The sequence below is a fragment of the Heterodontus francisci genome, chromosome 18, assembly GCF_036365525.1.
Source record: "Heterodontus francisci isolate sHetFra1 chromosome 18, sHetFra1.hap1, whole genome shotgun sequence".
In the NCBI taxonomy this organism is placed as follows: domain Eukaryota; kingdom Metazoa; phylum Chordata; class Chondrichthyes; order Heterodontiformes; family Heterodontidae; genus Heterodontus; species Heterodontus francisci.
Genome location: NC_090388.1, coordinates 95,237,303 through 95,309,391, shown reverse-complemented (window position 1 = coordinate 95,309,391; position 72,089 = coordinate 95,237,303).

Genomic DNA, 72,089 nt, shown 5'->3' with positions numbered 1-72,089 from the left:
CTCTCAGAGACTCTCTATCACTCCATATCACTCTCTGACATTCTCTATCACTCTCTGACATTCGCAGACTCTCTCTGTCACTCTCTGACACTCCCTATCACTCTCTGACAATCTCTGACACTCTCTATCACTCTCTGACACTCTCTGACACTCTCTATCACTCAATGACCCTCTGTGACACTCTCTATCACTCTCCATCACTCTCCATCACTCTCTGACACTCTCTGACATTCTCTGACACTCTCTGACACTCTCTATCACTCTCTGACACTCTCTGTAAATCTCTATCACTCTCTGACACTCTCTGTAACTCTCTATCACTCTCTGACACACTCTGACACTCTCTGACACTCTCTGACACACTCAGACACTCTCAGACACTCTCTGACACTCTCTGACACTCTCTATCACTCTCTGACACTCTGTATCACTCTCTATCACTCTCTGACACTCCCTGACACTCTCTACCACTCTCTATCACTCTCTGACACTCTCTGACACTCCCTATCACTCTCTATCACTCTCTGACACTCTCTGAAGCTCTCTATCACTCTCGATCACTCTCTGACACTCTCTATCACTCTCTGACAATCTCTATCACTCTCTGACACTCTCTGACACTCTCTATCACTCTCTATCCCTCTCTGACACTCTCTGACACTCTCTATCACTCAATGACACTATCTATCACTCTCCATCACGCTCTGACACTCTCTGACACACTCTGACACTCTCAGACAATCTCAATCACACTCCGTATCACTCTCTGACACTCTCTGACACTCTCTGACACTCTCTATCACTCTCTGACACTTTCTGACACTCTCTATTACTCAATGACACTCTGTGACACTCTCTAACCCTCTCTATCACTCTATGACACTCTCTGACGCTATCTATCACTCTCTTTGACTCTCTGACACTCTCTGACACACTCTGACACTCTCTATCACTCTCTATCACTCTCTATCACACTCTGACATGGTCTGACACTCTCCATCACTCTCTGACACTCTCTGACACTCTCTGAAACTCTCTATCACTCTGTATCACTCTCTGACACCCTCTGACACACTCTGACACTCTCTGACACTCTTGTAGGCTCTCGATCACTCTCCATCACTCTGTGTCACTCTCGGACACTCTCTGACACTCTCTATCACTCTCTGACACTCTCTGACGCTCTCAGAGGGTCTCTATCACTCTCTATCGCTGACTGACACTCTCAGACACTCTCTATCAGTCTCTGACACTCACTGACACTCTCAGACACTCTCTGTCACTCTCAGACACTCTCAGACACTCTCTATCACTCGCTGACACTCTCTGACACTCTCTATCACTCTCTGACACTCTCTATCGCTCTCTGACACTCTCTGACACACTCAATCACTCTCTCTCACTCTCTGAAACACCCTGACACTTTCTATCACTCTCTGACACTCTCTGACACTCTCAGAGGGTCTCTATCACTCTCTATCGCTCACTGACACTCTCAGACACTCTCTATCAGTCTCTGACACTCACTGACACTCTCAGACACTCTCTGTCACTCTCAGACACTCTCAGACACACTCTGCCACTCTCTGACACTCTCAGACACTCTCTGTCACTCTCTGTCACTCTCTATCAATCTCTGACACTCTCTATCACTCTCTATCACTCTCTTACACTCTCTATCACTCTCTGTCACTCTCTGACACTCTCTATCACACTCTGGCACTCTCTGACACTCTCTATCACTGAATGACACACTCTGAAACTGTCTATCACTCCCTATCACTCTCTATCACTCTCTGACACTGACTGACACTCTCAGACACTCGCTGTCACTCTCTGACACTCTCTGTCACTCTCTGACACTCTCTGACACTCTCTGATACTCTCTATCACTCTCTGACACTCTCTCTCACTCACTGACACTCTCTTTCGCTCTCTGACACTCTAAGAGACTCTCAATAACTCTCTATCACTCTCTGACACTCTCTGACACTCTCAGAATCTCTCTCTCACTCTCTGAAACTCTCTGGCACTCTCAGAGACTCTCTATCACTCTCTATCACTCTCTGACATTCTCTATCACTCTCTGACATTCTCAGACTCTCTCTGTCATTCTCTGACACTCCCTATCACTCTCTGACACTCTCTGACACTCTCTATCACTCTCTGACACTCTCTGACACTCTCTATCACTCAATGACCCTCTGTGACACTCTCTATCACTCTCCATCACTCTCTGACACTCCCTGACACACTCTGACACACTCTGACACTCTCTGACACTCTCTATCACTCTCTGACACTCTCTGACACTCTCTGTAACTCTCTATCACTCTCTGACACTCTCTGTAACTCTCTATCACTCTCTGACACGGTCTGACACTCTCCATCACTCTCTGACACTCTCTGACACTCTCAGACACTCTCAATCACTCTCTGACACTCTCTGACACTCTCTGACACTCTCTGACACTCTCTGACACTCTCTGACATTCTCTGACACTCTCTTTCACTCTCTATCACTCTCTGACACTCTCTGACACTCTCTATCACTCAATGACACTCTCTCTCACTCTCCATCGCTCTCTGACACTCTCTGACACTCTCAGACACTCTCAATCACACTCCGTATCACACTCTGACACTCTCTGACACTCCCTGACACTCTCTATCACTCTCTGACACTTTCTGACACTCTCTGTTACTCAATGACACTCTGTGACACTCTCTATCCCTCTCTATCACTCTATGACACTCTCTGACGCTATCTATCAATCTCTATCACTCTCTGACACTCTGTGACACTCTCTGACACTCTCCATCAATCTCGGACACTCTCTGAAACTCTCTATCACTCTCTATCACTCTCTGACACTCTCTATCACCCTCTGACACGCTCTGACACTCTCTGACACTCTCATAGGCTCTCTATCACTCTCCATCACTCTGTGTCACTCTCTATCACTCTCTGACACTCTCTGACACTCTCTATCACTCTCTGACACTCTCTGACACTCTCAGAGGGTCTCTATCACTCTCTATCACTCACTGACTCTCTCAGACACTCTCTATCAGTCTCTGTCACACACTGACACTCTCAGACACTCTCTTTCACTCTCTGTCACTCTCAGACACTCTCAGAAACTCTCAGACACTCTCTATCACTCTCTGACACTCTCTATCACTCTCTGACACTCTCTGACACACTCAATCACCCTCTATCACTCTCTGAAACACTCTGACACTCTCTATCACTCTCTGACACACTCAGACACTCTCTGTCACTCTCTGTCACTCTCTATCAATCTCTGACACTCTCCATCACTCTCTATAACTCAATGACACACTCTGAAACTGTATATCACTCCCTATCACTCTCTATCACTCTCTGACACTCACTGACACTCTCAGACACTCGCTGTCGCTCTCAGACACTCTCAGTCACTCTCTGACACTCTCTGACACTCGCTGATACTCTCTATCACTCTCTGACACTCTCTGTCACTCACTGACACTCTCTTTCGCTCTCTGACACTCTCTGACACTCTCAGAGACTCTCTATCACTCTCTATCACTCTCTATCACTCTCTGACACTCTCCGACACTCTCTGACACTCTCAGAATCTCTCTCTCACTCTCTGAAACTCTCTGACACTCTCAGAGACTCTCTATCACTCTCTAACACTCTCTGACATTCTCTATCACTCTCTGACATTCTCAGACTCTCTCTGTCACTCTCTGACACTCCCTATCACTCTCTGACACTCGCTGACACTCTCTATCACTCTCTGACACTCTCTGACACTCTCTATCACTCAATGACCCTCTGTGACACTCTCTATCACTCTCCTTCACTCTCTTTCACTCGCTGACACTCTCTGACACTCTCTATCACTCTCTATCAATCTCTGACACTCTCTATTAATCAATGACACTCTCTGACACTCTCTATCACTCTCTGACACTCTCTGTAACTCTCTATCACTCGCTGACACTCTCTGTAAATCTCTATCACTCTCTGACACTCTCTATCACTCTCTATCACTCTCTGACACACTCTGACACACTCTGACACTCTCTATCACTCTCTGACCACTCTCTGAGACTCTCCATCATCTATGACACTCTCTGACACTCTCTATCACTCTCTATCACTCTCTATCACTCTTTGACACTCTCTGACTCTCTCAGAGGGTCTCTATCACTCTCTATCGCTCACTGACACTCTCAGACACTCTCTATCAGTCTCTGACACTCACTGACACTCTCAGACACTCTCTTTCACTCTCTGTCACTCTCAGACAATCACAGACACTCTCTATCACTCTCTGAAACTGTCTATCGCTCTCTGACACTCTCTGACACACTCAATCACACTCTATCACTCTCTGACACACTCTGACTCTCTCTATCACTCTATGACACTCTCTGACACTCTTTTTCACTCTCTGTCACTCTCTGACACACTCTGACACTCTCAGACCCTCTCTGACACTCTCTATCACTCTCTGACATTCTCTATCACTCTCTGACACTGCCTATCACTCTCAGACACTCTCTGTCACTCTCTACCACTCTCTGACAATCTCTATCACTCTCTGACACTCTCTGACACTCTCAGAGGCTCTCTATCACTCTCAATCACTCACTGACACTCTCAGACACTCTTTATCACTCTCTGACACTCACTGACACTCTCAGACACTCTCTTTCACTCTCTGACACTGTCTATCTCTCTCTGACAATCTCTATTGCTCTCTGACACTCTCTGACACACTCAATCACTCTCTATCACTCTCTGACACACTCTGACACTCTCTATCACTCTCTGACACTCTCTGACACTCTCTATCACTCTCTATCACTCTCTGACACACTCTTACACTCTCTGACACTGTCTATCTCTCTCTGACACTCTCTATCGCTCTCTGACACTCTCTGACACACTCAATCACTCTCTATCACACTCTGACACGGTCTGACACTCTCCATCACTCTCTGACACTCTCTGACACTCTCTGACACTCTCAGACACTCTCAATCACACTCCGTATCACTCTCTGACACTCTCTGACACTCTCTATCACTCTCTGACACTCTCTGACACTCTCTGACACTCTCTATCACTCAATGACACTCTCTATCACTCTCCATCACACTCTGGCACTCTCTGACACACTCTGACACTCTCAGACACTCTCAATCACACTCCGTATCACTCTCTGACACTCTCTGACACTCGCTGACACTCTCTATCACTTTCTGACACTCTCTGACACTCTCTATCACTCTCTATCACTCTCTGACACTCTCTGACACTCTCTATCACTCAATGACACTCTCTATCACTCTCCATCACTCTCTGACACGCTCTGACACACTCTGACACTCTCAGACACTCTCAATCACACTCCGTATCACTCTCTGACACTCTCTGACACTCTCTGACACTCTCTATCACTCTCTGACACTTTCTGACACTCTCTATTACTCAATGACACTCTGTGACACTCTCTATCCCTCTCTATCACTCTATGACATTCTCTGACGCTATCTATCACTCTCTATCACTCTCTGACACACTCTGACACTCTCTATCACTCTCTATCACTCTCTGACACTCTGTGACACTCTCTATCACTCTCTATCACTCTCTATCACTCTCTGACACTCTCTGACACCCTCTGACACACTCTGACACTCTCTGACACTCTCATAGGCTCTCTATCACTCTCCATCACTCTGTGTCACTATCTATCACTCTCTGACACTCTCTGACACTCTCTATCACTCTCTGACACTCTCTGACACTCTCAGAGGGTCTCTATCACTCTCTATCACTCACTGACACTCTCAGACACTCTCATTCAGTCTCTGACACACACTGACACTCTCAAGCACTCTCTTTCACTCTCTGTCACTCTCAGACACTCTCAGACACTCTCAGACACTCTCTATCACTCTCTGACACTCTCTATCACTCTCAGACACTCTCTTTCACTCTCTGTCACTCTCAGACACTCTCAGACACTCTCAGACACACTCTGACACTCTCTGACACTCTCTGACACACTCAATCACTCTCTATCACTCTCTGAAACACTCTGACACTCTCTATCACTCTATGACACTCTCTGACACTCTCTATCACTCTCTTTCACTCTCTGATACACTCTGACAATCTCTGACACTCTCAGACACTCTCTGTCACTCTCTGTTCGTCTCTATCAATCTCTGACACACTCTATCACTCTCTATCACTCTCTTACACTCTCTATCACTCTCTGACACTCTCTGACACTCTCTATCACACTCTGACACTTTCTGACACTCTCTATCACTCAATGACACACTCTGAAACTGTCTATCACTCCCTATCACTCTCTATCACTCTCTGACACTCTCTGACACTCTCTGACACTCTCTATCACTCTCTATCACTCTCTGACACACTCTATCACTCAATGACACTCTCTATCACTCTCCATCACTCTCTGACACTCTCTGACACACTCTGACACTCTCAGACACTCTCAATCACACTCCGTATCACTCTCTGACACTCTCTGACACTCTCTGACACTCTCTATCACTCTCTGACACTTTCTGACACTCTCTATTACTCAGTGACACTCTGTGACACTCTCTATCCCTCTCTATCACTCTATGACACTCTCTGACGCTATCTATCACTCTCTATCACTCTCTGACACTCTCTGACACACTCTGACACTCTCTATCACTCTCTATCACTCTCTATCACTCTCTGACACTCTGTGACACTCTCTGACACTCTCCATCACTCTCTGAAACTCTCTATCACTCTCTATCACTCTCTGACACTCTCTGACACTCTCTGACACACTCTGACACACTCTGACACTCTCTGTCACTCTCTATAACTCTCTGACACTCTCTATCACTCTCTGACACTCTCTATCGCTCTCTGACACTCTCTGACACAGGCAATCACTCTCTATCACTCTCTGAAACACTCTGACACTCTCTATCACTCTATGACACTCTCTGACACTCTCTGTCACTCTCTATCACTCTCTGACACACTCTGACACTCTCTGACACTCTCAGACACTCTCTGTCACTCTCTGTCACTCTCTATCAATCTCTGACACTCTCTATCACTCTCTATCACTCTCTTACACTCTCTATCACTCTCTGACACTCTCTGACACTCTCTATCACACTCTGACACTCTCTGACACTCTCTATCACTCAATGACACACTCTGAAACTGTCTATCACTCCCTATCACTCTCTATCACTCTCTGACACTCACTGACACTCTCAGACACTCGCTGTCGCTCTCAGACACTCTCTGTCACTCTCTGACACTCTCGGACACTCTCTGATACTCTCTATCACTCTCTGACACTCTCTGTCACTCTCTGACACTCTCTGATACTCTCTATCACTCTCTGACAGTCTCTGTCACTCACTGACACTCTCTTTCGCTCTCTGACACTCTCTGACACTCTCAGAGACTCTCTATCACTCTCTATCACTCTCTGACACTCTGTGACACTCTCTGACACTCTCAGAATCTCTCTCTCACTCTCTGAAACTCTCTGACACTCTCAGAGACTCTCTATCACTCTCTATCACTCTCTGAAATTCTCTATCACTCTCTGACATTCTCAGACACTCTCTGTCACTCACTGACACTCTCTTTTGCTCTCTGACACTCTCTGACACTCTCAGAGACGCTCTATCACTCTCTATCACTCTCTGACACTCTCTATCACTCTCTATCACTCTCTATCACTCTCTGACACTCTCTATCACTCTCTTACACTCTCTGACACTCTCTATCACTCTCTGACACTCACTGACACTCTCAGACACTCTCTGCCAATCACTATGACTCTCTGACTCTCTCTATCACTCTCTGAATCTCTCTGACACTATCAGAGGCTCTCTATCACTCTCCATCACTCACTGACACTCTCATACACTCTCTATCACTCTCTGACACTCTCTGACACTCTCTATCACTCTCTGACACTCTCTGACACTCTCAGAGGGTCTCTATCACTCTCTATCACTCACTGACAATCTCAGACACTCTCTATCAGTCTCTGACACACACTGACACTCTCAGACACTCTCTTTCACTCTCTGTCACTCTCAGACACTCTCAGACACTCTCAGACACTCTCTATCACTCTCTGACACTCTCTATCACGCTCTGACACTCTCTATCGCTCTCTGACACTCTCTGACACACTCAATCACTCTCTATCACTCTCTGAAACACTCTGACACTCTCTATCACTCTATGACACTCTCTGACACTCTCTATCACTCTCTATCACTCTCTGACACACTCTGACACTCTCTGACACTCTCAGACACTCTCTGTCACTCTCTATCAATCTCTGACACTCTCTGACACTCTCTATCACACTCTGACACTCTCTGACACTCTCTATCACTCAATGACACACTCTGAAACTGTCTATCACTCCCTATCACTCTCTATCACTCTCTGACACTCACTGACACTCTCAGACACTCGCTGTCGCTCTCAGACACTCTCTGTCACTCTCTGATACTCTCTATCACTCTCTGACAATCTCTGTCACTCTCTGACACTCTCTGATACTCTCTATCACTCTCTGACACTCTCTGTCACTCACTGACACTCTCTTTCGCTCTCTGACACTCTAAGAGACTCTCAATCACTCTCTATCACTCTCTATCACTCTCTGACACTCTCTGACATTCTCTGACACTCTCAGAATCTCTCTCTCACTCTCTGAAACTCTCTGACACTCTCAGAGACTCTCTATCACTCTCTATCACTCTCTGAAATTCTCTATCACTCTCTGACATTCTCAGACTCTCTCTGTCACTCTCTGACACTCCCTATCACTCTCTGACACTCTCTGACACTCTCTATCACTCTCTGACACTCTCTGACACTCTCTATCACTCAATGACCCTCTGTGACACTCTCTATCAATCTCCATCACTCTCTGACACTCTCTGACACACTCTGACACTCTCTGACACTCTCTATCACTCTCTGACACTCTCTATAACTCTCTATCACTCTCTGACACTCTCTGTAACTCTCTATCACTCTCTGACACTCTCTATCAATCTCTATCACTCTCTGACACACTCTGACACTCTCTATCACTCTCTTCCACTCGCTGACACTCTCTGACACTCTCTATCACTCTCTATCAATCTCTGACACTCTCTGACACTCTCTATTAATCAATGACACTCTCTATCACTCTCTATCACTCTCTGACACACTCTGACACACTCTGACACTCTCTATCACTCTCTATCACTCTCTGACACTCTCTATCACTCTCTGACACTCTCTGACACTCTCTATCACTCTCTGTCACTCACGGACACTCTCAGACACTCTCTGCCACTCACTATGACTCTCTGACTCTCTCTATCACTCTCTGAATCTCTCTGACACTCTCAGAGGCTCTCTATCACTCTCCATCACTCACTGACACTCTCAGACGCTCTCTATCACTCTCTGACACTCACTGACACTCTCAGACAATCTCTTTCACTCTCTGTCATTCACTGACACTCTCTGACACTCTCCATCACTCTCTGTCACTCTTCATCACTATCTGACACTCTCTATCACTCAATGACCCTCTGTGATACTCTCTATCACTCTCGATCACTTTCTGTCACTCTCTATCAATCTCTGACACTCTCGGACACTCTCTATCACTCTCTGACACTCTCTGACACTCTCTGATACTCTCTATCACTCTCTGACAATCTCTGTCACTCTCTGACACTCTCTGATACTCTCTATCACTCTCTGACACTCTCTGTCACTCACTGACACTCTCTTTCGCTCTCTGACACTCCAAGAGAATCTCAATCACTCTCTATCACTCTCTATCAGTCTCTGACACTCTCTGACATTCTCTGACACTCTCAGAATCTCTATTTCACTCTCTGTCACTCTCAGACACTCTCAGACACTCTCTATCACTCTCTGACACTCTCTGACACTCTCAGACACTCTCTATCGCTCTCTGACACTCTCTGACACACTCAATCACTCTCTATCACTCTCTGAAACACTCTGACACTCTCTATCACTCTATGACACTCTCTGACACACTCAATCACTCTCCATCACTCTCTGACACACTCTGACACTCTCTGACACTCTCAGACACTCTCTGTCACTCTCTGTCACTCTCTATCAATCTCTGACACTCTCCATCACTCTCTATCACTCTCTTACACTCACTATCACTCTCTGACACTCTCTGACACTCTCTATCACACTCTGACACTCTCTGACACTCTCTATCACTCAATGACACACTCTGAAACTGTCTATCACTCCCTATCACTCTCTATCACTCTCTGACACTCACTGACCGTCTCAGACACTCGCTGTCACTCTCAGACACTCTCTGTCACTCTCTGACACTCTCTGACACTCTCTGTCACTCTCTGACACTCTCTGACACTCTCTATCACTCACTGACACTCTTTCGCTCTCTGACACTCTCTGACACTCTCAGAGACTCTCTATGACTCTCTATCACTCTCTGACACTCTCTGACACTCTCTATCACACTCTGACACTCTCTATCACTCAATGACACGCTCTGAAACTGTCTATCACTCCCTATCACTCTCTATCACTCTCTGACACTCACTTACACTCTCAGACACTCGCTGTCGCTCTCAGACACTCTCTTTCACTCTCTGACACTCTCTGACACTCTCTATCACTCTCTGACACTCTCTATCACTCCCTATCACTCTCTATCACCCTCTGACACTCTCTTTCACTCTCTGACATTCTCTATTACTCTCTGACATTCTCAGACTCTCTCTGTCACTCTCTGACACTCCCTATCACTCTCTGACACTCTCTGACACTCTATATCACTCTCTTACAATCTGTGACACTCTCTATCACTCAATGACCCTCTGTGACACTCTCTATCACTCTCCATCACTCTCTGACACTCTCTGACACACTCTGACACTCTCAGGCACTCTCAGACACTCTCTATCACACTCCGTATCACTCTCTGACACTCTCTGAAACTCTCTATCACTCTCTGACACTCTCTATCACTCTCTATCACTCTCGGACACACTCTGACACTCTCTATCACTCTCTTTCACTCTCTGACACTCTCTGACACTCACTATCACTCTCTATCAATCTCTGACACTCTCTGACACTCTCGATCACTCAATGACCCTCTGTGACACTCTCTATCACTCAATGACCCTCTGTGACACTCTCTGACACTCTCTGACACACTCTGACACTCTCAGACACTCTCTATCACACTCCGTATCACTCTCTATCACTCTCTGAAACTCTCTATCACTCTCTGACTCTCTCTGTAACTCTCTATCACTCTCTGACACTCTCTATCAATCTCTATCACTCTCTGACACACTCTGACATTCTCTATCACTCTCTTAAACACTCTGACACTCTCTGACACTCACTATCACTCTCTATCAATCTCTGACACTCTCTGACACACTCGATCACTCAATGACCCTCTGTGACACTCTCTATCACTCTCCATCACTCTCTGACACACTCTGACACACTCTGACACTCTCAGACACTCTCTATCACACTCCGTATCACTCTCTTTCACTCTCTATCACTCTCTGACACTCTCTGACACTCTCCATCACTCTATGACACTCTCTGACACTCTCTATCACTCTCTATCACTCTCTGACACTCTCAATCACTCTCTTACACTCTCTGACACTCTCTATCACTCTCTGACACTCACTGACACTCTCAGACACTCTCTGCCACTCACTATTACTCTCTGACACTCTCTATCACTCTCTGAATCTCTCTGACACTCTCAGAGGCTCTCTATCACTCTATATCACTCACTGACACTCTCAGACACTCTCTATCACTCTCTGACACTCACTGACACTCTCAGACACTCTATTTCACTCTCTGTCACTCTCAGACAATCTCAGACACTCTCTATCACTCTCTGAAACTGTATATCGCTCTCTGACAGTCTCTGACACACTCAATCACACTCTATCACTCTCTGACACACTCTGACTCTCTCTATCACTCTATGACACTCTCTGACACTCGCTATCACTCTCTATCACTCTCTGTCACTCTCTGACACACTCTGACACTCTCTGACACTCTCAGACCCTCTCTGTCACTCTCTATCACTCTCTGACATTCTCCATCACTCTCTGACACTCTCTATCACTCTCAGACACTCTCTGTCACTCTCTACCACTCTCTGACACTCTCTGACACTCTCTGACACTCTCTTTCACTCTCTGTCACTCTCTGTCACTCTCAGACACTCTCAGACACTCTCTATCACTCTCTGACAATGTCTATCTCTCTCTGACACTCTCTATCGCTCGATGACACTCTCTGACACTCTCTATCACTCTCTATCACTCTCTGACACGCTCTGACACTCTCTGACACTCTCAGACACTCTCTATCACTCTCTATAACTCTCTGACACTCTCTATCACTCCCTGATACTCTCTGACACTCTCTATCACACTCTGACACTCTCTATCACTCTCTATCACTCTCTGACACTCGCTGAAACTCGATATCACTCTCTTTCACTTTCTGACACACTCTGACACTCTTTATCACTCAATGACACTCTCTATCACTCTCTATCACTCTCTGACACTCTCTGAAACACGATATCACTCTCTTTCACTTTCTGACACACTCTGACACTCTTTATCACTCAATGACACTCTGTGACACTCTCTATCATTCTCCATCACTCTCTGACACTCTCTGACACACTCAGATACTCTGTGACGCACTCTGACACTCTCTATCACTCCATGACACTCTCTGACGCTCTATATCACTCTATATCACATTCTGACACTCTCTGACACTCTCTATCACTCTCTGACACTCCCTATCGCTCTCTATCACTCTCTGACACTCTCAGACTCTCTCTATCTCTCTCGATCACTCTCTGACACTCTCTATCACTCTCTATCACTGTCTGACACTCTCTATCACTCTCAGACACTCTCTATCACTCTCTGACACTCTCTGACACTCTCCATCACTCAATGACACTCTCTGACACTCTGTATCACTCTCTATCACTCTCTGACACTATCTGACACTCTCTGACACTGTTTGACACTCTCTGTCACTCTTTCTCACTCTCTGACACTCACTGACTCTCTCAGACACTCTCTGTCACTCTCTGACGCTCTCTATCACTGTCTATCACTCTCTGAGACTCTCTATCACTCTCTGTCACTCTCTATCACTCTCTATCACTCTCTGACACTCTCTGATACTCTCTATCACTCTCTATGACTCGATCACACTTTCTGACACTCTCTATCACTCTCTGACACTCTCTAACACTCTCAGACTCTCTCTATCTCTCTCTATCACTCTCTGACAATCTCTATCACTCTCTATCACTGTCTGACACTCTCTATCACTCTCTGACACTCTCTATCACTCTCTGACACTCTGCATCACTCAATGACACTCTCTGACATCTCTATCACTGTCTATCACTCTCTGATACTCTCTGACACTCTCTGACGCTCTCTGACACTCTCTGACGCTCTCTGACACTCTCTGACACTCTCTGACGCTCTCTGACACTCACAGACACTCTCAGATACTCTCTATCACTCTGTATCACTCTCTAACACTCTCTGACACTCTTAATCACTCTGTGACACTCTCTATCACTCTCTGACACTCTCTATCACTCTCTGACACACTCTATCACTCTCTGACACTCTCGATTACTCTCTAACAATCTCTGACACTCTTAATCACTCTGTGACACTCTCTATCACTCTCTATCACTCTCTGACACTCTCTATCACTCTCTGACACACTCTATCACTCTCTGACACTCTCGATCACTCTATGACACTCACTGACACACTCTGACACTCTCTGTCACTCTCTATCACTCTCTGACACTCTCTGACACTCTCTGACTCTCTCTATCACTCTATGACACTCTCTGACACGCTCTATCACTCTCTATCACTCTCTGACACTCTCTGACACTCTCAGACACTCTCTATCACTCTCTATCACTCTCTGACACTCTCAGACACTCTCTATCACTCTCTGACACTCACTGACACTCTGAGACACTCTCTGTCACTCTCTGTCACTCTCTGTCACTCTCAGACACGCTCAGACACTCTCTATCACTCTCTGACACTCTCCATCACTCTCTGACACTCTCCATCACTCTCTGACACTCTCAGACACTCTCTGTCACTCTCTGACACTCTCCATCACTCTCTGACACTCTCAGACACTCTCTATCACACTCTAACGCTCTTAGACGCTCTCAGACACTTTCTGACGCACTCAGACACTCTGTGACACTCTCTGACGCTCTCAGACACTCTCTGACACACTCCAACGCTCTCAGACACTCTCAGGCTCTCTCTATCACTCTCAGACACTCTCTATCACTCTCTGACACTCTCTGACGCTCTCAGACACTCTCTGAAACGCTCTAACATTCTTCATCACTCTCTGACACACTCTGACACTCTTTGACACTTTCAGAAACTCTCTATCACTGTCTATCACTCTCTGACACTCTCAGACACTCTCTGACACTCTCAGACACGCTCTATCACTCTTTATCGCTCTCTGACACTCTCTGACACTCTCTATCACTCTCTGACACTCTGTATCACTCTCTATCACTCTCTGACACTCCCTGACACTCTCTACCACTCTCTATCACTCTCTGACACTCTCTGACACTCCCTATCACTCTCTATCACTCTCTGACACTCTCTGAAGCTCTCTATCACTCTCGATCACTCTCTGACACTCTCTATCACTCTCTGACACTCTCTATCACTCTCTGACACTCTCTGACACTCTCTATCACTCTCTATCACTCTCTGACACTCTCTGACACTCTCTATTACTCAATGACACTCTGTGACACTCTATATCCCTCTCTATCACTCTATGACACTCTCTGACGCTATCAATCACTCTCTATCACTCTCTGACACTCTCTGACACACTCTGACACTCTCTATCACTCTCTATCACTCTCTATCACTCTCTGACACTCTGTGACACTCTCTGACACTCTCCATCACTCTCTGACACTCTCTGAAACTCTCTATCACTCTCTGACACTCTCTGACACCCTCTGACACACTCTGACACTCTCTGACACTCTCATAGACTCTCTATCACTCTCCATCACTCTGTGTCACTCTCTATCACTCTCTGACACTCTCTGACACTCTCTATCACTCTCTGACACTCTCTGACACTCTCAGAGGTTCTCTATCACTCTCTATCACTCACTGACACTCTCAGACACTCTCTATCAGTCTCTGACACTCACTGACTCTCTCAGACACTCTATTTCACTCTCTGTCACTCTCAGACACTCTCAGACACTCTCAGACACTCTCTATCACTCTCTGACACTCTCTACACTCTCTGACACTCTCTATCGCTCTCTGACACTCTCTGACACACTCAATCACTCTCTATCACTCTCTGAAACACCCTGACACTCTCTATCACTCTATGACACTCTCTGACACTCTCTGTCACTCTCTATCAATCTCTGACACTCTCTATCACTCTCTATCACTCTTTTACACTCTCTATCACTCTCTGACACTCTCTGACACTCTCTATCACACTCTGACACTCTCTGACACTCTCTGACACTCTCTATCACTCAATGACACACTCTGAAACTGTCTATCACTCCCTATCACTCTCTATCACTCTCTGACACTCACTGACACTCTCAGACACTCGCTGTCGCTCTCAGACACTCTCTGTCACTCTCTGACACTCTCTGACACTCTCGATCACTCTCTGACACTCTCTGTCACTCACTGACACTCTCTTTCGCTCTCTGACACTCTCTGACACTCTCAGAGACTCTCTATCACTCTCTATCACTCTCTGACACTCTCTGACACTCTCAGAATCTCTCTCTCACTCTCTGAAACTTTCTGACACTCTCAGAGACTCTCTATCACTCTCTATCACTCTCTGACATTCTCTATCACTCTCTGACATTCTCAGACTCTCTCTGTCACTCTCTGACTCTCCCTATCACTCTCTGACACTCTCTGACACTCTCTATCACTCTCTCACACTCTCTGACACTCTCTATCACTCAATGACCATCTGTGACACTCTCTATCACTCTCCATCACTCTCTGACACTCTCTGATACACTCTGACACTCTCTGACACTCTCTATCACTCTCTGACACTCTCTGTAACTCTCTATCACTCTCTGACACTCTCTGTAACTCTCTATCACTCTCTATCACTCTCTGACACACCCTGACACTCTCTATCACTCTCTTTCACTCGCTGACACTCTCTGACACTCTCTATCACTCTCTATCAATCTCTGAAACTCTCTGACACTCTCTATTAATCAATGACACTCTGCCACTCTCTATGACTCTCTGAAACTCTCTGACACACTTTGACACTCTCTATCACTCTCTATCACTCTCTGACACTCTCTGAGATTCTCCATCACTCTATGACACTCTCTGACACTCTCTATCACTCTCTAACACTCTCTATCACTCTCTGACACTCACTGACACTCTCAGACACTCTCTGCCACTCACTATCACTCTCTGACTCTCTCTATCACTCCCTGAATCTCTCTGACACTCTCAGAGGCTCTCTATCACTCTTTATCACTCACTGACACTCTCTATCACTCTCTGACACTCACTGACACTCTCAGACACTCTCTTTCACTCTCTGTCACTCTCAGACAATCTCAGACACTCTCTATCACTCTCTGAAACTGTCTATCGCTCTCTGACACTCTCTGACACACTCAATCACACTCTATCGCTTCGTGTTAGAGGTCCAGATGGAGCAGAATTTGTAAGGAGCATCCAGGAGGGTTTTCTAGAGCAGTATGTAAATAGTCCAACTCGGGAAGGGGCCATACTGGACCTGGTGTTGGGGAATGAGCCCGGCCAGGTTGTTGAAGTTTCAGTAGGGGACTACTTTGGGAATAGTGATCACAATTCCGTAAGCTTTAAAATACTCATGGACAAAGACGAGAGTGGTCCAAAAGGGAGAGTGCTAAATTGGGGGAAGGCCAACTACACCAAAATTCGGCAGGAGCTGGGAAATGTAGATTGGGAGCAGCTGTTTGAAGGTAAATCCACATGTGATATGTGGGAGGCTTTTAAAGAGAGGTTGATTAGCGTGCAGGAGAGACATGTTCCTGTGAAAATGAGGGATAGAAATGGCAAGATTAGGGAACCATGGATGACAGGTGAAATTGTGAGACTAGCTAAGAGGAAAAAGGAAGCATACATAAGGTCTAGGCGGCTGATGAAAGACGAAGCTTTGAAAGAATATCGGGAATGTAGGACCAATCTGAAATGAGGAATTAAGAGGGCTAAAAGGGGTCATGAAATATCTTTAGCAAACAGGGTTAAGGAAAATCCCAAAGCCTTTTATTCATATATAAGGAGAAAGAGGGTAACTAGAGAAAGGATTGGCCCACTAAAGGACAAAGGAGGAATGTTATGCTTGGACTCAGAGAAAATGGGTGAGATTCTGAACGAGTACTTTGCATCGGTATTCACCGAGGAGAGGGACATGACGGATGTTGAGGTTAGGAACAGATGTTTGATTACTCTAGGTCAAGTCGGCATAAGGAGGGAGGAAGTGTTGGGTATTCTAAAGGGCATTAAGGTGGACAAGTCCCCAGGTCCGGATGGGATCTATCCCAGGTTACTGAGGGAAGCGAGAGAGGAAATAGCTGGGGCCTTAACAGATATCTTTGCAGCATCCTTAAACACGGGTGAGGTCCCGGAGGACTGGAGAATTGCTAATGTTGTCCCCTTGTTTAAGAAGGGTAGCAGGGATAATCCAGGTAATTATAGACCGGTGAGCCTGACGTCAGTGGCAGGGAAGCTGCTGGAGAAGATACTGAGGGATAGGATCTATTCCCATTTGGAAGAAAATGGGCTCATCAGTGATAGGCAACATGGTTTTGTGCAGGGAAGGTCATGTCTTACCAACTTAATAGAATTCTTTGAGGAAGTGACAAAGTTGATTGATGAGGGAAGGGCTGTCGATGTCATATACATGGACTTCAGTAAGGCGTTTGATAAGGTTCCCCATGGCAGGCTGATGGAGAAAGTGAAGGCGCATGGGGTCCAAGGTGTACTAGCTAGATGGATAAAGAACTGGCTGGGCAACAGGAGACAGAGAGTAGCAGTTGAAGGGAGTTTCTCAAAATGGAGACGTGTGACCAGTGGTGTTCCACAGGGATCCGTGCTGGGACCACTGTTGTTTGTGATATACATTAATGATTTGGAGGAAAGTATAGGTGGACTGATTAGCAAATTTGCAGACGACACTAAGATTGGTGGAGTAGCAGATAGTGAAGGGGACTTTCAGAGAATACAGCAGAATATAGATAGATTGGAGAGTTGGGCAGAGAAATGGCAGATGGAGTTCAATCAGGGCAAATGCGAGGTGATGCATTTTGGAAGATCCAATTCAAGAGTGAACTATACAGTAAATGGAAAAGTCCTGGGGAAAATTGATGTCCAGAGAGATTTGGGTGTTCAGGTCCACTGTTCCCTGAAGGTGGCAACGCAGGTAAATAGAGTGGTCAAGAAGGCATACGGCATGCTTTCCTTCATCGGACGGGGCATTGAGTACATGAGTTGGCAGGTCATGTTACAGTTGTATAGGACTTTGGTTCGGCCACATTTGGAATACTGCGTACAGTTCTGGTCGCCACATTATCAAAAGGATGTGGATGCTTTGGAGAGGGTGCAGAGGAGGTTCACCAGGATGTTGCCTGATATGGAGGGCGCTAGCTATGAAGAGAGGTTGAGCAGATTAGGATTATTTTCATTAGAAAGACGGAGGTTGAGGGGGGACCTGATTGAGGTGTACAAAATCATGAGAGGTATAGACAGGGTGGATAGCAAGAGGCTTTTTCCCAGAGTGGGGGTTTCAATTACTAGAGGACACGAGTTCAAAGTGAAAGGGGAAACGTTTAGGGGGGATATGCGTGGAGAGTTCTTTACGCAGAGGGTGGTGGGCACCTGGAACGCATTGCCAGCGGAGGTGGTAGATGCGGGCACGATGGAGTCTTTTAAGATGTATCTAGACAGATACATGAATGGGCAGGAAGAAAAGAGATACAGAACCTTAGAAAATAGGCGACATGTTTAGAGAGAGGATCTGGATCGGCACAGGCTTGGAGGGCCGAAGGACCTGTTCCTGTGCTGTAATTATCTTTGTTCTATCACTCTCTGACACACTCTGACTCTCTCTATCACTCTATGACACTCTCTGACACTCTCTATCACTCTCTGTCACTCTCTGTCACTCTCTGACACACTCTGACACTCTCTGACACTCTCAGACCCTCTCTGTCACTCTCTATCACTCTCTGACATTCTCTATCACTCTCTGACACTCTCTATCACTCTCAGACACTCTCTTTCACTCTCTGTCACTCTCAGACACTCTCAGACACTCTGTATCACTCTCTGACACTGTCTATCTCTCTCTGACACTCTCTATCGCTCTCTGACACTCTTTGACACACTCAATCAATCTCTATCACTCTCTGACACACTCTGACTTTCTCTATCACTCTCTGACACTCTCTGACACTCTCTGACACTCTCTATCACTCTCTATCACTCTCTATCACTCTCTGACACACTCTGACACTCTCTGACACTCTCAGACACTCTCTATCACACTCTGACACGGTCTGACAATCTCCATCACTCTCTGACACTCTCTGACACTCTCTGACACTCTCAGACACTCTCAATCACACTCCGTATCACTCTCTGACACTCTCTGACACTCTCTGACACTCTCCATCACTCTCTGACACTCTCTGACACTCTCTATCACTCAATGACACTCTCTATCACTCTCCATCACTCTCTGACACTCTCTGACACACTCTGACACGCTCAGACACTCTCAATCACACTCCGTATAACTCTCTGACACTCTCTGACACTCACTGACACTCTCTATCACTCTCTGACACTCTCTGACACTCTCTGACACTCTCTATCACTCTCTATCACTCTCTGACACTCTCTGACACTCTCAATCACTCAATGACACTCTCTATCACTCTCCATCACTCTCTGACACTCTCTGACACAGTCTGACACTCTCAGACACTCTATGACACTCTCTGACGCTATCTATCACTCTCTATCACTCTGACACACTCTGACACTCTCTATCACTCTCTATCACTCTCTATCACTCTCTGACACTCTGTGACACTCTCTGACACTCTCTGAAACTCTCTATCACTCTATCACTCTCAGACACTCTCTGACACCCTCTGACACACTCTGACACTATCTGACACTCTCATAGGCTCTCTATCACTCTCCATCACTCTGTGTCACTCTCTATCACTCTCTGACACTCTCTGACACTCTCTGACACACTCTGACACGCTCAGACACTCTCAATCACACTCCGTATCACTCTCTGACACTCTCTATCACTCTCTGACACTCTCTGACACACTCTGACACGCTCAGACACTCTCAATCACACTCCGTATCACTCTCTGACACTCTCTGACACTCTATATCACTCTCTGACACTCTCTGACACTCTCTATCAATCAATGACACTCTCTATCACTCTCCATCACTCTCTGACACTCTCTGACACACTCTGACACTCTCACACACTCTCAAACACAGTCCGTATCACTCTCTGACACTCTCTGACACTCTCTATCACTCTATGACACTCTCTGACGATATCTATCACTCTCTATCACTCTCTGACACTCTCTGACACTCTCTGACACACTCTGACACTCTCTATCACTCTCTATCACTCTCTATCACTCTCTGACACTCTGTGACACTCTCTGACACTCCCCATCACTCTCTGACACTCTCTGAAACTCTCTATCACTCTCTATCACTCTCTGACACTCTCTGACACCCTCTGACACACTCTGACACTCTCTGACACTCTCATAGGCTCTCTATCACTCTCCCTCACTCTGTGTCACTCTCTATCACACTCTATCACTCTCTGACACTCTCTGACACACTCTGACACTCTCTATCACTCTCTATCACTCTCTATCACTCTCTGACACTCTGTGACACTCTCTGACACTCCCCAGCACTCTCTGACACTCTCTGAAACTCTCTATCACTCTCTATCTCTCTCTGACACTCTCTGACACCCTCTGACACACTCTGACACACTCTGACACTCTCATAGGCTCTCTATCACTCTCCATCACTCTGTGTCACTCTCTATCACTCTCTGACACTCTCTGACACTCTCTATCACACTCTGACACTCTCTGACACTCTCAGAGGGTCTCTATCACTCTCTATCACTCACTGACACTCTCAGATACTCTCTACCAGTCTCTGACACTCTCTGTCACTCTCAGACACTCTCTTTCACTCTCTGTCACTCTCAGACACTCTCAGACACTCTCAGACACTCTCAGACACTCTCTATCACTCTCTGACACTCTCTATCACTCTCTGACACTCTCTATCGCTCTCTGACACTCTCTGACACACTCAATCACTCTCTATCACTCTCTGAAACACTCTGACACTCTCTATCACTCTATGACACTCTCTGACACTCTCTATCACTCTCTATCACTCTCTGACACACTCTGACACTCTCTGACACTCTCAGACACTCTCTGTCACTCTCTGTCACTCTCTATCAATCTCTGACACTCTCTATCACTCTCTATTACTCTCTTACACTCTCTATCACTCTCTGACACTCTCTGACACTCTCTATCACACTCTGACACTCTCTGACACTCTCTATCACTCAATGACACACTCTGAAACTGTCTATCACTCCCTATCACTCTCTATCACGCTCTGACACTCACTGACACTCTCAGACACTCGCTGTCGCTCTCAGACACTCTCTGTCACTCTCTGACACTCTCTGACACTCTCTGATACTCTCTATCACTCTCTGACACTCTCTGTCACTCACTGACACTCTCTTTCGCTCTCTGACACTCTCTGACACTCTCAGAGACTCTCTATCACTCTCTGACACTCTCAGAATCTCTCTCTCACTCTCTGAAACTCTCTGACACTCTCAGAGACTCTCTATCACTCTCTATCACTCTCTGACATTCTCTATCACTCTCTGACATTCTCAGACTCTCTCTGTCACTCTCTGACACTCCCTATCACTCTCTGACATTCTCTGACACTCTCTATCACTCTCTGACACTCTCTGACACTCTCTATCACTCAATGACCCTCTGTGACACTCTCTATCACTCTCCATCACTCTCTGGCTCTCTCTGACACACTCTGACACTCTCTGACACTCTCTATCACTCTCTGACACTCTCTGTAACTCTCTATCACTCTCTGACACTCTCTGTAACTCTCTATCACTCTTTGACACTCTCTATCACTCTCTATCACTCTCTGACACACTCTGACACTCTCTATCACTCTCTTTCACTCGCTGACACTCTCTGACACTCTCTATCACTGTCTCTATCAATCTCTGACACTCTCTGACACTCTCTCTTAATCAATGACACTCTGTGACACTCTCTATGACTCTCTGAAACTCTCTGACACACTCTGACACTCTCTATCAATCTCTTTCACTCTCTGACACTCTCTGAGACTCTCCATCACTCTTTGACACTCTCTGACACTCTCTATCACTCTCTATCACTCTCTATCACTCTCTGACACACTCTATCACTCTCTTACACTCTCTGACTCTCACTGACACTCTCAGAAACTCTCTGCCACTCACTATCACTCTCTGACTCTCTCTATCACTCTCTGAATCTCTCTGACACTTCCAGAGGCTCTCTATCACTCTCTATCACTCACTGACACTCTCAGACACTCTCTATCACTCTCTGACACACTCTGACAGTCTCAGACACTCTCTATCACACTCTGACACGGTCTGACACTCTCCATCACTCTCTGAAACTCTCTGACACTCTCTGACACTCTCTATCACTCAATGACACTCTCTATCACTCTCCATCACTCTCTGACACTCACTGACACACTCTGACACTCTCTGACACTCACTGAAACTCTCAGAGGCTCTCTGCCACTCACTATCACTCTCTGACTCTCTCTATCACTCTCTGACACTCTCTGACACTCTCAGACACTCTCTATCAGTCTCTGACACTCACTGACACTCTCAGACACTCTCTTTCACTCTCTGTCACTCTCAGACACTATCAGACACTCTCAGACACTCTCAGACACTCTCAGACACTCTCTATCACTCTGTGACACTCTCTATCACTCTCTGACACTCTCTATTGCTCTCTGACACTCTCTGACACACTCAATCACTCTCTATCACTCTCTGAAACTCTCTGACACTCTCTATTACTCTCTATCACTCTCTGACACACTCTGACACTCTCTGACACTCTCTGACACTCTCTGACACTCTCTGTCACTCTCTGTCACTCTCTATCAATCTCTGACACTCTCTATAACTCTCTATCACTCTCTTACACTCACTATCACTCTCTGACTCTCTCTATCACTCTCGATCACTCACTGACACTCTCAGACACTCTCTATCAGTCTCTGACACAGACTGACACTCTCAGACACTCTCTTTCACTCTCTGTCACTCTCAGACACTCTCAGACACTCTCAGACACTCTCTATCACTCTGTGACACTCTCTATCACTCTCTGACACTCTCTATCGCTCTCTGACACTCTCTGACACACTCAATCACTCTCTATCACTCTCTGAAACTCTCTGACACTCTCTGTCACTCTATGACACTCTCTGACACTCTCTATCACTCTCTATCACTCTCTGACACACTCTGACACTCTCTGACACTCTCTGACACTCTCTGTCACTCTCTGTCACTCTCTATCAATCTCTGACACTCTCTATCACTCTCTATCACTCTCTTACACTCTCTATCACTCTCTGACACTCTCTGACACTCTCTATCACACACTGACACTCTCTGACACTCTCTATCACTCAATGACACACTCTGAAACTGTCTATCACTCCCTATCACTCTCTATCGCTCTCTGACACTCACTGACACTCTCAGACACTCGCTGTCGCTCTCAGACACTCTCTGTCACTCTCTGACACTCTCTGACACACTCTGATACTCTCTATCACTCTCTGACACTCTCTGTCACTCACTGACACTCTCTTTCGCTCTCTGACACTCTCTGACATTCTCAGAGACTCTCTATCACTCTCTATCACTCTCTATCACTCTCTGACACTCTCTGACACTCTCAGAATCTCTCTCTCACTCTCTGAAACTCTCTGACACTCTCAGAGACTCTCTATCACTCTCGATCACTCTCTGACATTCTCTATCACTCTCTGACATTCTCAGACTCTCTCTGTCACTCTCTGACACTCCCTATCACTCTCTGACACTCTCTGACACTCTCTATCACTCAATGACCCACTGTGACACTCTCTATCACTCTCCATCACTCTCTGACACTCTCTGACACACTCTGACACTCTCTGACACTCTCTATCACTCTCTGACACTCTCTGTAACTCTCTATCACTCTCTGACACTCTCTGTAACTCTCGATCACTCTCTGACACTCTCTATCACTCTCTGACACTCACTGACACTCTCAGACACTCTCTTTCACTCGCTGACACTCTCTGACACTCTCTATCACTCTCTATCAATCTCTGACACTCTCAGACACTCTCAATCACACTCCGTATCACTCTCTGACACGGTCTGACACTCTCCATCACTCTCTATCACTCTCTATCACTCTCTGACACACTCTATCACTCTCTTACACTCTCTGACTCTCACTGACACTCTCAGACACTCTCTGCCACTCACTATCACTCTCTGACTCTCTCTATCACTCTCTGAATCTCTCTGACAGTTCCAGAGGCTCTCTATCACTCTCTATCACTCACTGACACTCTCAGAAACTCTCTATCACTCTCTGACACACTCTGACAGTCTCAGACACTCTCTGACACTCTCAGACACTCTCAATCACACTCCGTATCACTCTCTGACACTCTCTGACACTCTCTATCACTCTCTGACACTCTCTGACACTCTCTATCACTCAATGACACTCTCTATCACTCTCCATCACTCTCTGACACTCTCTGACACACTCTGACACTCTCAGACAATCTCAATCACATTCCGTATCACTCTCTGACACTCTCTGACACTCTCTGACACTCTCTATCACTCTCTGACACTCTCTGGCACTCTCTATCACTCTCTATCACTCTCTGACACGCTCTGACACTCTCTATCACTCAATGACACTCTCTATCACTTTCCATCACTCTCTGACACTCTCTGACACACTCTGACACTCTCAGACACTCTAAATCACACTCCGTATCACTCTCTGACACTCTCTGACACTCTCTGACACTCTCTGACACTCTCTATCACTCTCTGACACTTTCTGACACTCTCTATTACTCAATGACACTCTGTGACACTCTCTATCCCTCTCTATCACTCTATGACACTCTCTGACGCTATCTATCACTCTCTATCACTCTCTGACACTCTCTGACACACTCTGACACTCTCTATCACTCTCTATCACTCTCTATCACTCTCTGACACTCTGTGACACTCTCTGACACTCTCCATCACTCTCTGACACTCTCTGAAACTCTCTATCACTCTCTGTCACTCTCTGACACTCTCTGACAACCTCTGAAACACTCTGACACTCTCTGACACTCTCATAGGCTCTCTATCTCTCTCCATCACTCTGTGTCACTCTCTATCACTCTCTGACACTCTCTGACACTCTCTATCACTCTCTGACACTCTCTGACACTCTCAGAGGGTCTCTATCACTCTCTATCACTCACTGACACTCTCAGACACTCTCTATCAGTCTCTGACACTCACTGACACTCTCAGACACTCTCTTTCACTCTCTGTCACTCTCAGACACTCTCTGACACTCTCAGACACTCTCTATCACTCTCTGACACTCTCAATCACTCTCTGACAATCTCTATCGCTCTCTGACACTCTCTGACACACTCAATCTCTCTCTATCACTCTCTAAAACACTCTGACACTCTCTATCACTCTATGACACTCTCTGACACTCTCTATCACTCTCTGACACTCTCTGAAACTCTCTATCACACTCTGACACTCTCTGACACTCTCTATCACTCTCTGACACTCTCTTACACTCTCTATCACTCTCTGACACTCTCTGACACTCTCTATCACACTCTGACACTCTCTGACACTCTCTATCACTCTCTGACACTCTCTGAAACTGTCTATCACTCCCTATCACTCTCTATCACTCTCTGACACTCACTGACACTCTCAGACACTCACTGTCGCTCTCAGACACTCTCTGTCACTCTCTGACACTCTCTGACACTCTCTGATACTCTCTATCACTCTCTGACACTCTCTGTCACTCACTGACACTCTCTTTCGTTCTCTGACACTCTCTGACACTCTCAGAGACTCTCTATCACTCTCTATCACTCTCTGACACTCTCTGACACTCTCAGAATCTCTCTCTCACTTTCTGACACTCTCTGACACTCTCAGAGACTCTCTATCACTCTCTATCACTCTCTGACATTCTCTATCACTCTCTGACATTCTCAGACTCTCTCTGTCACTCTCTGACACTCCCTATCACTCTCTGACACTCTCTGACACTCTCTATCACTCTCTGACACTCTCTGACACTCTCTATCACTCAATGACCCTCTGTGACACTCTCTATCACTCTCCATCATTCTCTGACACTCTCTGACACACTCTGACACTCTCTGACACTCTCTATCACTCTCTGACACTCTCTGTAACTCTCTATCACTCTCTGACACTCTCTGAAACTCTCTATCACTCTCTGACAATCTCTATGACTCTCTGAAACTCTCTGACACACTCTGACACTCTCTATCACTCTCTATCACTCTCTGACACTCTCTGAGACTCTCCATCACTCTATGACACTCTCTGACACTCTCTATCACTCTCTATCACTCTCAGACATTCTCTGCCACTCACTATCACTCTCTGACTCTCTCTATCACTCAGTGAATCTCTCTGACACTCTCAGAGGCTCTCTATCACTCTCTATCACTCACTGACACTCTCAGACACTCTCTATCACTCTCTGACACACTCTGACACTCTCTGACACTCTCCATCACTCTCTGACACTCTCTGACAGACTCTGACACTCTCTATCACTCTCTGACACTCTCTATCGCTCTCTGACACTCTCTGACACACTCAATCACTCTCTATCACTCTCTGAAACACCCTGACACTCTCTATCACTCTATGACACTCTCTGACACTCTCTATCACTCTCTATCACTCTCTGACACACTCTGACACTCTCTGACACTCTCAGACACTCTCTGTCACTCTCTGACACTCGCTATCACTCTCTATCACTCTTTTACACTCTCTATCACTCTCTGACACTCTCTGACACTCTCTATCACACTCTGACACTCTCTGACACTCTCTATCACTCAATGACACACTCTGAAACTGTCTATCACTCCCTATCACTCTCTATCACTCTCTGACACTCACTGACACTCTCAGACACTCGCTGTCTCTCTCAGACACTCTCTGTCACTCTCTGACACTCTCTCACACTCTCTGATACTCTCTATCACTCTCTGACACTCTCTGTCACTCACTGACACTCTCTATCACTCTCTGACACTCTCTGTCATTCTCAGAATCTCTCTCTCACTCTCTGAAACTCTCTGACACTCTCAGAGACTTTCTATCACTCTCTATCACTCTCTGACATTCTCTATCACTCTCTGACATTCTCAGACTCTCTCTGTCACTCTCTGACACTCCCTATCACTCTATGACACTCTCTGACACTCTCTATCACTCTCTGACACTCTCTATCACTCAATGACCATCTGTGACACTCTCTATCACTCTCCATCACTCTCTGACACTCTCTGACACACTCTGACACTCTCTAACACTCTCTATCACTCTTTGACACTCTCTGTAACTCTCTATCACTCTCTGACACTCTCTATCACTCTCTATCACTCTCTATCACTCTCTGACACACTCTGACACTCTCTATCACTCTCTTTCACTCGCTGACACTCTCTGACAATCTCTATCACTCTCTATCAAACTCTGAAACTCTCTGACACTCTCTATTAATCAATGACACTCTGTGACACTCTCTATGACTCTCTGAAACTCTCTGACACACTTTGACACTCACTATCACTCTCTATCACTCTCTGACACTCTCTGAGACTCTCCATCACTCTATGACACTCTCTGACACTCTCTATCACTCCCTATCACTCTCTGACACTCTCTATCACTCTCTTACACTCTCTGACACTCTCTGACACTCTCTATCACTCTCTGACACTCACTGACACTCTCAGACACTCTCTGCCACTCACTATCATTCTCTGACTCTCTCTATCACTCTCTGACACTCTCTGACACTCTCAGAGGGTCTCTATCACTCTCTATCACTCACTGACACTCTCTATCACTCTCTGACACTCACGGACACTCTCAGACACTCTCTTTCACTCTCTGTCACTCTCTGTCACTCTCAGACACTCTCAGACACTCTCAGACACTCTCAAACACTCTCTATCACTCTGTGACACTCTCTATCACTCTCTGACACTCTCTATCGCTCTCTGACACTCTCTGACACACTCAATCACTCTCTATCACTCTCTGACACTCTCTGACACTCTCTGTCACTCTCTGTCACTCTCTATCAATCTCTGACACTCTCTATCACTCTCTATCACTCTCTTACACTCTCTATCACTCTCTGACACTCTCTGACACTCTCTATCACACACTGACACTCTCTGACACTCTATATCACTCAATGACACACTCTGAAACTGTCTATCACTCCCTATCACTCTCTATCGCTCTCTGACACTCACTGACACTCTCAGACACTCGCTGTCGCTCTCAGACACTCTCTGTCACTCTCTGACACACTCTGATCCTCTCTATCACTCTCTGACACTCTCTGACACTCTCAGAGGGTCTCTATCACTCTCTATCACTCACTGACACTCTCAGGCACTCTCTATCACTCTCTGACACTCACGGACACTCTCAGACACTCTCTTTCACTCTCTGTCACTCTCAGACACTCTCAGACACTCTCTATCACTCTGTGACACTCTCTATCACTCTGTGACACTCTCTATCACTCTCTGACACTCTCTATCGCTCTCTGACACTCTCTGACACACTCAATCACTCTCTATCACTCTCTGACACTCTCTGACACTCTCTGTCACTCTCTGTCACTCTCTATCAATCTCTGACACTCTCTATCACTCTCTATCACTCTCTTACACTCTCTATCACTCTCTGACACTCTCTGACACTCTCTATCACACACTGACACTCTCTGACACTCTCTATCACTCAATGACACACTCTGAAACTGTCTATCACTCCCTATCACTCTCTATCGCTCTCTGACACTCACTGACACTCTCAGACACTCGCTGTCGCTCTCAGACACTCTCTGTCACTCTCTGACACACTCTGATCCTCTCTATCACTCTCTGACACTCTCTGTCACTCACTGACACTCTCTTTCGCTCTCTGATACTCTCTGACATTCTCAGAGACACTCTATCACTCTCTATCTCTCTCTGACACTCTCTGACACTCTCAGAATCTCTCTCTCTCACTCTCTGAAACTCTCTGACACTCTCAGAGACTCTCTATCACTCTCGATCACTCTCTGACATTCTCTATCACTCTCTGACATTCTCAGACTCTCTCTGTCACTCTCTGACACTCCCTATCACTCTCTGACACTCTCTGACACTCTCTATCACTCTCTGACACTCTCTGACACTCTCTATCACTCAATGACCCTCTGTGACACTCTCTATCACTCTCCATCACTCTCTGACATTCTCTGACACACTCTGACACTCTCTGACACTCTATATCACTCTCTGACACTCTCTGTAACTCTCTATCACTCTCTGACACTCTCTGTAACTCTCGATCACTCTCTGACACTCTCTATCACTCTCTATCACTCTCTGACACTCACTGACACTCTCAGACACTCTCTTTCACTCGCTGACACTCTCTGACACTCTCTATCACTCTCTATCAATCTCTGACACTCTCTATTAATCAATGACACTCTGTGACACTCTCTATGACTCTCTGAAACTCTCTGACACACTCTGACACTCTCTATCACTCTCTATCACTCTCTGACACTCTCTGAGACTCTCCATCACTCTATGACACTCTCTGACACTCTCTATCACTCTCTATCACTCTCTGACACTCTCTATCACTCTCTTACACTCTCTGACACTCACTGACACTCTCAGACACTCTCTGCCACTCACTATCACTCTCTGACTCTCTCTATCACTCTCTGAATCTCTCTGACACTCTCAGAGGCTCTCTATCACTCTCTGACACACTCTGACACTCTCTGACACTCTCAGACACTCTCTATCACACTCTGACACGGTATGACACTCTCCATAACTCTCTGACGCTCTCTGACACTCTCTGACACTCTCAGACACTCTCAATCACACTCCGTATCACTCTCTGACACTCTCTGACACTCTCTATCACTCTCTGACACTCTCTGACACTCTCTATCACTCAATGACACTCTCTATCACTCTCCATCACTCTCTGACACTCTCTGACACTCTCTGACACTCTCAGACACTCTCAATCACACTCCGTATCACTCTCTGACACTCTCTGACACTCTCTATCACTCTCTGACACTCTCAGACACTCTCAATCACACTCCGTATCACTCTCTGACACTCTCTGACACTCTCTGACACTCTCTATCACTCTCTGACACTCTCTGACACTCTCTATCACTCAATGACACTCTCTATCACTCTCCATCACTCTCTGACACTCTCTGACACACTTTGACACTCTCAGACACTCTCAATCACACTCCGTATCACTCTCTGACACTCTCTGACACTCTCTGACACTCTCTATCACTCTCTGACACTTTCTGACACTCTCTATGACTCAATGACACTCTGTGACACTCTCTATCCCTCTCTATCACTCTATGACACTCTCTGACGCTATCTATCACTCTCTATCACTCTCTGACACTCTCTGACACACTCTGACACTCTCTATCACTCTCTATCACTCTCTATCACTCTCTGACACTCTCTGACAACCTCTGAAACACTCTGACACTCTCTGACACTCTCATAGGCTCTCTATCACTCTCCATCACTCTGTGTCACTCTCTATCACTCTCTGACACTCTCTGACACTCTCTATCACTCTCTGACACTCTCTGACACTCTCAGAGGGTCTCTATCACTCTCTATCACTCACTGTCACTCTCAGACACTCTCTATCAGTCTCTGACACTCACTGACACTCTCAGACACTCTCTTTCACTCTCTGTCACTCTCAGACACTCTCAGGCACTCTCAGACACTCTCTATCACTCTCTATCGCTCTCTGACACTCGCTGACACTCTCTATCGCTCTCTGACACTCTCTGACACACTCAATCACTCTCTATCACTCTCTGAAACACTCTGACACTCTCTATCACTCTATGACACTCTCTGTCACTCTCTGTCACTCTCTATCAATCTCTGACACTCTCTGACACTCTCTGACACTCTCTGACACTCTCAGACACTCTCTGTCACTCTCTGTCACTCTCTATCAATCTCTGACACTCTCTATCACTCTCTATCACTCTCTTACACTCTCTATCACTCTCTGACACTCTCTATCACACTCTGACACTCTCTGACATCTCTATCACTCTCTGACACTCTCTGAAACTGTCTATCACTCCCTATCACTCTCTATCACTCTCTGACACTCACTGACACTCTCAGACACTCACTGTCGCTCTCAGACACTCTCTGTCACTCTGTGACACTCTCTGACACTCTCTGATACTCTCTATCACTCTCTGACACTCTCTGTCACTCACTGAGACTCTCTTTCGTTCTCTGACACTCTCTGACACTCTCAGAGACTCTCTATCACTCTCTATCACTCTCTGAAACACCCTGACACTCTCTATCACTCTATGACACTCTCTGACACTCTCTATCACTCTCTATCACTCTCTGACACACTCTGACACTCTCTGACACTCTCAGACACTCTCTGTCACTCTCTGACACTCGCTATCACACTCTATCACACTTTTACACTCTCTATCACTCTCTGACACTCTCTGACACTCTCTATCACACTCTGACACTCTCTGACACTCTCTATCACTCAATGACACACTCTGAAACTGTCTATCACTCCCTATCACTCTCTATCACTCTCTGACACTCACTGACACTCTCAGACACTCGCTGTCGCTCTCAGACACTCTCTGTCACTCTCTGACACTCTCTCACACTCTCTGATACTCTCTATCACTCTCTGACACTCTCTGTCACTCACTGACACTCTCTTTCGCTCTCTGACACTCTCTGACACTCTCAGAGACTCTCTATCACTCTCTATCACTCTCTGACACTCTCTGACATTCTCAGAATCTCTCTCTCACTCTCTGAAACTCTCTGACACTCTCAGAGACTTTCTATCACTCTCTATCACTCTCTGACATTCTCTATCACTCTCTGACATTCTCAGACTCTCTCTGTCACTCTCTGACACTCCCTATCACTCTATGACACTCTCTGACACTCTCTATCACTCTCTGACACTCTCTATCACTCAATGACCATCTGTGACACTCTCTATCACTCTCCATCACTCTCTGACACTCTCTGACACACTCTGACACTTCTGACACTCTCTATCACTCTCTGACACTCTCTGTAACTCTCTATCACTCTCTGACACTCTCTATCACTCTCTATCACTCTCTATCACTCTCTGACACACTCTGACACTCTCTATCACTCTCTTTCACTCGCTGACACTCTCTGACACTCTCTATCACTCTCTATCAATCTCTGAAACTCTCTGACACTCTCTATTAATCAATGACACTCTGTGACACTCTCTATGACTCTCTGAAACTCTCTGACACACTTTGACACTCACTATCACTCTCTATCACTCTCTGACACTCTCTGAGACTCTCCATCACTCTATGACACTCTCTGACACTCTCTATCACTCCCTATCACTCTCTGACACTCTCTATCACTATCTTACACTCTCTGACACTCTCTGACACTCTCTATCACTCTCTGACACTCACTGACACTCTCAGACACTCTCTGCCACTCACTATCATTCTCTGACTCTCTCTATCACTCTCTCTATCACTCTCTGACACTCTCTGACACTCTCAGAGGGTCTCTATCACTCTCTATCACTCACTGACACTCTCAGACACTCTCTATCACTCTCTGACACTCACTGACACTCTCAGACACTCTCTTTCACTCTCTGTCACTCTCAGACACTCTCAGACACTCTCTATCACTCTGTGACACTCTCTATCACTCTCTGACACTCTCTATCGCTCTCTGACACTCTCTGACACACTCAATCACTCTCTATCACTCTCTGACACTCTCTGACACTCTCTGTCACTCTCTGTCACTCTCTATCAATCTCTGACACTCTCTATCACTCTCTATCACTCTCTTACACTCTCTATCACTCTCTGACACTCTCTGACACTCTCTATCACACACTGACACTCTCTGACACTCTCTATCACTCAATGACACACTCTGAAACTGTCTATCACTCCCTATCACTCTCTATCGCTCTCTGACACTCACTGACACTCTCAGACACTCGCTGTCGCTCTCAGACACTCTCTGTCACTCTCTGACACACTCTGATCCTCTCTATCACTCTCTGACACTCTCTGTCACTCACTGACACTCTCTTTCGCTCTCTGATACTCTCTGACATTCTCAGAGACACTCTATCACTCTCTATCACTCTCTGACACTCTCTGACACTCTCAGAATCTCTCTCTCACTCTCTGAAACTCTCTGACACTCTCAGAGACTCTCTATCACTCTCGATCACTCTCTGACATTCTCTATCACTCTCTGACATTCTCTATCACTCTCTGACACTCTCTATCACACTCTGACACTCTCTGACACTCTCTATCACTCTCTGACACTCTCTGAAACTGTCTATCACTCCCTATCACTCTCTATCACTCTCTGACACTCACTGACACTCTCAGACACTCACTGTCGCTCTCAGACACTCTCTGTCACTCTGTGACACTCTCTGACACTCTCTGATACTCTCTATCACGCTCTGACACTCTCTGTCACTCACTGAGACTCTCTTTCGTTCTCTGACACTCTCTGACACTCTCAGAGACTCTCTATCACTCTCTATCACTCTCTGAAACACCCTGACACTCTCTATCACTCTATGACACTCTCTGACACTCTCTATCACTCTCTATCACTCTCTGACACACTCTGACACTCTCTGACACTCTCAGACACTCTCTGTCACTCTCTGACACTCGCTATCACTCTCTATCACACTTTTACACTCTCTATCACTCTCTGACACTCTCTGACACTCTCTATCACACTCTGACACTCTCTGACACTCTCTATCACTCAATGACACACTCTGAAACTGTCTATCACTCCCTATCACTCTCTATCACTCTCTGACACTCACTGACACTCTCAGACACTCGCTGTCGCTCTCAGACACTCTCTGTCACTCTCTGACACTCTCTCACACTCTCTGATACTCTCTATCACTCTCTGACACTCTCTGTCACTCACTGACACTCTCTTTCGCTCTCTGACACTCTCTGACACTCTCAGAGATTCTCTATCACTCTCTATCACTCTCTGACACTCTCTGACATTCTCAGAATCTCTCTCTCACTCTCTGAAACTCTCTGACACTCTCAGAGACTTTCTATCACTCTCTATCACTCTCTGACATTCTCTATCACTCTCTGACATTCTCAGACTCTCTCTGTCACTCTCTGACACTCCCTATCACTCTATGACACTCTCTGACACTCTCTATCACTCTCTGACACTCTCTATCACTCAATGACCATCTGTGACACTCTCTATCACTCTCCATCACTCTCTGACACTCTCTGACACACTCTGACACTCTCTGACACTCTCTATCACTCTCTGACACTCTCTGTAACTCTCTATCACTCTCTGACACTCTCTATCACTCTCTATCACTCTCTATCACTCTCTGACACACTCTGACACTCTCTATCACTCTCTTTCACTCGCTGACACTCTCTGACACTCTCTATCACTCTCTATCAATCTCTGAAACTCTCTGACACTCTCTATTAATCAATGACACTCTGTGACACTCTCTATGACTCTCTGAAACTCTCTGACACACTTTGACACTCACTATCACTCTCTATCACTCTCTGACACTCTCTGAGACTCTCCATCACTCTATGACACTCTCTGACACTCTCTATCACTCCCTATCACTCTCTGACACTCTCTATCACTCTCTTACACTCTCTGACACTCTCTGACACTCTCTATCACTCTCTGACACTCACTGACACTCTCAGACACTCTCTGCCACTCACTATCATTCTCTGACTCTCTCTATCACTCTCTGACACTCTCTGACACTCTCGGAGGGTCTCTATCACTCTCTATCACTCACTGACACTCTCAGACACTCTCTATCACTCTCTGACACTCACTGACACTCTCAGACACTCTCTTTCACTCTCTGTCACTCTCAGACACTCTCAGACACTCTCTATCACTCTGTGACACTCTCTATCACTCTCTGACACTCTCTATCGCTCTCTGACACTCTCTGACACACTCAATCACTCTCTATCACTCTCTGACACTCTCTGACACTCTCTGTCACTCTCTGTCACTCTCTATCAATCTCTGACACTCTCTATCACTCTCTATCACTCTCTTACACTCTCTATCACTCTCTGACACTCTCTGACACTCTCTATCACACACTGACACTCTCTGACACTCTCTATCACTCAATGACACACTCTGAAACTGTCTATCACTCCCTATCACTCTCTATCGCTCTCTGACACTCACTGACACTCTCAGACACTCGCTGTCGCTCTCAGACACTCTCTGTCACTCTCTGACACACTCTGATCCTCTCTATCACTCTCTGACACTCTCTGTCACTCACTGACACTCTCTTTCGCTCTCTGATACTCTCTGACATTCTCAGAGACACTCTATCACTCTCTATCACTCTCTGACACTCTCTGACACTCTCAGAATCTCTCTCTCACTCTCTGAAACTCTCTGACACTCTCAGAGACTCTCTATCACTCTCGATCACTCTCTGACATTCTCTATCACTCTCTGACATTCTCAGACTCTCTCTGTCACTCTCTGACACTCCCTATCACTCTCTGACACTCTCTGACACTCTCTATCACTCTCTGACACTCTCTGACACTCTCTATCACTCAATGACCCTCTGTGACACTCTATATCACTCTCCATCACTCTCTGACATTCTCTGACACACTCTGACACTCTCTGACACTCTATATCACTCTCTGACACTCTCTGTAACTCTCTATCACTCTCTGACACTCTCTGTAACTCTCGATCACTCTCTGACACTCTCTATCACTCTCGATCACTCTCTGACACTCACTGACACTCTCAGACACTCTCTTTCACTCGCTGACACTCTCTGACACTCTCTATCACTCTCTATCAATCTCTGACACTCTCTATTAATCAATGACACTCTGTGACACTCTCTATGACTCTCTGAAACTCTCTGACACACTCTGACACTCTCTATCACTCTCTATCACTCTCTGACACTCTCTGAGACTCTCCATCACTCTATGACACTCTCTGACACTCTCTATCACTCTCTATCACTCTCTGACACTCTCTATCACTCTCTTACACTCTCTGACACTCACTGACACTCTCAGACACTCTCTGCCACTCACTATCACTCTCTGACTCTCTCTATCACTCTCTGAATCTCTCTGACACTCTCAGAGGCTCTCTATCACTCTCTGACACACTCTGACACTCTCTGACACTCTCAGACACTCTCTATCACACTCTGACACGGTCTGACACTCTCCATCACTCTCTGACACTCTCTGACACTCTCTGACACTCTCAGACACTCTCAATCACACTCCGTATCACTCTCTGACACTCTCTGACACTCTCTATCACTCTCTGACACTCTCTGACACTCTCTATCACTCAATGACACTCTCTATCACTCTCCATCACTCTCTGACACTCTCTGACACACTCTGACACTCTCAGACACTCTCAATCACACTCCGTATCACTCTCTGACACTCTCTGACAATCTCTGACACTCTCTATCACTCTCTGACACTCTCTGACACTCTCTATCACTCAATGACACTCTCTATCACTCTCCATCACTCTCAGACACTCTCTGACACACTCTGACACTCTCAGACACTCTCAATCACACTCCGTATCACTCTCTGACACTCTCTGACACTCTCTGACACTCTCTATCACTCTCTGACACTTTCTGACACTCTCTATTACTCAATGACACTCTGTGACACTCTCTATCCCTCTCTATCACTCTATGACACTCTCTGACGCTATCTATCACTCTCTATCACTCTCTGACACTCTCTGACACACTCTGACACTCTCTATCACTCTCTATCACTCTCTATCACTCTCTGACACTCTCTGACAACCTCTGAAACACTCTGACACTCTCTGACACTCTCATAGGCTCTCTATCACTCTCCATCACTCTGTGTCACTCTCTATCACTCTCTGACACTCTCTGACACTCTCTATCACTCTCTGACACTCTCTGACACTCTCAGAGGGTCTCTATCACTCTCTATCACTCACTGTCACTCTCAGACACTCTCTATCAGTCTCTGACACTCACTGACACTCTCAGACACTCTCTTTCACTCTCTGTCACTCTCAATCACTCTCTATCACTCTCTGAAACACTCTGACACTCTCTATCACTCTATGACACTCTCTGTCACTCTCTGTCACTCTCTATCAATCTCTGACACTCTCTGACACTCTCTGACACTCTCAGACACTCTCTGTCACTCTCTGTCACTCTCTATCAATCTCTGACACTCTCTATCACTCTCTATCACTCTCTTACACTCTCTATCACTCTCTGACACTCTCTATCACACTCTGACACTCTCTGACACTCTCTATCACTCTCTGACACTCTCTGAAACTGTCTATCACTCCCTATCACTCTCTATCACTCTCTGACACTCACTGACACTCTCAGACACTCACTGTCGCTCTCAGACACTCTCTGTCACTCTGTGACACTCTCTGACACTCTCTGATACTCTCTATCACTCTCTGACAATCTCTGTCACTCACTGAGACTCTCTTTCGTTCTCTGACACTCTCTGACACTCTCAGAGACTCTCTATCACTCTCTATCACTCTCTGACACTCTCTGACACTCTCAGTATCTCTCTCTCACTCTCTGACACTCTCTGACACTCTCAGAGACTCTCTATCACTCTCTATCACTCTCTGACATTCTCTATCACTCTCTGACATTCTCAGACTCTCTCTGTCACTCTCTGACACTCCCTATCACTCTCTGACACTCTCTGACACTCTCTACCACTCTCTGACACTCTCTGACACTCTCTATCACTCAATGACCCTCTGTGACACTCTCTATCACTCTCCATCACTCTCTGACACTCTCTGACACACTCTGACACTCTCAGACACACTCAATCACACTCCGTATCACTCTCTGACACTCTCTGACACTCTCTGACACGCTCTATCACTCTCTGACACTCTCTGACACTCTCTATCACTCTCTATCACTCTCTGACACTCTCTGACACACTCTGACACTCTCTATCACTCAATGACACTCTCTATCACTCTCCATCACTCTCTGACACTCTCTGACACACTCTGACACACTCAGACACTCTCAATCACACTCCGTATCACTCTCTGACAATCTCTGACACTCTCTGACACTCTCTATCACTCTCTGACTCTTTCTGACACTCTCTATTCCTCAATGACACTCTCTATCACTCTCCATCACTCTCTGACACTCTCTGACACACTCTGACACTCTCAGACACTCTCAATCACACTCCGTATCACTCTCTGACACTTTCTGACACTCTCTATTACTCAATGACACTCTGTGACACTCTCTATCCCTCTCTATCACTCGATGACACTCTCTGACGCTATCTATCACTCTCTATCACTCTCTATCACTCTCTATCACTCTCTGACACTCTGTGACACTCTCTGACACTCTCCATCACTCTCTGACAATCTCAGACACTCTCTGTCACTCTCTGTTACTCTCTATCAATCTCTGACACTCTCTATCACTCTCTTACACTCTCTATCACTCTCTGACACTCTCTGACACTCTCTGACACTCTCTGACACTCTCTATCACTCAATGACACACTCTGAAACTGTCTATCACTCCCTTTCATTCTCTATCACTCTCTGACACTCACTGACACTCTCTGACACTCGCTGTCACTCTCAGACACTCTCTGTCACTCTCTGACACTCTCTGACACTCTCTGAGACTCTCTATCACTCTCTGACACGCTCTGTCACTCACTGACACTCTCTTTCGCTCTCTGACACTCTCTGACACTCTCAGAGACTCTCTATCACTCAATGACCCTCTGTGACACTCTCTATCACTCTCCATCACTCTCTGACACTCTCTGACACACTCTGACACTCTCTGACACTCTCTATCACTCTCTATCACTCTCTGGCACTCTCTGTAACTCTCTATCACTCTCTGACACTCTCTGTAACTCTCTATCACTCTCTGACACTCTCTATCACTCTCTGACACACTCTGACACTCTCTATCACTCTCTTTCACTCGCTGACACTCTCTGACACTCTCTATCACTCTCTATCAATCTCTGACACTCTCTGACACTCTCTATTAATCAATGACACTCTGTGACACTCTCTATGACTCTCTGAAACTCTCTGACACACTCTGACACTCTCTATCACTCTCTATCACTCTCTGACACTCTCTGAGACTCTCCATCACTCTATGACACTCTCTGACACTCTCTATCACTCTCTATCACTCTCTGACACTCTCTATCACTCTCTTACACTCTCTGACACTCTCAGACACTCTCAATCACACTCCGTATCACTCTCTGACACTCTCTGACACTCTCTGACACTCTCTATCACTCTCTGACACTCTCTGACACTCTCTATCACTCAATGACACTCTCTATCACTCTCCATCACTCTCTGACACTCTCTGACACACTCTGACACTCTCAGACACTCTCAATCACACTCCGTATCACTCTCTGACACTCTCTGACACTCTCTGACACTCTCTATCACTCTCTGACACTCTCTGACACTCTCTGACACTCTCTATCACTCTCTGACACACTCTGACACACTCAGACACTCTCAATCACACTCCGTATCACTCTCTGACACTCTCTGACACTCTCTGACACTCTCTATCACTCTCTGACACTTTCTGACACTCTCTATTACTCAATGACACTCTGTGACACTCTCTATCCCTCTCTATCACTCTATGACACTCTCTGACGCTATCTATCACTCTCTATCACTCTCTGACACTCTCTGACACACTCTGACCCTCTCTATCACTCTCTATCAAGCTCTGACACTCTGTGATACTCTCTGACACTCTCCATCACTCTCTGACACTCTCTGAAACTCTCTATCACTCTCTATCACTCTCTGACACTCTCTGACACCCTCTGACACACTCTGACACTCTCTGACACTCTCATAGGCTCTCTATCACTCTCCATCACTCTGGTTCACTCTCTATCACTCTCTGACACTCGCTATCACTCTCTGACACTCTCTGACACTCTCAGAGGGTCTCTATCACTCTCTATCACTCACTGACACTTTCAGACACTTTCTATCAGTCTCTGACACTCACTGACACTCTCGGACACTCTCTTTCACTCACTGACACTCTCGGACACTCTCGGACACTCTCTTTCACTCTCTGTCACTCTCAGACACTCTCTGTCACTCTCTGTCACTCTCAGACACTCTCAGACACTCTCAGACACTCTCTATCACTCTCTGACACTCTCTATCACTCTCCATCACTCTGTGTCACTCTCTATCACTCTCTGACACTCTCTGACACTCTCTATCACTCTCTGACACTCTCTGACACTCTCAGAGGGTCTCTATCACTCTCTATCACTCACTGTCACTCTCAGACACTCTCTATCAGTCTCTGACACTCACTGACACTCTCAGACACTCTCTTTCACTCTCTGTCACTCTCAGACACTCTCAGGCACTCTCAGACACTCTCTATCACTCTCTATCGCTCTCTGACACTCGCTGACACTCTCTATCGCTCTCTGACACTCTCTGACACACTCAATCACTCTCTATCACTCTCTGAAACACTCTGACCCTCTCTATCACTCTATGACACTCTCTGTCACTCTCTGTCACTCTCTATCAATCTCTGACACTCTCTGACACTCTCTGACACTCTCAGACACTCTCTGTCACTCTCTGTCACTCTCTATCAATCTCTGACACTCTCTATCACTCTCTATCACTCTCTTACACTCTCTATCACTCTCTGACACTCTCTATCACACTCTGACACTCTCTGACACTCTCTATCACTCTCTGACACTCTCTGAAACTGTCTATCACTCCCTATCACTCTCTATCACTCTCTGACACTCACTGACACTCTCAGACACTCACTGTCGCTCTCAGACACTCTCTGTCACTCTGTGACACTCTCTGACACTCTCTGATACTCTCTATCACTCTCTGACACTCTCTGTCACTCACTGAGACTCTCTTTCGTTCTCTGACACTCTCTGACACTCTCAGAGACTCTCTATCACTCTCTATCACTCTCTGACACTCTCTGACACTCTCAGAATCTCTCTCTCACTCTCTGACACTCTCTGACACTCTCAGAGACTCTCTATCACTCTCTATCACTCTCTGACATTCTCTATCACTCTCTGACATTCTCAGACTCTCTCTGTCACTCTCTGACACTCCCTATCACTCTCTGACACTCTCTATCACTCTCTGACACTCTCTGACACTCTCTATCACTCAATGACCCTCTGTGACACTCTCTATCACTCTCCATCACTCTCTGACACTCTCTGACACACTCTGACACTCTCAGACACACTCAATCACACTCCGTATCACTCTCTGACACTCTCTGACACTCTCTGACACGCTCTATCACTCTCTGACACTCTCTGACACTCTCTATCACTCTCTATCACTCTCTGACACTCTCTGACACACTCTGACACTCTCTATCACTCAATGACACTCTCTATCACTCTCCATCACTCTCTGACACTCTCTGACACACTCTGACACTCTCAGACACTCTCAATCACACTCCGTATCACTCTCTGACACTCTCTGACACTCTCTGACACTCTCTATCACTCTCTGACACTTTCTGACACTCTCTATTCCTCAATGACACTCTCTATCACTCTCCATCACTCTCTGACACTCTCTGACACACTCTGACACTCTCAGACACTCTCAATCACACTCCGTATCACTCTCTGACACTTTCTGACACTCTCTATTACTCAATGACACTCTGTGACACTCTCTATCCCTCTCTATCACTCGATGACACTCTCTGACGCTATCTATCACTCTCTATCACTCTTTATCACTCTCTATCACTCTCTGACACTCTGTGACACTCTCTGACACTCTCCATCACTCTCTGACACTCTCAGACACTCTCTGTCACTCTCTGTCACTCTCTATCAATCTCTGACACTCTCTATCACTCTCTTACACTCTCTATCACTCTCTGACACTCTCTGACACTCTCTGACACTCTCTGACACTCTCTATCACTCAATGACACACTCTGAAACTGTCTATCACTCCCTTTCATTCTCTATCACTCTCTGACACTCACTGACACTCTCTGACACTCGCTGTCGCTCTCAGACACTCTCTGTCACTCTCTGACACTCTCTGAAACTCTCTGAGATTCTCTATCACTCTCTGACACTCTCTGTCACTCACTGACACTCTCTTTCGCTCTCTGACACTCTCTGACACTGTCAGAGACTCTCTATCACTCAATGACCCTCTGTGACACTCTCTATCACTCTCCATCACTCTCTGACACTCTCTGACACACTCTGACACTCTCTGACACTCTCTATCACTCTCTATCACTCTCTGGCACTCTCTGTAACTCTCTATCACTCTCTGACACTCTCTGTAACTCTCTATCACTCTCTGACACTCTCTATCACTCTCTGACACACTTTGACACTCTCTATCACTCTCTTTCACTCGCTGACACTCTCTGACACTCTCTATCACTCTCTATCAATCTCTGACACTCTCTGACACTCTCTATTAATCAATGACACTCTGTGACACTCTCTATGACTCTCTGAAACTCTCTGACACACTCTGACACTCTCTATCACTCTCTATCACTCTCTGACACTCTCTGAGACTCTCCATCACTCTATGACACTCTCTGACACTCTCTATCACTCTCTATCACTCTCTGACACTCTCTATCACTCTCTTACACTCTCTGACACTCTCAGACACTCTCAATCACACTCCGTATCACTCTCTGACACTCTCTGACACTCTCTGACACTCTCTATCACTCTCTGACACTCTCTGACACTCTCTATCACTCAATGACACTCTCTATCACTCTCCATCACTCTCTGACACTCTCTGACACACTCTGACACTCTCAGACACTCTCAATCACACTCCGTGTCACTCTCTGACACTCTCTGACACTCTCTGACACTCTCTATCACTCTCTGACACTCTCTGACACTCTCTGACACTCTCTATCACTCTCTGACACACTCTGACACACTCAGACACTCTCAATCACACTCCGTATCACTCTCTGACACTCTCTGACACTCTCTGACACTCTCTATCACTCTCTGACACTTTCTGACACTCTCTATTACTCAATGACACTCTGTGACACTCTCTATCCCTCTCTATCACTCTATGACACTCTCTGACGCTATCTATCACTCTCTATCACTCTCTGACACTCTCTGACACACTCTGACCCTCTCTATCACTCTCTATCAAGCTCTGACACTCTGTGATACTCTCTGACACTCTCCATCACTCTCTGACACTCTCTGACACCCTCTGACACACTCTGACACTCTCTGACACTCTCATAGGCTCTCTATCACTCTCCATCACTCTGTGTCACTCTCTATCACTCTCTGACACTCGCTATCACTCTCTGACACTCTCTGACACTCTCAGAGGGTCTCTATCACTCTCTATCACTCACTGACACTCTCAGACACTTTCTATCAGTCTCTGACACTCACTGACACTCTCGGACACTCTCTTTCACTCACTGACACTCTCGGACACTCTCGGACACTCTCTTTCACTCTCTGTCACTCTCAGACACTCTCTGTCACTCTCTGTCACTCTCAGACACTCTCAGACACTCTCAGACACTCTCTATCACTCTCTGACACTCTCTATCACTCTCTGACACTCTCTATCGCTCTCTGACACTCTCTGACACACTCAATCACTCTCTCTCACTCTCTGAAACACTCTGACACTCTCTATCACTCTATGACACTCTCTGACACTCTCTATCACTCTCTATCACTCTCTGACACACTCTGACACTCTCTGACACTCTCAGACACTCTCTGTCACTCTCTGTCACTCTCTATCAATCTCTGACACTCTCTATCACTCTCTATCACTCTCTGACACTCTCTGAGACTCTCCATCACTCTATGACACTCTCTGACACTCTCTATCAATCTCTATCTCTCTCTATCAATCTCTGACACTCTCTATCACTCTCTGACACTCACTGACACTCTCAGACACTCTCTGCCACTCACTATCACTCTCTGACTCTCTCTATCACACTCTGAATCTCTCTGACACTCTCAGAGGCTCTCTATCACTCTCTATCACTCACTGACACTCTCAGACACTCTCTATCACTCTCTGACACTCACTGACACTCTCAGACACTCTCTTTCACTCTCTGTCACTCTCAGACAATCTCAGACACTCTCTATCACTCTCTGAAACTGACTATCGCTCTCTGACACTCTCTGACACACTCAATCACACTCTATCACTCTCTGACACACTCTGACTCTCTCTATCACTCTATGACACTCTCTGACACTCTCTATCACTCTCTGTCACTCTCTGACACACTCTGACACTCTCTGACACTCTCAGACCCCCTCTGTCACTCTCTATCACTCTCTGACATTCTCTGTCACTCTCTACCACTCTCTGACACTCTCTATCACTCTCTGACACTCTCAGAGGCTCTCTATCACTCTCAATCACTCACTGAAACTCTCAGACACTCTCTATCACTCTCTGACACTCTCTGACACTCACTGACACTCTCAGACACTCTCTTTCACTCTCTGTCACTCTCTGACACTCTCAGACACTCTCTATCACTCTCTGACACTGTCTATCTCTCTCTGACACTCTCTATCGCTCTCTGACACTCTCTGACACACTCAATCAATCTCTATCACTCTCTGACACACTCTGACACTCTCTATCACTCTCTGACACTCAATGACCCTCTGTGACACTCTCTATCACTCTCCATCACTCTCTGACACTCTCTGACACACTCTGACAATCTCTGACACTTTCTATCACTCTCTGACACTCTCTGTAACTCTCTATCACTCTCTGACACTCTCTGTAACTCTCTATCACTCTCTGACACTCTCTATCACTCTCTATCACTCTCTGACACACTCTGACACTCTCTATCACTCTCTATCACTCTCTGACACACTCTGACACTCTCTATCACTCTCTTTCACTCGCTGACACTCTCTGACACTCTCTATCACACTATATCAATCTCTGACACTCTCTGACACTCTCTATTAATCAATGACACTCTGTGACACGGTCTATGACTCTCTGGAACTCTCTGACACACTCTGACACTCTCTATCACTCTTTATCACTCTCTGACACTCTCTGAGACTCTCCATCACTCTATGACACTCTCTGACACTCTCTATCACTCTCTATCACTCTCTATCAATCTCTGACACTCCCTATCACTCTCTGACTCTCTCTATCACACTCTGAATCTCTCTGACACTCTCAGAGGCTCTCTATCACTCTCTATCACTCACTGACACTCTCAGACACTCTCTATCACTCTCTGACACTCACTGACACTCTCAGACACTCTCTTTCACTCTCTGTCACTCTCAGACAATCTCAGACACTCTCTATCACTCTCTGAAACTGTCTATCGCTCTCTGACACTCTCTGACACACTCAATCACACTCTATCACTCTCTGACACACTCTGACTCTCTCTATCACTCTATGACACTCTCTGACACTCTCTATCACTCTCTGTCACTCTCTGACACACTCTGACACACTCTGACACTCTCTGACACTCTCAGACCCTCTCTGTCACTCTCTATCACTCTCTGACATTCTCTGTCACTCTCTACCACTCTCTGACACTCTCTATCACTCTCTGACACTCTCTGACACTCTCAGAGGCTCTCTATCACTCTCAATCACTCACTGAAACTCTCAGACACTCTCTATCACTCTCTGACACTGTCTATCTCTCTCTGACACTCTCTATCGCTCTCTGACACTCTCTGACACACTCAATCAATCTCTATCACTCTCTGACACACTCTGACACTCTCTATCACTCTCTGACACTCTCTGACACTCTCTATCACTCTCTATCACTCTCTGACACTCTCTGAGACTCTCCATCACTCTATGACACTCTATGACACTCTCTGACACTCTCTATCACTCTCTATCACTCTCTATCACTCTCAGACACTCTCTGCCACTCACTATCACTCTCTGACTCTCTCTATCACTCTCTGAATCTCTCTGACACTCTCAGAGGCTCTCTATCACTCGCTATCACTCACTGACACTCTCAGACACTCTCTGTCACTCTCTGACACACTCTGACACTCTCTGACACTCTCAGACAATCTCTATCACACTCTGACACGGTCTGACACTCTCCTTCACTCTCTGAAACCCTCTGACACTCTCTGAGACTCTCAGACACTCTCAATCACACTCCGTATCACTCTCTGACACTCTCTGACACTCTCTGACACTCTCTGACACTCTCTATCACTCTCTATCACTCTCTGACACACTCTGACACTCTCTATCACTCAATAACACTCTCTATCACTCAATGTCACTCTCTGACACTCTCTGACACACTCTGACACTCTCAGACACACTCAATCACACTCCGTATCACTCTCTGACACTCTCTGACACGCTCTATCACTCTCTGACACTCTCTGACACTCTCTATCACTCTCTATCACTCTCTGACACTCTCTGACACTCTCTATCACTCAATGACACTCTCTATCACTCTCCATCACTCTCTGATACACTTTGACACTCTCAGAAACTCTCAATCACACTCCGTATCACTCTCTGACACTCTCTGACACTCTCTGACACTCTCTATCACTCTCTGACACTTTCTGACACTCTCTATTACTCAATGACACTCTCTATCACTCTCCATCACTCTCTGACACTCTCTGACACACTCTGACACTCTCAGACACTCTCAATCACACTCCGTATCACTCTCTGACACTCTCTGACACTCTCTGACACTCTCTATCACTCTCTGACACTTTCTGACACTCTCTATTACTCAATGACACTCTGTGACACTCTCTATCCCTCTCTATCACTCGATGACACTCTCTGACGCTATCTATCACTCTCTATCACTCTCTGACACTCTCTGACACACTCTGACACTCTCTATCACTCTCTATCACTCTCTATCACTCTCTGACACTCTCTGACACTCTCTGACACTCTCCATCACTCTCTGACACTCTCTGAAACTCTCTATCACTCTCTATCACTCTCTGACACTCTCTGACACCCTCTGACACACTCTGACACTCTCTGACACTCTCATAGGCTCTCTATCACTCTCCATCACTCTGTGTCACTCTCTATCACTCTCTGACACTCTCTGACACTCTCTATCACTCTCTGACACTCTCTGACACTCTCAGAGGGTCTCTATCACTCTCTATCTCTCACTGACACTCTCAGACACTCTCGATCAGTCTCTGACACTCACTGACACTCTCAGACACTCTCTTTCACTCTCTGTCACTCTCAGACACTCTCAGACACTCTCTGACACTCTCTATCACTCTCTATCACTCTCTGACACACTCTGACACTCTCTATCACTCTCTTTCACTCGCTGACACTCTCTGACACTCTCTATCACACTCTATCAATCTCTGACACTCTCTGACACTCTCAATTAATCAATGACACTCTGTGACACGGTCTATGACTCTCTGGAACTCTCTGACACACGCTGACACTCTCTATCACTCTTTATCACTCTCTGACACTCTCTATCACTCTCTGTCACTCTCTGACACACTCTGACACACTCTGACACTCTCTGACACTCTCAGACCCTCTCTGTCACTCTCTATCACTCTCTGACATTCTCTGTCACTCTCTACCACTCTCTGACACTCTCTATCACTCTCTGACACTCTCTGACACTCTCAGAGGCTCTCTATCACTCTCAATCACTCACTGAAACTCTCAGACACTCTCTATCACTCTCTGACACTGTCTATCTCTCTCTGACACTCTCTATCGCTCTCTGACACTCTCTGACACACTCAATCAATCTCTATCACTCTCTGACACACTCTGACACTCTCTATCACTCTCTGACACTCTCTGACACTCTCTATCACTCTCTATCACTCTCTGACACTCTCTGAGACTCTCCATCACTCTATGACACTCTATGACACTCTCTGACACTCTCTATCACTCTCTATCACTCTCTATCACTCTCAGACACTCTCTGCCACTCACTATCACTCTCTGACTCTCTCTATCACTCTCTGAATCTCTCTGACACTCTCAGAGGCTCTCTATCACTCGCTATCACTCACTGACACTCTCAGACACTCACTATCACTCTCTGACACACTCTGACACTCTCTGACACTCTCAGACAATCTCTATCACACTCTGACACGGTCTGACACTCTCCTTCACTCTCTGAAACCCTCTGACACTCTCTGAGACTCTCAGACACTCTCAATCACACTCCGTATCACTCTCTGACACTCTCTGACACTCTCTGACACTCTCTGACACTCTCTATCACTCTCTATCACTCTCTGACACACTCTGACACTCTCTATCACTCAATAACACTCTCTATCACTCAATGTCACTCTCTGACACTCTCTGACACACTCTGACACTCTCAGACACACTCAATCACACTCCGTATCACTCTCTGACACTCTCTGACACGCTCTATCACTCTCTGACACTCTCTGACACTCTCTATCACTCTCTATCACTCTCTGACACTCTCTGACACTCTCTATCACTCAATGACACTCTCTATCACTCTCCATCACTCTCTGACACTCTCTGATACACTTTGACACTCTCAGAAACTCTCAATCACACTCCGTATCACTCTCTGACACTCTCTGACACTCTCTGACACTCTCTATCACTCTCTGACACTTTCTGACACTCTCTATTACTCAATGACACTCTCTATCACTCTCCATCACTCTCTGACACTCTCTGACACACTCTGACACTCTCAGACACTCTCAATCACACTCCGTATCACTCTCTGACACTCTCTGACACTCTCTGACACTCTCTATCACTCTCTGACACTTTCTGACACTCTCTATTACTCAATGACACTCTGTGACACTCTCTATCCCTCTCTATCACTCGATGACACTCTCTGACGCTATCTATCACTCTCTATCACTCTCTGACACTCTCTGACACACTCTGACACTCTCTATCACTCTCTATCACTCTCTATCACTCTCTGACACTCTCTGACACTCTCTGACACTCTCCATCACTCTCTGACACTCTCTGAAACTCTCTATCACTCTCTATCACTCTCTGACACTCTCTGACACCCTCTGACACACTCTGACACTCTCTGACACTCTCATAGGCTCTCTATCACTCTCCATCACTCTGTGTCACTCTCTATCACTCTCTGACACTCTCTGACACTCTCTATCACTCTCTGACACTCTCTGACACTCTCAGAGGGTCTCTATCACTCTCTATCTCTCACTGACACTCTCAGACACTCTCGATCAGTCTCTGACACTCACTGACACTCTCAGACACTCTCTTTCACTCTCTGTCACTCTCAGACACTCTCAGACACTCTCTGACACTCTCTATCACTCTCTATCACTCTCTGACACACTCTGACACTCTCTATCACTCTCTTTCACTCGCTGACACTCTCTGACACTCTCTATCACACTCTATCAATCTCTGACACTCTCTGACACTCTCTATTAATCAATGACACTCTGTGACACGGTCTATGACTCTCTGGAACTCTCTGACACACTCTGACACTCTCTATCACTCTTTATCACTCTCTGACACTCTCTGAGACTCTCCATCACTCTATGACACTCTCTGACACTCTCTATCACTCTCTATCACTCTCTATCAATCTCTGACACTCTCTATCACTCTCTGACACTCACTGACACTCTCAGACACTCTCTGCCACTCACTATCACTCTCTGACTCTCTCTATCACTCTCTGAATCTCTCTGACACTCTCAGAGGCTCTCTATCACTCTCTATCACTCACTGACACTCTCAGACACTCTCTATCACTCTCTGACACTCACTGACACTCTCAGACACTCTCTTTCACTCTCTGTCACTCTCAGACAATCTCAGACACTCTCTATCACTCTCTGAAACTGTCTATCGCTCTCTGACACTCTCTGACACACTCAATCACACTCTATCACTCTCTGACACACTCTGACTCTCTCTATCACTCTATGACACTCTCTGACACTCTCTATCACTCTCTGTCACTCTCTGACACACTCTGACACTCTCTGACACTCTCAGACCCTCTCTGTCACTCTCTATCACTCTCTGACATTCTCTATCACTCTCTGACACTCTCTATCACTCTCAGACACTCTCTGTCACTCTCTACCACTCTCTGACACTCTCTATCACTCTCTGACACTCTCTGACACTCTCAGAGGCTCTCTATCACTCTCAATCACTCACTGAAACTCTCAGACACTCTCTATCACTCTCTGACACACTCTGACACTCACTGACACTCTCAGACACTCTCTTTCACTCTCTGTCACTCTCTATCACTCTCTGACACTGTCTGACACACTCAATCAATCTCTATCACTCTCTGACACACTCTGACACTCTCTATTAATGAATGACACTCTGTGACACTCTCTATGACTCTCTGAAACTCTCTGACACACTCTGACACTCTCTATCACTCTCTATCACTCTCTGACACTCTCTGAGACTCTCCATCACTCTATGACACTCTCTGACACTCTCTATCACTCTCTATCACTCTCTATAACTCTCAGACACTCTCTGCCACTCACTATCACTCTCTGACTCTCTCTATCACTCTCTGAATCTCTCTATCACTCTCAGACACTCTCTGTCACTCTCTACCACTCTCTGACACTCTCTATCACTCTCTGACACTCTCTGACACTCTCAGAGGCTCTCTATCACTCTCAATCACTCACTGAAACTCTCAGACACTCTCTATCACTCTCTATCACTCTCTATCACTCTCTATCACTCTCAGACACTCTCTGTCACTCTCTATCACTCTCTGACATTCTCTATCACTCTCTGACACTCTCTATCACTCTCAGACACTCTCTGTCACTCTCTACCACTCTCTGACACTCTCTATCACTCTCTGACACTCTCTGACACTCTCAGAGGCTCTCTATCACTCTCAATCACTCACTGAAACTCTCAGACACTCTCTATCACTCTCTGACACTCTCTGACACTCACTGACACTCTCAGACACTCTCTTTCACTCTCTGTCACTCTCTGACACTCTCAGACACTCTCTATCACTCTCTGACAATGTCTGACACACTCAATCAATCTCTATCACTCTCTGACACACTCTGACACTCTCTATTAATCAATGACACTCTGTGACACTCTCTATGACTCTCTGAAACTCTCTGACACACTCTGACACTCTCCATCACTCTCTATCACTCTCTGACACTCTCTGAGACTCTCCATCACTCTATGACACTCTCTGACACTCTCTATCACTCTCTATCACTCTCAGACACTCTCTGCCACTCACTATCACTCTCTGACTCTCTCTATCACTCTCTGAATCTCTCTGACACTCTCAGAGGCTCTCTATCACTCTCTATCACTCACTGACACTCTCAGACACTCTCTATCACTCTCTGACACACTCTGACACTCTCTGACACTCTCAGAGACTCTCTATCACACTCTGACACGGTCTGACACTCTCCATCACTCTCTGAAACTCTCTGACACTCTCTGAGACTCTCAGACACTCTCAATCACACTCCGTATCACTCTCTGACACTCTCTGACACTCTCTGACACTCTCTGACACTCTCTATCACTCTCTATCACTCTCTGACACTCTCTGACACTCTCTATCACTCAATAACACTCTCTATCACTCAATGACACTCTCTGACACTCTCTGACACTCTCTGACACTCTCAGACACACTCAATCACACTCCGTATCACTCACTGACACTCTCTGACACGCTCTATCACTCTCTGACACTCTCTGACTCTCTCTATCACTCTCTATCACTCTCTGACACTCTCTGACACTCTCTATCACTCAATGACACTCTCTATCACTCTCCATCACTCTCTGACATTCTCTCACACACTTTGACACTCTCAGACACTCTCAATCACACTCCGTATCACTCTCTGACACTCTCTGACACTCTCTATCACTCTCTGACACTTTCTGACACTCTCTATTACTCAATGACACTCTCTATCACTCTCCATCACTCTCTGACACTCTCTGACACACTCTGACACTCTCAGACACTCTCAATCACACTCCGTATCACTCTCTGACACTCTCTGACACTCTCTGACACTCTCTATCACTCTCTGACACTTTCTGACACTCTCTATTACTCAATGACACTCTGTGACACTCTCTATCCCTCTCTATCACTCGATGACACTCTCTGACGCTATCTATCACTCTCTATCACTCTCTGACACTCTCTGACACACTCTGACACTCTCTATCACTCTCTATCACTCTCTATCACTCTCTGACACTCTCTGACACTCTCTGACACTCTCCATCACTCTCTGACACTCTCTGAAACTCTCTATCACTCTCTATCACTCTCTGACACTCTCTGACACCCTCTGACACACTCTGACACTCTCTGACACTCTCATAGGCTCTCTATCACTCTCCATCACTCTGTGTCACTCTCTATCACTCTCTGACACTCTCTGACACTCTCTATCACTCTCTGACACTCTCTGACACTCTCAGAGGGTCTCTATCACTCTCTATCACTCACTGACACTCTCAGACACTCTCTATCAGTCTCTGACACTCACTGACACTCTCAGACACTCTCTTTCACTCTCTGTCACTCTCAGACACTCTCAGACACTCTCTATCACTCTCTGACACTCTCTATCACTCTCTGACACTCTCTATCGCTCTCTGACACTCTCTGACACACTCAATCACTCTCTATCACTCTCTGAAACACTCTGACACTCTCTATCACTCTATGACACTCTCTGACACTCTCTATCACTCTCTATCACTCTCTGACACACTCTGACACTCTCTGACACTCTCAGACACTCTATGTCACTCTCTGTCACTCTCTATCAATCTGTGACACTCTCTATCACTCTCTATCAATCTCTTACCCTCTCTATCACTCTCTTACACTCTCTATCACACTCTGACACTCTCTGACACTCTCTATCACTCAATGACACACTCTGAAACTGTCTATCACTCCCTATCACTCTCTATCACTCTCTGACACTCACTGACACTCTGAGACACTCGCTGTCGCTCTCAGACACTCTCTGTCACTCTCTGTCACTCTCTGTCACTCTCTGACACTCTCTGACACTCTCTGATACTCTCTATCACTCTCTGACACTCTCTGTCACTCACTGACACTCTCTTTCGCTCTCTGACACTCTCTGACACTCTCAGAGACTCTCAGAATCTCTCTATCACTCTCTGACAGTCTCTGAAACTCTCAGAATCTCTCTCTCACTCTCTGACAGTCTCTGAAACTCTCAGAATCTCTCTCTCACTCTCTGAAACTCTCTGACACTCTCAGAGACTCTCTATCACTCTCTATCACTCTCTGACATTCTCTATCACTCTCTGACATTCTCAGACTCTCTCTGTCACTCTCTGACACTCCCTATCACTCTCTGACACTCTCTGACACTCTCTATCACTCTCTGACACTCTCTATCACTCAATGACCCTCTGTGACACTCTCTATCACTCTCCATCACTCTCTGACACTCTCTGACACACTCTGACAATCTCTGACACTCTCTATCACTCTCTGACACTCTCTGTAACTCTCTATCACTCTCTGACACTCTCTATCACTCTCTATCACTCTCTGACACACTCTGACACTCTCTATCACTCTCTTTCACTCGCTGACACTCTCTGACACTCTCTGACACTCTCTATCACTCTCTGACACTTTCTGACACTCTCTATTACTCAATGACACTCTGTGACACTCTCTATCCCTCTCTATCACTCGATGACACTCTCTGACGCTATCTATCACTCTCTATCACACTCTGACACTCTCTGACACACTCTGACACTCTCTATCACTCTCTATCACTCTCTATCACTCTCTGACACTCTCTGACACTCTCTGACACTCTCCATCACACTCTGACACTCTCTGAAACTCTCTATCACTCTCTATCACTCTCTGACACTCTCTGACACCCTCTGACACACTCTGACACTCTCTGACACTCTCATAGGCTCTCTATCACTCTCCATCTCTCTGTGACACTCTCTATCACTCTCTATCAATCTCTTACCCTCTCTATCACTCTCTTACACTCTCTATCACACTCTGACACTCTCTGACACTCTCTATCACTCAATGACACACTCTGAAACTGTCTATCACTCCCTATCACTCTCTATCACTCTCTGACACTCACTGACACTCTGAGACACTCGCTGTCGCTCTCAGACACTCTCTGTCACTCTCTGTCACTCTCTGTCACTCTCTGACACTCTCTGACACTCTCTGATACTCTCTATCACTCTCTGACACTCTCTGTCACTCACTGACACTCTCTTTCGCTCTCTGACACTCTCTGACACTCTCAGAGACTCTCAGAATCTCTCTATCACTCTCTGACAGTCTCTGAAACTCTCAGAATCTCTCTCTCACTCTCTGACAGTCTCTGAAACTCTCAGAATCTCTCTCTCACTCTCTGAAACTCTCTGACACTCTCAGAGACTCTCTATCACTCTCTATCACTCTCTGACATTCTCTATCACTCTCTGACATTCTCAGACTCTCTCTGTCACTCTCTGACACTCCCTATCACTCTCTGACACTCTCTGACACTCTCTATCACTCTCTGACACTCTCTATCACTCAATGACCCTCTGTGACACTCTCTATCACTCTCCATCACTCTCTGACACTCTCTGACACACTCTGACAATCTCTGACACTCTCTATCACTCTCTGACACTCTCTGTAACTCTCTATCACTCTCTGACACTCTCTATCACTCTCTATCACTCTCTGACACACTCTGACACTCTCTATCACTCTCTTTCACTCGCTGACACTCTCTGACACTCTCTGACACTCTCTATCACTCTCTGACACTTTCTGACACTCTCTATTACTCAATGACACTCTGTGACACTCTCTATCCCTCTCTATCACTCGATGACACTCTCTGACGCTATCTATCACTCTCTATCACATTCTGACACTCTCTGACACACTCTGACACTCTCTATCACTCTCTATCACTCTCTATCACTCTCTGACACTCTCTGACACTCTCTGACACTCTCCATCACACTCTGACACTCTCTGAAACTCTCTATCACTCTCTATCACTCTCTGACACTCTCTGACACCCTCTGACACACTCTGACACTCTCTGACACTCTCATAGGCTCTCTATCACTCTCCATCTCTCTGTGTCACTCTCTATCACTCTCTGACACTCTCTATCACTCTCTGACACTCTCTGACACTCTCAGAGGGTCTCTATCACTCTCTATCACTCACTGACACTCTCAGACACTCTCTATCAGTCTCTGACACTCACTGACACTCTCAGACACTCTCTTTCACTCTCTGTCACTCTCAGACACTCTCAGACACTCTCAGACACTCTCTATCACTCGATGACACTCTCTGACACTCTCTATCACTCTCTATCACTCTCTGACACACTCTGACACTCTCTGACACTCTCAGACACTCTCTGTCACTCTCTGTCACTCTCTATCAATCTCTGACACTCTCTATCACTCTCTATCACTCTCTTACACTCTCCATCACTCTCTGACACTCTCTGACACTCTCTATCACTCTCTGACACTCTCTATCACTCAATGACACACTCTGAAACTGTCTATCACTCCCTATCACTCTCTATCACTCTCTGACACTCACTGACACTCTCAGACACTCGCTGTCGCTCTCAGACACTCTCTGTCACTCTCTGAAACTCTCTGACACTCTCTGAGACTCTCTATCACTCTCTGACACTCTCTGTCACTCACTCACACTCTCTTTCGCTCTCTGACACTCTCAGAGACTCTCTATCACTCAATGACCCTCTGTGACACTCTCTATCACTCTCCATCACTCTCTGACACTCTCTGACACACTCTGACACACTCTGACACTCTCTGACACTCTCTATCACTCTCTATCACTCTCTGGGACTCTCTGTAAGTCTCTATCACTCTCTGACACTCTCTGTAACTCTCTATCACTCTCTGACACTCTCTATCACTCTCTGACACACTCTGACACTGTCTATCACTCTCTTTCACTCGCTGACACTCTCTGACACTCTCTATCACTCTCTATCAATCTCTGACACTCTCTGACACTCTCTATTAATCAATGACACTCTGTGACACTCTCTATGACTCTCTGAAACTCTCTGACACACTCTGACACTCTCTATCACTCTCTATCACTCTCTGACACTCTCTGAGACACTCCATCACTCTATGACACTCTCTGACACTCTCTATCACTCTTTATCACTCTCTGACACGCTCTATCACTCTCTTACACACTCTGACACTCTCAGACACTCTCAATCACACTCCGTATAACTCTCTGACACTCTCTGACACTCTCCGACACTCTCTATCACTCTCTGACACTCTCTGACACTCTCTGACACTCTCTATCACTCAATGACACTCTCTATCACTCTCCATCACTCTCTGACACTCTCTGACACACTCTGACACTCTCAGACACTCTCAATCACACTCCGTATCACTCTCTGACACTCTCTGACACTCTCTGACACTCTCTATCACTCTCTGACACTCTCTCACACTCTCTGACACTCTCTATCACTCTCTGACACTCTCTGACACACTCTGACACTCTCAGACACTCTCAATCACACTCCGTATCACTCTCTGACACTCTCTGACACTCTCTATTACTCAATGACACTCTGTGACACTCTCTGACGCTATCTATCACTCTCTATCACTCTCTGACACTCTCTGACACACTCTGACCCTCTCTATCACTCTCTATCAATCTCTGACACTCTGTGACACTCTCTGACACTCTCCATCACTCTCTGACACTCTCTGAAACTCTCTTTCACTCTCTATCACTCTCTGACACTCTCTGACACCCTCTGACACACTCTGACACTCTCTGACACTCTCATAGGCTCTCTATCACTCTCCATCACTCTGTGTCACTCTCTATCACTCTCTGACACTCTCTATCACTCTCTGACACTCTCTGACACTCTCAGAGGGTCTCTATCACTCTCTATCACTCACTGACACTCTCAGACACTCTCTATCAGTCTCTGACACTCACTGACACTCTCGGACACTCTCTGTCACTCTCAGACACTCTCAGACACTCTCAGACACTCTCTATCACTCTCTGACACTCTCTATCACTCTCTGACACTCTCTATCGCTCTCTGACACTCTCTGACACACTCAATCACTCTCTCTCACTCTCTGAAACACTCTGACACTCTCTATCACTCTATGACACTCTCTGACACTCTCTATCACTCTCTATCACTCTCTGATACACTCTGACACTCTCTGACACTCTCAGACACTCGCCGTCACTCTCTGTCACTCTCTATCAATCTCTGACACTCTCTATCACTCTCTATCACTCTCTTACACTCTCTATCACTCTCTGACACTCTCTATCACTCTCTATCACACTCTGACACTCTCTGACACTCTCTATCACTCAATGACACACTCTGAAACTGTCTATCACTCCCTATCACTCTCTATCACTCTCTGACACTCACTGACACTCTGAGACACTCGCTGTCGCTCTCAGACACTCTCTGTCACTCTCTGTCACTCTCTGTCACTCTCTGACACTCTCTGACACTCTCTGATACTCTCTATCACTCTCTGACACTCTCTGTCACTCACTGACACTCTCTTTCGCTCTCTGACACTCTCTGACACTCTCAGAGACTCTCAGAATCTCTCTCTCACTCTCTGAAACTCTCTGACACTCTCAGAGACTCTCTATCACTCTCTATCACTCTCTGACACTCTCTATCACTCTCTTACACACTCTGACACTCTCTGACACTCTCTATCACTCTCTGACACTCTCTGACACTCTCTGACACTCTCTATCACTCAATGACACTCTCTATCACTCTCCATCACTCTCTGACACTCTCTGACACACTCTGACACTCTCAGACACTCTCAATCACACTCCGTATCACTCTCTGACACTCTCTGACACTCTCTGACACTCTCTATCACTCTCTGACGCTCTCTCACACTCTCTGACACTCTCTATCACTCTCTGACACTCTCTGACACACTCTGACACTCTCAGACACTCTCAATCACACTCCGTATCACTCTCTGACACTCTCTGACACTCTCTGACACTCTCTATCACACTCTGACACTTTCTGACACTCTCTATTACTCAATGACACTCTGTGACACTCTCTGACGCTATCTATCACTCTCTATCACTCTCTGACACTCTCTGACACACTCTGACCCTCTCTATCACTCTCTATCAATCTCTGACACTCTGTGACACTCTCTGACACTCTCCATCACTCTCTGAGACTCTCTGAAACTCTCTTTCACTCTCTATCACTCTCTGACACCCTCTGACACACTCTGACACTCTCTGACACTCTCATAGGCTCTCTATCACTCTCCATCACTCTGTGTCACTCTCTATCACTCTCTGACACTATCTATCACTCTCTGACACTCTCTGACACTCTCAGAGGGTCTCTATCACTCTCTATCACTCACTGACACTCTCAGACACTCTCTATCAGTCTCTGACACTCTCGGACACTCTCTTTCACTCTCTGTCACTCTCAGACACTCTCAGACACTCTCAGACACTCTCTATCACTCTCTGACACTCTCTATCACTATCTGACACTCTCTATCGCTCTCTGACACTCTCTGACACACTCAATCACTCTCTCTCACTCTCTGAAACACTCTGACACTCTCTATCACTCTATGACACTCTCTGACACTCTCTATCACTCTCTATCACTCTCTGACACACTCTGACACTCTCTGACACTCTCAGACACTCGCCGTCACTCTCTGTCACTCTCTATCAATCTCTGACACTCTCTATCACTCTCTATCACTCTCTTACACTCTCTATCACTCTCTGACACTCTCTATCACTCTCTATCACACTCTGACACTCTCTGACACTCTCTATCACTCAATGACACACTCTGAAACTGTCTATCACTCCCTATCACTCTCTATCACTCTCTGACACTCACTGACACTCTGAGACACTCGCTGTCGCTCTCAGACACTCTCTGTCACTCTCTGTCACTCTCTGTCACTCTCTGACACTCTCTGACACTCTCTGATACTCTCTATCACTCTCTGACACTCACTGTCACTCACTGACACTCTCTTTCGCTCTCTGACACTCTCTGACACTCTCAGAGACTCTCAGAATCTCTCTCTCACTCTCTGAAACTCTCTGACACTCTCAGAGACTCTCTATCACTCTCTATCACTCTCTGACACCCTCTATCACTCTCTTACACACTCTGACACTCTCAGACACTCTCAATCACACTCCGTATAACTCTCTGACACTCTCTGACACTCTCTGACACTCTCTATCACTCTCTGACACTCTCTGACACTCTCTATCACTCAATGACACTCTCTATCACTCTCCATCACTCTCTGACACTCTCTGACACACTCTGACACTCTCAGACACTCTCAATCACACTCCGTATCACTCTCTGACACTCTCTGACACTCTCTGACACTCTCTATCACTCTCTGACACTCTCTGACACTCTCTATCACTCTCTGACACACTCTGACACTCTCAGACACTCTCAATCACACTCCGTATCACTCTCTGACACTCTCTGACACTCTCTGACACTCTCTATCACTCTCTGACACTTTCTGACACTCTCTATTACTCAATGACACTCTGTGACACTCTCTATCCCTCTCTATCACTCTATGGCACTCTCTGACGCTATCTATCACTCTCTATCACTCTCTGACACTCTCTGACACACTCTGACCCTCTCTATCACTCTCTATCAATCTCTGACACTCTGTGACACTCTCTGACACTCTCCATCACTCTCTGACACTCTCTGAAACTCTCTATCACTCTCTATCACTCTCTGACACTCTCAGACACTCTCTATCAGTCTCTGACACTCACTGACACTCTCGGACACTCTCTTTCACTCTCTGTCACTCTCAGACACTCTCAGACACTCTCAGACACTCTCTATCACTCTCTGACACTCTCTATCACCCTCTGACACTCTCTATCGCTCTCTGACACTCTCTGACACACTCAATCACTCTCTCTCACTCTCTGAAACACTCTGACACTCTCTATCACTCTATGACACTCTCTGACACTCTCTATCACTCTCTATCACTCTCTGACACACTCTGACACTCTCTGACACTCCCAGACACTCTCTGTCACTCTCTGTAACTCTCTATCAATTTCTGACACTCTCTATCACTCTCTATCACTCTCTTACACTCTCTATCACTCTCTGACACTCTCTATCACTCTCTATCACACTCTGACACTCTCTGACACTCTCTATCAGTCAATGACACACTCTGAAACTGTCTATCACTCCCTATCACTCTCTATCACTCTCTGACACTCACTGACACTCTGAGACACTCACTGTCGCTCTCAGACACTCTCTGTCACTCTCTGACACTCTCTGTCACTCTCTGACACTCTCTGACACTCTCTGATACTCTCTATCACTCTCTGACACTCTCTGTCACTCACTGACACTCTCTTTCGCTCTCTGACACTCTCTGACACTCTCTGACACTCTCAGAATCTCTCTCTCTCACTCTCTGAAACTCTCTGACACTCTCAGAGACTCTCTATCACTCTCTATCACTCTCTGACATTCTCTATCACTCTCTGACATTCTCAGACTCTCTCTGTCACTCTCTGACACTCCCTATCACTCTCTGACACTCTCTGACACTCTCTATCACTCTCTGACACTCTCTATCACTCAATGACCCTATGTGACACTCTCTATCACTCTCCATCACTCTCTGACACTCTCTGACACACTCTGACACTCTCTGACACTCTCTGACACTCTCTATCACTCTCTGACACTCTCTGTAACACTCTATCACTCTCTGACACTCTCTGTAACTCTCTATCACTCTCTGACACTCTCTATCACTCTCTATCACTCTCTGACACACTCTGACACTCTCTATCACTTTCTTTCTCTCGCTGACACTCTCTGACACTCTCTATCACACTCTATCAATCTCTGACACTCTCTGACACTCTCTATTCATCAATGACACTCTGTGACACTCTCTATGACTCTCTGAAACTCTCTGACACACTCTGACACTCTCTATCACTCTCTATCACTCTCTGACACTCTCTGAGACTCTCCATCACTCTATGACACTCTCTGACACTCTCTATCACTCTCTATCACTCTCTATCAATCTCTGACACTCTCTATCACTCTCTGACACTCACTGACACTCTCAGACACTCTCTGCCACTCACTATCACTCTCTGGCTCTCTCTATCACTCTCTGAATCTCTCTGACACTCTCAGAGGCTCTCTATCACTCTCTATCACTCACTGACACTCTCAGACACTCTCTATCACTCTCTGACACTCACTGACACTCTCAGACACTCTCTTTCACTCTCTGTCACTCTCAGACAATCTCAGACACTCTCTATCACTCTCTGAAACTGTCTATCGCTATCTGACACTCTCTGACACACTCAATCACACTCTATCACTCTCTGACAAACTCTGACTCTCTCTATCACTCTATGACACTCTCTGACACTCTCTATCACTCTCTGTCACTCTCTGACACACTCTGACACTCTCTGACACTCTCAGACCCTCTCTGTCACTCTCTATCACTCTCTGACATTCTCTATCACTCTCTGACACTCTCTATCCCTCTCTATCACTCTATGACACTCTCTGACGCTATCTATCACTCTCTATCACTCTCTGACACTCTCTGACACACTCTGACCCTCTCTATCACTCTCTATCAATCTCTGACACTCTGTGACACTCTCTGACACTCTCCATCACTCTCTGACACTCTCTGAAACTCTCTATCACTCTCTATCACTCTCTGACACTCTCAGACACTCTCTATCAGTCTCTGACACTCACTGACACTCTCGGACACTCTCTTTCACTCTCTGTCACTCTCAGACACTCTCAGACACTCTCAGACACTCTCTATCACTCTCTGACACTCTCTATCACTCTCTGACACTCTCTATCGCTCTCTGACACTCTCTGACACACTCAATCACTCTCTCTCACTCTCTGAAACACTCTGACACTCTCTATCACTCTATGACACTCTCTGACACTCTCTATCACTCTCTATCACTCTCTGACACACTCTGACACTCTCTGACACTCTCAGACACTCTCTGTCACTCTCTGTAACTCTCTATCAATCTCTGACACTCTCTATCACTCTCTATCACTCTCTTACACTCTCTATCACTCTCTGACACTCTCTATCACTCTCTATCACACTCTGACACTCTCTGACACTCTCTATCACTCAATGACACACTCTGAAACTGTCTATCACTCCCTATCACTCTCTATCACTCTCTGACACTCACTGACACTCTGAGACACTCGCTGTCGCTCTCAGACACTCTCTGTCACTCTCTGACACTCTCTGTCACTCTCTGACACTCTCTGACACTCTCTGATACTCTCTATCACTCTCTGACACTCTCTGTCACTCACTGACACTCTCTTTCGCTCTCTGACACTCTCTGACACTCTCAGAATCTCTCTCTCTCACTCTCCATCACTCTCTGACACTCTCTGACACACTCTGACACTCTCTGACACTCTCTGACACTCTCTATCACTCTCTGACACTCTCTGTAACACTCTATCACTCTCTGACACTCTCTGTAACTCTCTATCACTCTCTGACACTCTCTATCACTCTCTATCACTCTCTGACACACTCTGACACTCTCTATCACTTTCTTTCTCTCGCTGACACTCTCTGACACTCTCTATCACACTCTATCAATCTCTGACACTCTCTGACACTCTCTATTCATCAATGACACTCTGTGACACTCTCTATGACTCTCTGAAACTCTCTGACACACTCTGACACTCTCTATCACTCTCTATCACTCTCTGACACTCTCTGAGACTCTCCATCACTCTATGACACTCTCTGACACTCTCTATCACTCTCTATCACTCTCTATCAATCTCTGACACTCTCTATCACTCTCTGACACTCACTGACACTCTCAGACACTCTCTGCCACTCACTATCACTCTCTGGCTCTCTCTATCACTCTCTGAATCTCTCTGACACTCTCAGAGGCTCTCTATCACTCTCTATCACTCACTGACACTCTCAGACACTCTCTATCACTCTCTGACACTCACTGACACTCTCAGACACTCTCTTTCACTCTCTGTCACTCTCAGACAATCTCAGACACTCTCTATCACTCTCTGAAACTGTCTATCGCTATCTGACACTCTCTGACACACTCAATCACACTCTATCACTCTCTGACAAACTCTGACTCTCTCTATCACTCTATGACACTCTCTGACACTCTCTATCACTCTCTGTCACTCTCTGACACACTCTGACACTCTCTGACACTCTCAGACCCTCTCTGTCACTCTCTATCACTCTCTGACATTCTCTATCACTCTCTGACACTCTCTATCCCTCTCTATCACTCTATGACACTCTCTGACGCTATCTATCACTCTCTATCACTCTCTGACACTCTCTGACACACTCTGACCCTCTCTATCACTCTCTATCAATCTCTGACACTCTGTGACACTCTCTGACACTCTCCATCACTCTCTGACACTCTCTGAAACTCTCTATCACTCTCTATCACTCTCTGACACTCTCAGACACTCTCTATCAGTCTCTGACACTCACTGACACTCTCGGACACTCTCTTTCACTCTCTGTCACTCTCAGACACTCTCAGACACTCTCAGACACTCTCTATCACTCTCTGACACTCTCTATCACTCTCTGACACTCTCTATCGCTCTCTGACACTCTCTGACACACTCAATCACTCTCTCTCACTCTCTGAAACACTCTGACACTCTCTATCACTCTATGACACTCTCTGACACTCTCTATCACTCTCTATCACTCTCTGACACACTCTGACACTCTCTGACACTCTCAGACACTCTCTGTCACTCTCTGTAACTCTCTATCAATCTCTGACACTCTCTATCACTCTCTATCACTCTCTTACACTCTCTATCACTCTCTGACACTCTCTATCACTCTCTATCACACTCTGACACTCTCTGACACTCTCTATCACTCAATGACACACTCTGAAACTGTCTATCACTCCCTATCACTCTCTATCACTCTCTGACACTCACTGACACTCTGAGACACTCGCTGTCGCTCTCAGACACTCTCTGTCACTCTCTGACACTCTCTGTCACTCTCTGACACTCTCTGACACTCTCTGATACTCTCTATCACTCTCTGACACTCTCTGTCACTCACTGACACTCTCTTTCGCTCTCTGACACTCTCTGACACTCTCAGAATCTCTCTCTCTCACTCTCTGAAACTCTCTGACACTCTCAGAGACTCTCTATCACTCTCTATCACTCTCTGACATTCTCTATCACTCTCTGACATTCTCAGACTCTCTCTGTCACTCTCTGACACTCCCTATCACTCTCTGACACTCTCTGACACTCTCTATCACTCTCTGACACTCTCTATCACTCAATGACCCTATGTGACACTCTCTATCACTCTCCATCACTCTCTGACACTCTCTGACACACTCTGACACTCTCTGACACTCTCTATCACTCTCTGACACTCTCTGTAACTCTCTATCACTCTCTGACACTCTCTGTAACTCTCTATCACTCTCTGACACTCTCTATCACTCTCTATCACTCTGACACACTCTGACACTCTCTATCACTCTCTTTCACTCGCTGACACTCTCTGACACTCTCTATCACACTCTATCAATCTCTGACACTCTCTGACACTCTCTATTAATCAATGACACTCTGTGACACTCTCTATGACTCTCTGAAACTCTCTGACACACTCTGACACTCTCTATCACTCTCTATCACTCTCTGACACTCTCTGAGACTCTCCATCACTCTATGACACTCTCTGACACTCTCTATCACTCTCTATCACTCTCCATCAATCTCTGACACTCTCTATCACTCTCTGACACTCACTGACACTCTCAGACACTCTCTGCCACTCACTATCACTCTCTGGCTCTCTCTATCACTCTCTGAATCTCTCTGACACTCTCAGAGGCTCTCTATCACTCTCTATCACTCACTGACACTCTCAGACACTCTCTATCACTCTCTGACACTCACTGACACTCTCAGACACTCTCTTTCACTCTCTGTAACTCTCAGACAATCTCAGACACTCTCTATCACTCTCTGAAACTGTCTATCGCTATCTGACACTCTCTGACACACTCAATCACACTCTATCACTCTCTGACACACTCTGACTCTCTCTATCACTCTATGACACTCTCTGACACTCTCTATCACTCTCTGTCACTCTCTGACACACTCTGACAATCTCTGACACTCTCAGACCCTCTCTGTCACTCTCTATCACTCTCTGACATTCTCTATCACTCTCTGACACTCTCTATCACTCTCAGACACTCTCTGTCACTCTCTACCACTCTCTGACACTCTCTATCACTCTCTGACACTCTCAGAGGCTCTCTATCACTCTCAATCACTCACTGAAACTCTCAGACACTCTCTATCACTCTCTGACACTCTCAGACACTCTCTTTCACTCTCTGTCACTCTCAGACACTCTCAGACACTCTCTATCACTCTCTGACACTGTCTATCTCTCTCTGACACTCTGTATCGCTCTCTGACACTCTCTGACACACTCAATCAATCTCTATCACTATCTGACACACTCTGACACTCTCTATCACTCTCTGACACTCTCTGACACTCTCTATCACACTCAATCAATCTCTGACACTCTCTGACACTCTCTATTAATCAATGACACTCTGTGACACTCTCTATGACTCTCTGAAACTCTCTGACACACTCTGACACTCTCTATCACTCTCTATCACTCTCTGACAGTCTCTGAGACTCTCCATCAATCTATGACACTCTCTGACACTCTCTATCACTCTCTATCACTCTCTATCACTCTCTGACACTCTCTATCACTCTCTTACACTCTCTGACACTCACTGACACTCTCAGACACTCTCTGCCACTCACTATCACTCTCTGACTCTCTCTATCACTCTCTGAATCGCTCTGACACTCTCAGAGGCTCGCTATCACTCTCTATCACTCACTGACACTCTCAGACACTCTCTATCACTCTCTGACACACTCTGACACTCTCTGACACTCTCAGACACTCTCTATCACACTCTGACACGTTCTGACATTCTCCATCACTCTCTGACTCTCTCTGACACTCTTAGACACTCTCAATCACACTCCGTATCACTCTCTTACACTCTCTGACACACTCTGACACTCTCTATCACTCTCTGACACTCTCTGACACTCTCTATCACTCAATGACACTCTCTATCACTCTCCATCACTCTATGACACTCTCTGACACACTCTGACACTCTCAGACACTCTCAATCACACTCTCTATCACTCTCTGACACTCTCTGACACTCTCTATCACTCTCTATCACTCACTGACACTCTCTGACACTCTCTATCACTCAATGACACTCTCTATCACTCAATGACACTCTCTGACACTCTCTGACACTCTCTATCACTCTCTGACACTTTCTGACACTCTCTATTACTCAATGACACTCTGTGACACTCTCTATCCCTCTCTATCACTCTATGACACTCTCTGACGCTATCTATCACTCTCTATCACTCTCTGACACTCTCTGATACACTCTGACACTCTCTATCACTCCCCATCACTCTCTGACACTCTCTGAAACTCGCTATCACTCTCTATCACTCTCTGACACCCTCTGGCACACTCTGACACTCTCTGACACTCTCATAGGCTCTCTATCACTCTCCATCACTCTGTGTCACTCTCTATCACTCTCTGACACTCTCTATTACTCTCTGACACTCTCTGACACTCTCAGAGGGTCTCTTTCACTCTCTATCACTCACTGACACTCTCAGACACACTCTATCAGTCTCTGACACTCACTGACACTCTCAGACACTCTCTTTCACTCTCTGTCACTCTCAGACACTCTCAGACACTCTCAGACACTCTCAGACACTCTCTATCACTCTCTGACACTCTCTATCACTCTCTGACACTCTCTATCACTCTCTGACACTCTCTATCGCTCTCTGACACTCTCTGACACACTCAATCACTCTCTATCACTCTCTGAAACACTCTGACACTCTCTATCACTCTATGACACTCTCTGACACTCTCTATCACTCTCTATCACTCTCTGACACACTCTGACACTCTCTGACACTCTCTATCAATCTCTGACACTCTCTATCACTCTCTATCACTCTCTTACACTCTCTATCACTCTCTGACACTCTCTGACACTCTCTATCACACTCTGACACTCTCTGACACTCTCTATCACTCAATGACACACTCTGAAACTGTCTATCACTCCCTATCACTCTCTATCACTCTCTGACACTCACTGACACTCTCAGACACTCGCTGTCGCTCTCGGACACTCTCTGTCACTCTCTGACACTCTCTGACACTCTCTGATACTCTCTATCACTTCCTGACACTCTCTGTCACTCTCTACCACTCTCTGACACTCTCTATCACTCTCTGACACTCTCAGAGGCTCTCTATCACTCTCAATCACTCACTGAAACTCTCAGACACTCTCTATCACTCTCTGACACTCTCAGACACTCTCTTTCACTCTCTGTCACTCTCAGACACTCTCAGACACTCTCTATCACTCTCTGACACTGTCTATCTCTCTCTGACACTCTCTATCGCTCTCTGACACTCTCTGACACACTCAATCAATCTCTATCACTATCTGACACACTGACACTCTCTATCACTCTCTGACACTCTCTGACACTCTCTATCACACTCAATCAATCTCTGACACTCTCTGACACTCTCTATTAATCAATGACACTCTGTGACACTCTCTATGACTCTCTGAAACTCTCTGACACACTCTGACACTCTCTATCACTCTCTATCACTCTCTGACACTCTCTGAGAATCTCCATCACTCTATGACACTCTCTGACACTCTCTATCACTCTCTATCACTCTCTATCACTCTCTGACACTCTCTATCACTCTCTTACACTCTCTGACACTCACTGACACTCTCAGACACTCTCTGCCACTCACTATCACTCTCTGACTCTCTCTATCACTCTCTGAATCTCTCTGACACTCTCAGAGGCTCTCTATCACTCTCTATCACTCACTGACACTCTCAGACACTCTCTATCACTCTCTGACACACTCTGACACTCTCTGACACTCTCAGACACTCTCTATCACACTCTGACACGTTCTGACATTCTCCATCACTCTCTGACACTCTCTGACACTCTTAGACACTCTCAATCACACTCCGTATCACTCTCTGACACTCTCTGACACTCTCTGACACTCTCTATCACTCTCTGACACTCTCTGACACTCTCTATCACTCAATGACACTCTCTATCACTCTCCATCACTCTATGACACTCTCTGACACACTCTGACACTCTCAGACACTCTCAATCACACTCTCTATCACTCTCTGACACTCTCTGACACTCTCTATCACTCTCTATCACTCTCTGACACTCTCTGACACTCTCTATCACTCAATGACACTCTCTATCACTCAATGACACTCTCTGACACTCTCTGACACACTTTGACACTCTCAGACACTCTCAATCACACTCCGTATCACTCTCTGACACTCTCTGACACTCTCTGACACTCTCTATCACTCTCTGACACTTTCTGACACTCTCTATTACTCAATGACACTCTGTGACACTCTCTATCCCTCTCTATCACTCTATGACACTCTCTGACGCTATCTATCACTCTCTATCACTCTCTGACACTCTCTGATACACTCTGACACTCTCTATCACTCCCCATCACTCTCTGACACTCTCTGAAACTCGCTATCACTCTCTATCACTCTCTGACACCCTCTGGCACACTCTGACACTCTCTGACACTCTCATAGGCTCTCTATCACTCTCCATCACTCTGTGTCACTCTCTATCACTCTCTGACACTCTCTGACACTCTCTGACACTCTCTGACACTCTCAGAGGGTCTCTATCACTCTCTATCACTCACTGACACTCTCAGACACACTCTATCAGTCTCTGACACTCACTGACACTCTCAGACACTCTCTTTCACTCTCTGTCACTCTCAGACACTCTCAGACACTCTCAGACACTCTCTATCACTCTCTGACACTCTCTATCACTCTCTGACACTCTCTATCACTCTCTGACACTCTCTATCGCTCTCTGACACTCTCTGACACACTCAATCACTCTCTATCACTCTCTGAAACACTCTGACACTCTCTATCACTCTATGACACTCTCTGACACTCTCTATCACTCTCTATCACTCTCTGACACACTCTGACACTCTCTGTCACTCTCTATCTCTCTCTGACACTCTCTATCACTCTCTGAAACTGTCTATCGCTCTCTGACACTCTCTGACACACTCAATCACACTCTTTCACTCTCTGACACACTCTGACACTCTCTATCACTCTATGACACTCTCTGACACTCTCTATCACTCTCTGTCACTCTCTGACACACTCTGACACTCTCTGACACTCTCAGACCCTCTCTGTCACTCTCTATCACTCTCTGACATTCTCTATCACTCTCTGACACTCTCTAACACTCTCAGACACTCTCTGTCACTCTCTACCACTCTCTGACACTCTCTATCACTCTCTGACACTCTCTGACACTCTCAGAGGCTCTCTATCACTCTCAATCACTCACTGCAACTCTCAGACACTCTCTATCACTCTCTGACACTGTCCATCTCTCTCTGACACTCTCTATCGCTCTCTGACACTCTCTGACACACTCAATCAATCTCTATCACTCTCTGACACACTTTGACACTCTCTATCACTCTCTGACACACTCTGACACTCTCTGACACTCTCAGACCCTCTCTGTCACTCTCTATCACTCTCTGACATTCTCTATCACTCTCTGACACTCTCTAACACTCTCAGACACTCTCTGTCACTCTCTACCACTCTCTGACACTCTCTATCACTCTCTGACACTCTCTGACACTCTCAGAGGCTCTCTATCACTCTCAATCACTCACTGCAACTCTCAGACACTCTCTATCACTCTCTGACACTGTCCATCTCTCTCTGACACTCTCTATCGCTCTCTGACACTCTCTGACACACTCAATCAATCTCTATCACTCTCTGACACACTTTGACACTCTCTATCACTCTCTATCAATCTCTGACACTCTCTGTCACTCTCAGACACTCTCAGACACTCTGAGACACTCTCTATCACTCTCTGACACTCTCTATCACTCTCTGACACTCTCTATCACTCTCTGACACTCTCTATCGCTCTCTGACACTCTCTGACACACTCAATCACTCTCTATCACTCTCTGAAACACTCTGACACTCTCTATCACTCTATGACACTCTCTGACACTCTCTATCACTCTCTATCACTCTCTGACACACTCTGACACTCTCTGACACTCTCTATCAATCTCTGACACTCTCTATCACTCTCTATCACTCTCTTACACTCTCTATCACTCTCTGACACTCTCTGACACTCTCTATCACACTCTGACACTCTCTGACACTCTCTATCACTCAATGACACACTCTGAAACTGTCTATCACTCCCTATCACTCTCTATCACTCTCTGACACTCACTGACACTCTCAGACACTCGCTGTCGCTCTCAGACACTCTCTGTCACTCTCTGACACTCTCTGACACTCTCTGATACTCTCTATCACTCCCTGACACTCTCTGTCACTCACTGACACTCTC